The sequence below is a fragment of the Coregonus clupeaformis genome, unplaced genomic scaffold (genome assembly GCF_020615455.1).
Source record: "Coregonus clupeaformis isolate EN_2021a unplaced genomic scaffold, ASM2061545v1 scaf0063, whole genome shotgun sequence".
NCBI lineage: Eukaryota > Metazoa > Chordata > Actinopteri > Salmoniformes > Salmonidae > Coregonus > Coregonus clupeaformis.
The window spans coordinates 565,582-637,177 of NW_025533518.1; the positions used below are offsets into that span (position 1 = coordinate 565,582).

Genomic DNA, 71,596 nt, shown 5'->3' on the forward strand with positions numbered 1-71,596 from the left:
CCCACCCAACTACCTCATCCCCATATTGATATTTATTTTGCTCATTTGCACCCCAGTATCTCTATTTGCACATCATCTCTTGCACATCTATCATTCCAGTGGTAATACTAAATTGTAATTATTCTGCACTATGGCCTATTTATTGCCTTACCTCCATAACTTGCTACATTTGCACACACTGTATATATATTTTCTGTTGTATTTTTGACTTTGTTTTGTTTTACCCCATATGTAACTCTGTGTTGTTGTTTTTATGGGTGGTCCTCTGTAGCTCAATTGGTAGAGCATGGCGCTTGTAACGCCGGGGTAGTGGGTTCGATTCCCTGGGATCACCCATACGCAAAAATTTATGCACACATAAAAGCGTCTGCTAAATGGCATATTATTATTATTTATCGCACTGCTTTGCTTTATCTTGGCCAGGTCGCAGTTGTAAATGAGAACTTGTTCTCAACTGGCTTACCTGGTTAAATAAAGGTAAAATAAAAAAAGTTCCTATCTTGTCCACTGAGGTACAGTTCCCATGTTGTCCACTGAGGTACAGTTCCCATGTTGTCCACTGAGGTACAGTTCCCATGTTGTCCACTGAGGTACAGTTCCCATGTTGTCCACTGAGGTACAGTTCCCATGTTGTCCACTGAGGTACAGTTCCCATGTTGTCCACTGAGGTACAGTTCCCATGTTGTCCACTGAGGTACAGTTCCCATGTTGTCCACTGAGGTACAGTTCCCATGTTGTCCACTGAGGTACAGTTCCTATGTAGCAGTATAATCATAGTTAGCTGTTGTCCACTGATCTACACTTCCTCTGTAGCAGTATGTAATTCCAAATATATTCCTATTTTTCCGAAAAATTGTGACCTCTAACTACATGTACCATGTTGCAGTTCGCCAGTCCCGCGATATGTGAGTGCCGCGTTCTCGCCCCTGTATTATAGCGCCGGAAACCCCAAGGACTCTTCCTTTCTCAACATGGCACCAAAGGCGAAGAAGGAAGGTTCGTGAATCTATACATTATTTCCCCGGAAAATCAGATAAAAATATAGAACCACGTATGTTCTATGTACATATTTACCAAGATTAATATATAGCTATAATTTATATCGATTAAAATCACAGACGTGCTTAGATATTTTGTGTAAGGTCACTAAATGTGGAACGGTGCAACCGGCTAGCGACGTCATGCTATGCTATTTAGCTAAGACATTCGCTACTTTTTTATATTTTTATAGCTAAGTTCCACGTTGGCCTATCTATAATTGTTCATTCCTCCTGGATAAGCTCTGGACTCCGCTGTCTATGTGTGGTGTAATAATCATTGTTTCTAAGGCCCTCTATGTTGGGCACATGCTGGTTTTGTTAGGTCCGTATTAACGCTATTGCTCCACAGTACTGGATGGCAGATGCACGTTGAACTTCTAGCTAGGCTAACGGTAGTTAGCTACTTATAAAGAAGTTTGAATGGTCCTAGATTGGATGGGACCCAAACGTTTTCATTCTTGTACAAGGTCAAGGACATTATCTACTAGCTAAATGCCCCTTTATACGTGACAGCCCATTGTTATTGTTCTAGCTAGCTACGTTTCGCCAGTTTTACCGTGTAGTCTAACTAGCTAGTTAACGTGCTATCAGTTAACATAGCTGTTGCGATTTGTGATCGATAAATGGTTATTTAGCAAACTAGTTCTCTACTCATTTAAAGTGCGCAGTGTTTGTTGTACATTTTCACTCACTTCGTGTGTTACGTTAATGTGTCTTGGTGTCGAGTGTTTGCCATGAAATGACCTGTTGAACTGATGAACTCTAAAACAGTCCTGGGTCCGGTGTCCCGGTAGCGATGTTACTTACATGCAGACCACACCGATCACGTTTCAAAATATATGTACACTTAAGTGATAATGCCGGTGTTTGGAGGATATATTGGCACGGGTGTTGTTGGTCTCGGGCAGGCAAACCATGCCAATATATCCTCCAAACACCGGCTTTGATGACTTTTATACAATGGGTTACCAACATATTCAAATAATGATTGACATATTTGTTACTTTATTTTGATTAATTAATTCATACTATTTAATCCTCCTTCCCCAATATATAGTCCCGATACAAATCTAGTTGTGCTAGAGAAGCGACTCAGTCTTTTTGTTCTGTATCTATGGACGCCACCCAGTTGTTCAGTCTTTTTGTTCTGGATTTTTTTCACATTTTTACTTTTATTTAACTAGGCAAGTCAGTTAAGAACAAATTCTTATTTACAATGACGGCCAAACCTGGACGACGCTGTGCCAATTGTGCGCCACCCTATGGGACTCCCAATCATGGTACAGCCTGGAATCGAACCAGGGTCTGTAGTGACGCCTCTAGCACTGAGATGCAGTGCCTTAGACCGCTGCGCCACTCGGGAGCCCCTATCCATGGACGAGACCCAGTCGTTTGTTCTAAATGTTCCATTGCCATACTGGCTGGCAACTTTCTTATCCCTTGCTTGCTAGCTAGCCAACTATGGCTAACTTACAGTCATGTCAAAAAGTGCAGGCAGAATAACTGAAAAGTATTTACATTTGTTTAAACTGTTTTCTGTTGACATTTATTTGGGTACATCCATAACAATGAGCTAATGAGGCGTGATTTCGCCTGGCATAGAAAATATGCTCTGAGCAGGACACTGTTGTTCAGAGGAGCTAGCCAACAACACAGCTACACAATCGCTTGAAAGACTGCAAATTAGCTGCGTGAATGCTTTTGTATCCATAAATATGATGCCAGCTAATTCATGATTTCGACTGGCTGAGAAACGCTGTCTGTCGTCTCCCAACACGTTCATTACTATGGGACAGCAGGAGATAGAATTTCAATATTGAAACAATGTTGCAAATGTCGGAGCGACAGACAGCAAGGTTTATACAAATCTCTGCTGTTGAAAACTAAATGTTTGTCTAAAAGAAATGTGAGATGATGTCTAGATGCTTTTTATAGTGGAGATCAAGTTTATAAATTGCCTGGCTGGGCTGATGGGACAGTGGATTGCGCAGTCAGATGGAACAGAGTAAACAGGCATTTTAATGTCTTTTTTTTTGTTGCCGGTGGTAGCTTGTGGAATAGACACCGGCTGGAATGCGGTTTTAACCAATCAGCATTCAGGATTAGACCCACCCATTGTATTAATACATGTTATTCAATCATTTCATCCACCATATAAAGTCCAAAGAAGAACCCTGAAGGAGGCGAGGTTACTTGAAACTAACTCTGTTTACCCTTTCATCTGTGGATTGTCAGAGTAGAGGACCTTGTGCATTTCAGGTAACATAACAACCCAATGTTTAGATCCCAGGACAAATTATTTAGCAACAGCAAGCTAGCTAGCTAAATTGCCATGGATGTTTCATGTGTTTCGACCTGTCCCAAAATTAATATAGTTGGTTCAGAGTTCGTTTTGATATTTCAACCTGTGTGTCCTGATCACGTCTGGTGTGCCTAGCATGCTGACTAGATCGGGAACACGCGTGCCCCATCGCATGCATGTTGATTCTGTCCATTCACACCAGACGCGATCTGAAACAACTATATTAATTTGGGGACAGGTCGAAAGGCATGAAACATTCATGGCAATTTAGCTAGCTTGCTGTTGCTAGCTAATTTGTCCTGGGATATAAACGTTGGGTTGTTATTTTACCTGAAATGCACAAGGTCCTCTACAACAAAACCGAGGTGTGCAAAACTGGGTTGATCGTTGACAACATGTAAGCTATATTTAGTCGTTTTCATGAAGTTGTCAGCTAACCCATCTATAGATATGAATATGGAAGTGGCTGAGACATATCGTTGCATATAAATGAGTGTCAGTATTTAGCCTGTTTATATAATAGCTCGATTATCTTCGCTTGTTTATACCATTTTAGGCTATTTACAGTTCCCTTTATCCACATGTTACGTTACAGCCTTATTCTAAAATGGAGTAAATACATTTTCCCCCTCAATTTACACACAATACCCCAATGATACCCCGCAAAGACAAAGCAAAAACAGGTTTTCAGACATTTTTACAAATGTATAATAATAAAAAACAGATACCTTATTTACATAATTATTCAGACCCTTTGCTATGAGACTCTAAATTGAGCTCAGGTGCATCCTGTTTCCATTGATCATCCTTGAGATGTTTCTACAACTTGATTGGAGTCCACCTGTGGTAAATCCAATTGATTGGACATGATTTGGAAAGGCACACACCTGTCTATATAAGGTCCCACAATTGACAGTGCATGTCAGAGCAAAAACCAAGCCATGAGGTCGAAGGAATTGTCTGTAGAGCTCCGAGACAGGATTGTGTCTAGGCACAGATCTAGGGAAGGGTACCAAAAAATGTCTGCAGCATTGAAGGTCCCCAAGAACACAGTGGCCTCCATCATTCTTAAATGGAAGAAGTTTGGAACCACCAAGACTCTTCCTAGAGCTGGTCGCCCGGCCAAACTGAGCAATCGGTGGAGAAGGGCCTTGGTCAGGGAGGTGACCAAGAACCTGATGGTCACTGACCGAGATCCATAGTTCCTTTGTGGAGATGGGAGAACCTTCCAGAAGGACAAACATCTCTGCAGCACTCCATTAATCAGGCTTTTATGGTTGAGTGGCCAGGTGAAAAAAAGGCACATGACCACCCACTTGGAGTTTGCTAAAAGGCACCTAAAGGACTCAGAACATGAGAAACAAGATTCTCTGGTCTGATGAAACCAAGATTGAACTTGAAGAAACCTGGCACCATCCCTACGGTGAAGCATGGTGGTGGCAGCATCATGCTAGGGGGTGTTTTTCAGCAGCAGGGACTGGGAGACTTGTCAGGATTGAGGGAAAGATGAACAGAGCAAAGAACAGAGGTTCTTGATGAAAACCTGCTCAGGACCTCAGACTGGGGCGATGGTTCACCTTCCAACAGGACAACGACCCTCAGCACACAGCCAAAACAACGCAGGAGTCTCTGAATATCATTGAGTGGCCCAGCCAGAGCCTGGACTTGAACCCGATCGAACATCTCTGGAGAGACCTGAAAAAAGCTGTGAAGCGACACTCCCCATCCAACCTGACAGAGCTTGAGAGGATCTGCAGAGAAGAATGGGAGAAACTCCCCAAATACAGGTGTGCCAAGCTTGTAGCGTCATACCCAAGAAGACTAGGCTGTAATCGCTGCCAAAGGTGCTTCAACAAAGTACTGAGTAAAGGGTCTGAATACTGTGATATTAAAGTTTTTCTTCAAGAAATATTAAAACATTTCTAAACCTGTTTTTGCTGTCATTATGGGGTATTGTGTGTAGATTTGATGAGGGGTGGAACTATTTAATCCATTGTAGAATAAGGCTGTAACGTAACAAAATGTGGAAAAAGTCAAGGGGTCTGAATACTTTCCGAATGAACTGTACATTTACATTTTACATTTTAGTCATTTAGCAGACGCTCTTATCCAGAGCGACTTACAGGAGCAATTAGGGTTAAGTGCCTTGCTCAAGGGCACATTTACGTCATTTATCAGACGCTCTTATCCAGAGCGACTCACAAATTGGTGCATTCACCCTATAGCCAGTGGGATAACCACTTTACAATTTTTTGGGGGGGTAGAAGGATTACTTTATCCTATCCCAGGTATTCCTTAAAGAGGTGGGGTTTCAAATGTCTCCGGAAGGTGGTGAGTGACTCCGCTGTCCTGGCGTCGTGAGGGAGCTTGTTCCACCATTGGGGTGCCAGAGCAGCGAACAGTTTTGACTGGGCTGAGCGGGAACTGTGCTTCCGCTGAGGTAGGGGTGCCAGCAGGCCAGAGGTGGATGAACGCAATGCCCTCGTTTGGGTGTAGGGACTGATCAGAGCCCGAAGGTACGGAGGTGCCGTTCCCCTCACAGCTCCATAGGCAAGCACCATGGTCTTGTAACGGATGCGAGCTTCAACTGGAAGCCAGTGGAGTGTGCGGAGGAGGGGGGTGACGTGAGAGAACTTGGGAAGGTTGAACACCAGACGGGCTGCGGCGTTCTGGATGAGTTGTAGGGGTTAATGGCACAGGCAGGGAGGCCAGCCAACAGCGAGTTGCAGTAATCCAGACGGGAGATGACAAGTGCCTGGATTAGGACCTGTGCCGCTTCCTGTGTAAGGCAGGGTCGTACTCTCCGAATGTTGTAGAGCATGAACCTGCAGGAGCGGGTCACCGCCTTGATGTTAGCGGAGAACGACAGGGTGTTGTCCAGGGTCACGCCAAGGCTCTTCGCACTCTGGGAGGAGGACACAACGGAGTTGTCAACCGTGATGGCGAGATCATGGAACGGGCAGTCCTTCCCCGGGAGGAAGAGCAGCTCCGTCTTGCCAGGGTTCAGCTTGAGGTGGTGATCCGTCACCTATGAAGTTATAGGCGGTCACAGATCGATACAAATGGTCATTCTATGTTTAGTGGAGATTCTGTGTGTAAAGTGATGCAGGAGGGCAACCAGTGATCTAATGACTCACTCCGCTGGTCTACCAGTGATCTAATGACTCACTCCGCTGGTCTACCAGTGATCTAATGACTCACTCCGCTGGTCTACCAGTGATCTAATGACTCACTCCGCTGGTCTACCAGTGATCTAATGACTCACTCCGCTGGTCTACCAGTGATCTAATGACTCACTCCGCTGGTCTACCAGTGATCTGAGGCAGGTGTTAGTTTACTGGGGATTTCAAGTGCAACGTTAGTAGACTGTCTAACAATGAATTTAGCCTTAAGATGTTTTTGGGAAACCTGGCCCAGAACTCTCAAACACTCAGTTAAGTTTTTCAGATGTCACTTTAGTCAGTTCATGGTCCATGATGGGGCGATTAATTCATTCTTCTGCACAGAGAAGTCAATGTGAGTTCTTACTCAAATCCCCCATTCCTGTTAGATTTCTTTGTAACAGGGTTTGGTGTTTAGACGCCTGGATGATGGCAAATTCTGTTTTATGTAACACCCCCCCCAACCAGTTAATGTTTCCTTTCCTCGTTAGCTGTCCCTGCTTAAACCCAGTTGTAACGTCTTATCTCCCCCTGTAGCTGTCCCTGCCAAGACCGAGGCCAAGGTGAAGGCCCTGAAGGCCAAGAAGGCTGTTCTGAAGGGAGTCCACAGCCAGAGGAAGAAGAAGATCAGGACGTCTCCAACCTTCCGCCGCCCCAAAACCCTGCGCCTCCGCAGACAACCCAAGTACCCCCGCAAGAGCGCCCCTCGCAGGAACAAGTAAGTCCTACACACTTCAAGATGGTTTATATAGTACATAATAATATAAATAATATGCCATTCAGCAGACGCTTTTATCCAAAGCGACTTAGTCATGTGTGCATACATTTTTCCGTATGGGTGGTCCCGGGGATCGAACCCACTACCCTGGCGTTACAAGCACCATGCTCTACCAGCGGAGCTACATGCACACTTGTTTGACTTGTACTTTGTCAAAGTGCTCTATGCAGAATATTGTCTGCTAGGGGTGACTCATCCTTATAAACCACGGATGCACTACAGCAGGACAGCAGACAACAGGGCTGTTTAGGACGGGGCCTGTATCCAACAGGGCTGTTTAGGACAGGGCCTATATCCAACAGGGCTGTTTAGGACAGGGCCTATATCCAACGGGGCTGTGTAGTTTAGGACAGGGCCTATATCCAACAGGGCTGTGTAGTTTAGGACGGGGCCTATATCCAACAGGGCTGTGTAGTTTAGGACAGGGTCTATATCCAACAGGGCTGTGTAGTTTAGGACGGGGCCTATATCCAACAGGGCTGTGTAGTTTAGGACAGGGCCTATATCCAACAGGGCTGTGTAGTTTAGGACAGGGCCTATATCCAACAGGGCTGTGTAGTTTAGGACAGGGCCTATATCCAACAGGGCTGTGTAGTTTAGGACAGGGCCTATATCCAACAGGGCTGTGTAGTTTAGGACAGGGCCTATATCCAACAGGGCTGTGTAGTTTAGGACAGGGTCTATATCCAACAGGGCTATGTAGTTTAGGACAGGGCCTATATCCAACAGGGCTGTGTAGTTTAGGACAGGGCCTATATCCAACAGGGCTGTGTAGTTTAGGACAGGGCCTATATCCAACAGGGCTGTGTAGTTTAGGACAGGGCCTATATCCAACAGGGCTGTGTAGTTTAGGACAGGGTCTATATCCAACAGGGCTGTGTAGTTTAGGACAGGGCCTATATCCAACAGGGCTGTGTAGTTTAGGACAGGGCCTATATCCAACAGGGCTGTGTAGTTTAGGACAGGGCCTATATCCAACAGGGCTGTGTAGTTTAGGACAGGGCCTATATCCAACAGGGCTGTTTAGGACAGGGCCTATATCCAACAGGGCTGTGTAGTTTAGGACAGGGCCTATATCCAACAGGGCTGTGTAGTTTAGGACAGGGCCTATATCCAACAGGGCTGTGTAGTTTAGGACAGGGCCTATATCCAACGGGGCTGTGTAGTTTAGGACAGGGCCTATATCCAACAGGGCTGTTTAGGACAGGGCCTATATCCAACAGGGCTGTGTAGTTTAGGACAGGGCCTATATCCAACAGGGCTGTTTAGGACAGGGCCTATATCCAACAGGGCTGTGTAGTTTAGGACAGGGCCTATATCCAACAGGGCTGTGTAGTTTAGGGACGGGGCCTATATCCAACAGGGCTGTGTAGTTTAGGACAGGGCCTATATCCAACAGGGCTGTTTAGGACAGGGCCTATATCCAACGGGGCTGTGTAGTTTAGGACAGGGCCTATATCCAACAGGGCTGTGTAGTTTAGGGACGGGGCCTATATCCAACAGGGCTGTGTAGTTTAGGACAGGGTCTATATCCAACAGGGCTGTGTAGTTTAGGACGGGGCCTATATCCAACAGGGCTGTGTAGTTTAGGACAGGGCCTATATCCAACAGGGCTGTGTAGTTTAGGACAGGGCCTATATCCAACAGGGCTGTGTAGTTTAGGACAGGGCCTATATCCAACAGGGCTGTGTAGTTTAGGACAGGGCCTATATCCAACAGGGCTGTGTAGTTTAGGACAGGGCCTATATCCAACAGGGCTGTGTAGTTTAGGACAGGGCCTATATCCAACAGGGCTGTGTAGTTTAGGACAGGGCCTATATCCAACGGGGCTGTGTAGTTTAGGACAGGGCCTATATCCAACAGGGCTGTTTAGGACAGGGCCTATATCCAACAGGGCTGTGTAGTTTAGGACAGGGCCTATATCCAACAGGGCTGTTTAGGACAGGGCCTATATCCAACAGGGCTGTGTAGTTTAGGACAGGGCCTATATCCAACAGGGCTGTGTAGTTTAGGACGGGGCCTATATCCAACAGGGCTGTGTAGTTTAGGACAGGGCCTATATCCAACAGGGCTGTTTAGGACAGGGCCTATATCCAACGGGGCTGTGTAGTTTAGGACAGGGCCTATATCCAACAGGGCTGTGTAGTTTAGGACGGGGCCTATATCCAACAGGGCTGTGTAGTTTAGGACAGGGTCTATATCCAACAGGGCTGTGTAGTTTAGGACGGGGCCTATATCCAACAGGGCTGTGTAGTTTAGGACAGGGCCTATATCCAACAGGGCTGTGTAGTTTAGGACAGGGCCTATATCCAACAGGGCTGTGTAGTTTAGGACAGGGCCTATATCCAACAGGGCTGTGTAGTTTAGGACAGGGCCTATATCCAACAGGGCTGTGTAGTTTAGGACAGGGCCTATATCCAACAGGGCTGTGTAGTTTAGGACAGGGTCTATATCCAACAGGGCTATGTAGTTTAGGACAGGGCCTATATCCAACAGGGCTGTGTAGTTTAGGACAGGGCCTATATCCAACAGGGCTGTGTAGTTTAGGACAGGGCCTATATCCAACAGGGCTGTGTAGTTTAGGACAGGGCCTATATCCAACAGGGCTGTGTAGTTTAGGACAGGGTCTATATCCAACAGGGCTGTGTAGTTTAGGACAGGGCCTATATCCAACAGGGCTGTGTAGTTTAGGACAGGGCCTATATCCAACAGGGCTGTGTAGTTTAGGACAGGGCCTATATCCAACAGGGCTGTGTAGTTTAGGACAGGGCCTATATCCAACAGGGCTGTTTAGGACAGGGCCTATATCCAACAGGGCTGTGTAGTTTAGGACAGGGCCTATATCCAACAGGGCTGTGTAGTTTAGGACAGGGCCTATATCCAACAGGGCTGTGTAGTTTAGGACAGGGCCTATATCCAACGGGGCTGTGTAGTTTAGGACAGGGCCTATATCCAACAGGGCTGTTTAGGACAGGGCCTATATCCAACAGGGCTGTGTAGTTTAGGACAGGGCCTATATCCAACAGGGCTGTTTAGGACAGGGCCTATATCCAACAGGGCTGTGTAGTTTAGGACAGGGCCTATATCCAACAGGGCTGTGTAGTTTAGGACGGGGCCTATATCCAACAGGGCTGTGTAGTTTAGGACAGGGCCTATATCCAACAGGGCTGTGTAGTTTAGGACAGGGCCTATATCCAACAGGGCTGTGTAGTTTAGGACAGGGCCTATATCCAACAGGGCTGTTTAGGACAGGGCCTATATCCAACAGGGCTGTGTAGTTTAGGACAGGGCCTATATCCAACAGGGCTGTTTAGGACAGGGCCTATATCCAACAGGGCTGTGTAGTTTAGGACAGGGCCTATATCCAACAGGGCTGTGTAGTTTAGGACAGGGCCTATATCCAACAGGGCTGTGTAGTTTAGGACAGGGCCGTGTAGTTTAGGACAGGGCCTATATCCAACAGGGCTGTTTAGGACGGGGCCTATATCCAACAGGGCTGTGTAGTTTAGGACAGGGCCTATATCCAACAGGGCTGTTTAGGACAGGGTCTATATCCAACAGGGCTGTGTAGTTTAGGACAGGGCCTATATCCAACAGGGCTATGTAGTTTAGGACAGGGCCTATATCCAACAGGGCTGTGTAGTTTAGGACAGGGCCTATATCCAACAGGGCTGTGTAGTTTAGGACAGGGCCTATATCCAACAGGGCTGTGTAGTTTAGGACAGGGCCTATATCCAACAGGGCTGTGTAGTTTAGGACAGGGCCTATATCCAACAGGGCTGTGTAGTTTAGGACAGGGCCTATATCCAACAGGGCTGTGTAGTTTAGGACAGGGCCTATATCCAACAGGGCTGTGTAGTTTAGGACAGGGCCTATATCCAACAGGGCTGTGTAGTTTAGGACAGGGCCTATATCCAACAGGGCTGTGTAGTTTAGGACAGGGCCTATATCCAACGGGGCTGTGTAGTTTAGGACAGGGCCTATATCCAACGGGGCTGTGTAGTTTAGGACAGGGCCTATATCCAACAGGGCTGTGTAGTTTAGGACGGGGCCTATATCCAACAGGGCTGTGTAGTTTAGGACGGGGCCTATATCCAACAGGGCTGTGTAGTTTAGGACAGGGCCTATATCCAACGGGGCTGTGTAGTTTAGGACAGGGCCTATATCCAACGGGGCTGTGTAGTTTAGGACAGGGCCTATATCCAACGGGGCTGTGTAGTTTAGGACAGGGCCTATATCCAACAGGGCTGTGTAGTTTAGGACAGGGCCTATATCCAACAGGGCTGTGTAGTTTAGGACAGGGCCTATATCCAACAGGGCTGTGTAGTTTAGGACAGGGCCTATATCCAACAGGGCTGTGTAGTTTAGGACAGGGCCTATATCCAACAGGGCTGTTTAGGACAGGGCCTATATCCAACAGGGCTGTGTAGTTTAGGACAGGGTCTATATCCAACAGGGCTGTTTAGGACAGGGTCTATATCCAACAGGGCTGTTTAGGACAGGGTCTATATCCAACAGGGCTGTTTAGGACAGGGCCTATATCCAACAGGGCTGTTTAGGACAGGGCCTATATCCAACAGGGCTGTGTAGTTTAGGACAGGGCCTATATCCAACAGGGCTGTTTAGGACAGGGCCTATATCCAACAGGGCTGTTTAGGACAGGGCCTATATCCAACAGGGCTGTGTAGTTTAGGACAGGGCCTATATCCAACAGGGCTGTTTAGGACAGGGTCTATATCCAACAGGGCTGTTTAGGACAGGGCCTATATCCAACAGGGCTGTGTAGTTTAGGACAGGGCCTATATCCAACAGGGCTGTTTAGGACAGGGTCTATATCCAACAGGGCTGTTTAGGACAGGGCCTATATCCAACAGGGCTGTGTAGTTTAGGACAGGGTCTATATCCAACAGGGCTGTTTAGGACAGGGTCTATATCCAACAGGGCTGTTTAGGACAGGGCCTATATCCAACAGGGCTGTGTAGTTTAGGACAGGGCCTATATCCAACAGGGCTGTGTAGTTTAGGACAGGGCCTATATCCAACAGGGCTGTGTAGTTTAGGACAGGGCCTATATCCAACAGGGCTGTGTAGTTTAGGACAGGGTCTATATCCAACAGGGCTGTGTAGTTTAGGACAGGGCCTATATCCAACAGGGCTGTTTAGGACAGGGCCTATATCCAACAGGGCTGTGTAGTTTAGGACAGGGTCTATATCCAACAGGGCTGTTTAGGACAGGGTCTATATCCAACAGGGCTGTTTAGGACAGGGCCTATATCCAACAGGGCTGTGTAGTTTAGGACAGGGCCTATATCCAACAGGGCTGTGTAGTTTAGGACAGGGCCTATATCCAACAGGGCTGTGTAGTTTAGGACGGGGCCTATATCCAACAGGGCTATGTAGTTTAGGACAGGGCCTATATCCAACAGGGCTGTGTAGTTTAGGACAGGGCCTATATCCAACAGGGCTGTGTAGTTTAGGACAGGGCCTATATCCAACAGGGCTGTGTAGTTTAGGACGGGGCCTATATCCAACAGGGCTATGTAGTTTAGGACAGGGCCTATATCCAACAGGGCTGTGTAGTTTAGGACAGGGCCTATATCCAACAGGGCTGTGTAGTTTAGGACAGGGCCTATATCCAACGGGGCTGTGTAGTTTAGGACAGGGCCTATATCCAACAGGGCTGTGTAGTTTAGGACGGGGCCTATATCCAACAGGGCTGTGTAGTTTAGGACAGGGCCTATATCCAACAGGGCTGTGTAGTTTAGGACAGGGCCTATATCCAACAGGGCTGTTTAGGACAGGGCCTATATCCAACAGGGCTGTGTAGTTTAGGACAGGGCCTATATCCAACAGGGCTGTTTAGGACAGGGTCTATATCCAACAGGGCTGTGTAGTTTAGGACAGGGCCTATATCCAACAGGGCTATGTAGTTTAGGACAGGGCCTATATCCAACAGGGCTGTGTAGTTTAGGACAGGGCCTATATCCAACAGGGCTGTGTAGTTTAGGACGGGGCCTATATCCAACAGGGCTGTGTAGTTTAGGACAGGGCCTATATCCAACAGGGCTATGTAGTTTAGGACAGGGCCTATATCCAACAGGGCTGTGTAGTTTAGGACAGGGCCTATATCCAACAGGGCTGTGTAGTTTAGGACAGGGCCTATATCCAACGGGGCTGTGTAGTTTAGGACAGGGCCTATATCCAACAGGGCTGTGTAGTTTAGGACGGGGCCTATATCCAACAGGGCTGTGTAGTTTAGGACAGGGCCTATATCCAACAGGGCTGTGTAGTTTAGGACAGGGCCTATATCCAACAGGGCTGTTTAGGACAGGGTCTATATCCAACAGGGCTGTGTAGGACAGGGCCTATATCCAACAGGGCTGTGTAGGACAGGGCCTATATCCAACAGGGCTGTGTAGTTTAGGACAGGGCCTATATCCAACAGGGCTGTGCAGTTTAGGACAGGGCCTATATCCAACAGGGCTGTGTAGTTTAGGACAGGGCCTATATCCAACAGGGCTGTGTAGTTTAGGACAGGGCCTATATCCAACAGGGCTGTGTAGTTTAGGACAGGGCCTATATCCAACAGGGCTGTGTAGTTTAGGACAGGGCCTATATCCAACAGGGCTGTGTAGTTTAGGACAGGGTCTATATCCAACAGGGCTGTGTAGTTTAGGACAGGGCCTATATGCAACGGGGCTGTGTAGTTTAGGACAGGGCCTATATGCAACGGGGCTGTGTAGTTTAGGACAGGGCCTATATCCAACGGGGCTGTGTAGTTTAGGACAGGGCCTATATCCAACAGGGCTGTGTAGTTTAGGACAGGGCCTATATCCAACAGGGCTGTGTAGTTTAGGACAGGGCCTATATCCAACAGGGCTGTAGTTTAGGACAGGGCATATATCCAACGGGGCTGTGTAGTTTAGGACAGGGCCTATATCCAACGGGCTGTGTAGTTTAGGACAGGGCCTATATCCAACAGGGCTGTGTAGTTTAGGACAGGGCCTATATCCAACAGGGCTGTGTAGAAGGTTTGTAGTTTAGGACAGGGCCTATATCCAACAGGGCTGTGTAGTTTAGGACGGGGCCTATATCCAACAGGGCTGTGTAGTTTAGGACGGGGCCTATATCCAACAGGGCTGTGTAGTTTAGGACGGGGCCTATATCCAACAGGGCTGTGTAGTTTAGGACGGGGCCTATATCCAACAGGGCTGTGTAGTTTAGGACAGGGCCTATATCCAACAGGGCTGTGTAGTTTAGGACAGGGCCTATATCCAACAGGGCTGTGTAGTTTAGGACAGGGCCTATATCCAACAGGGCTGTGTAGTTTAGGACAGGGCCTATATCCAACAGGGCTGTGTAGTTTAGACAGGGCCTATATCCAACAGGGCTGTGTAGTTTAGGACAGGGCCTGTATCCAACAGGGCTGTGTAGTTTAGGACGGGGCCTATATCCAACAGGGCTGTGTAGTTTAGGACAGGGCCTATATCCAACAGGGCTGTGTAGTTTAGGACAGGGCCTATATCCAACAGGGCTGTGTAGTTTAGGACAGGGCCTATATCCAACAGGGCTGTGTAGTTTAGGACAGGGCCTATATCCAACAGGGCTGTGTAGTTTAGGACAGGGCCTATATCCAACAGGGCTGTGTAGTTTAGGACAGGGCCGTGTAGTTTAGGACACGGCCTATATCCAACAGGGCTGTGTAGTTTAGGACAGGGCCTATATCCAACAGGGCTGTGTAGTTTAGGACAGGGCCTATATCCAACAGGGCTGTGTAGTTTAGGACAGGGCCTATATCCAACAGGGCTGTGTAGTTTAGGACAGGGCCTATATCCAACAGGGCTGTGTAGTTTAGGACAGGGCCTATATCCAACAGGGCTGTGTAGTTTAGGACAGGGCCTATATCCAACAGGGCTGTGTAGTTTAGGACAGGGCCTATACCCAACAGGGCTGTGTAGTTTAGGACGGGGCCTATATCCAACAGGGCTGTGTAGTTTAGGACGGGGCCTATATCCAACAGGGCTGTGTAGTTTAGGACAGGGCCTATATCCAACAGGGCTGTGTAGTTTAGGACAGGGCCTATATCCAACAGGGCTGTGTAGTTTAGGACAGGGCCTATATCCAACAGGGCTGTGTAGTTTAGGACAGGGCCTATATCCAACAGGGCTGTGTAGTTTAGGACGGGGCCTATATCCAACAGGGCTGTGTAGTTTAGGACAGGGCCTATATCCAACAGGGCTGTGTAGTTTAGGACAGGGCCTATATCCAACAGGGCTGTGTAGTTTAGGACGGGGCCTATATCCAACAGGGCTGTGTAGTTTAGGACAGGGCCTATATCCAACAGGGCTGTGTAGTTTAGGACAGGGCCTATATCCAACAGGGCTGTGTAGTTTAGGACAGGGCCTATATCCAACAGGGCTGTGTAGTTTAGGACAGGGCCTATATCCAACAGGGCTGTGTAGTTTAGGACAGGGCCTATATCCAACAGGGCTGTGTAGTTTAGGACAGGGCCTATATCCAACAGGGCTGTGTAGTTTAGGACAGGGCCTATATCCAACAGGGCTGTGTAGTTTAGGACAGGGCCTATATCCAACAGGGCTGTGTAGTTTAGGACAGGGCCTATATCCAACAGGGCTGTGTAGTTTAGGACAGGGCCTATATCCAACAGGGCTGTGTAGTTTAGGACAGGGCCTATATCCAACAGGGCTGTGTAGTTTAGGACAGGGCCTATATCCAACAGGGCTGTGTAGTTTAGGACGGGGCCTCTATCCAACAGGGCTGTGTAGTTTAGGACGGGGCCTATATCCAACGGGGCTGTGTAGTTTAGGACGGGGCCTATATCCAACGGGGCTGTGTAGTTTAGGACGGGGCCTATATCCAACGGGGCTGTGTAGTTTAGGACGGGGTCTATATCCAACGGGGCTGTTTAGGACAGGGCCTATATCCAACAGGGCTGTGTAGTTTAGGACAGGGCCTATATCCAACAGGGCTGTGTAGTTTAGGACAGGGCCTATATCCAACAGGGCTGTGTAGTTTAGGACAGGGCCTATATCCAACGGGGCTGTGTAGTTTAGGACAGGGCCTATATCCAACGGGGCTGTGTAGTTTAGGACAGGGCCTATATCCAACAGGGCTGTGTAGTTTAGGACAGGGCCTATATCCAACAGGGCTGTGTAGTTTGGACGGGGCCTATATCCAACAGGGCTGTGTAGTTTAGGACGGGGCCTATATCCAACAGGGCTGTGTAGTTTAGGACAGGGCCTATATCCAACAGGGCTGTGTAGTTTAGGACAGGGCCTATATCCAACAGGGCTGTGTAGTTTAGGACAGGGCCTATATCCAACAGGGCTGTGTAGTTTAGGACAGGGCCTATATCCAACAGGGCTGTGTAGTTTAGGACAGGGCCTATATCCAACAGGGCTGTGTAGTTTAGGACAGGGCCTATATCCAACAGGGCTGTGTAGTTTAGGACAGGGCCTATATCCAACAGGGCTGTGCAGTTTAGGACAGGGCCTATATCCAACAGGGCTGTGTAGTTTAGGACAGGGCCTATATCCAACAGGGCTGTGTAGTTTAGGACAGGGCCTATATCCAACAGGGCTGTGTAGTTTAGGACAGGGCCTATATCCAACAGGGCTGTGTAGTTTAGGACAGGGCCTATATCCAACAGGGCTGTGTAGTTTAGGACAGGGTCTATATCCAACAGGGCTGTGTAGTTTAGGACAGGGCCTATATGCAACGGGGCTGTGTAGTTTAGGACAGGGCCTATATCCAACGGGGCTGTGTAGTTTAGGACAGGGCCTATATCCAACGGGGCTGTGTAGTTTAGGACAGGGCCTATATCCAACAGGGCTGTGTAGTTTAGGACAGGGCCTATATCCAACAGGGCTGTGTAGTTTAGGACAGGGCCTATATCCAACAGGGCTGTAGTTTAGGACAGGGCCTATATCCAACGGGGCTGTGTAGTTTAGGACAGGGCCTATATCCAACGGGGCTGTGTAGTTTAGGACAGGGCCTATATCCAACAGGGCTGTGTAGTTTAGGACAGGGCCTATATCCAACAGGGCTGTGTAGTTTAGGACAGGGCCGTGTAGTTTAGGACAGGGCCTATATCCAACAGGGCTGTGTAGTTTAGGACGGGGCCTATATCCAACAGGGCTGTGTAGTTTAGGACGGGGCCTATATCCAACAGGGCTGTGTAGTTTAGGACGGGGCCTATATCCAACAGGGCTGTGTAGTTTAGGACGGGGCCTATATCCAACAGGGCTGTGTAGTTTAGGACAGGGCCTATATCCAACAGGGCTGTGTAGTTTAGGACAGGGCCTATATCCAACAGGGCTGTGTAGTTTAGGACAGGGCCTATATCCAACAGGGCTGTGTAGTTTAGGACAGGGCCTATATCCAACAGGGCTGTGTAGTTTAGACAGGGCCTATATCCAACAGGGCTGTGTAGTTTAGGACAGGGCCTGTATCCAACAGGGCTGTGTAGTTTAGGACGGGGCCTATATCCAACAGGGCTGTGTAGTTTAGGACAGGGCCTATATCCAACAGGGCTGTGTAGTTTAGGACAGGGCCTATATCCAACAGGGCTGTGTAGTTTAGGACAGGGCCTATATCCAACAGGGCTGTGTAGTTTAGGACAGGGCCTATATCCAACAGGGCTGTGTAGTTTAGGACAGGGCCTATATCCAACAGGGCTGTGTAGTTTAGGACAGGGCCGTGTAGTTTAGGACACGGCCTATATCCAACAGGGCCGGGGTATATCCAACAGGGCTGTGTAGTTTAGGACAGGGCCTATATCCAACAGGGCTGTGTAGTTTAGGACAGGGCCTATATCCAACAGGGCTGTGTAGTTTAGGACAGGGCCTATATCCAACAGGGCTGTGTAGTTTAGGACAGGGCCTATATCCAACAGGGCTGTGTAGTTTAGGACAGGGCCTATATCCAACAGGGCTGTGTAGTTTAGGACAGGGCCTATATCCAACAGGGCTGTGTAGTTTAGGACGGGGCCTATACCCAACAGGGCTGTGTAGTTTAGGACGGGGCCTATATCCAACAGGGCTGTGTAGTTTAGGACGGGGCCTATATCCAACAGGGCTGTGTAGTTTAGGACAGGGCCTATATCCAACAGGGCTGTGTAGTTTAGGACAGGGCCTATATCCAACAGGGCTGTGTAGTTTAGGACAGGGCCTATATCCAACAGGGCTGTGTAGTTTAGGACGGGGCCTATATCCAACAGGGCTGTGTAGTTTAGGACGGGGCCTATATCCAACAGGGCTATGTAGTTTAGGACAGGGCCTATATCCAACAGGGCTGTGTAGTTTAGGACAGGGCCTATATCCAACAGGGCTGTGTAGTTTAGGACGGGGCCTATATCCAACAGGGCTGTGTAGTTTAGGACAGGGCCTATATCCAACAGGGCTGTGTAGTTTAGGACAGGGCCTATATCCAACAGGGCTGTGTAGTTTAGGACAGGGCCTATATCCAACAGGGCTGTGTAGTTTAGGACAGGGCCTATATCCAACAGGGCTGTGTAGTTTAGGACAGGGCCTATATCCAACAGGGCTGTGTAGTTTAGGACAGGGCCTATATCCAACAGGGCTGTGTAGTTTAGGACAGGGCCTATATCCAACAGGGCTGTGTAGTTTAGGACAGGGCCTATATCCAACAGGGCTGTGTAGTTTAGGACAGGGCCTATATCCAACAGGGCTGTGTAGTTTAGGACAGGGCCTATATCCAACAGGGCTGTGTAGTTTAGGACAGGGCCTATATCCAACAGGGCTGTGTAGTTTAGGACAGGGCCTATATCCAACAGGGCTGTGTAGTTTAGGACAGGGCCTATATCCAACAGGGCTGTGTAGTTTAGGACAGGGCCTATATCCAACAGGGCTGTGTAGTTTAGGACAGGGCCTATATCCAACAGGGCTGTGTAGTTTAGGACAGGGCCTATATCCAACAGGGCTGTGTAGTTTAGGACAGGGCCTATATCCAACAGGGCTGTGTAGTTTAGGACGGGGCCTATATCCAACAGGGCTGTGTAGTTTAGGACGGGGCCTATATCCAACGGGGCTGTGTAGTTTAGGACGGGGCCTATATCCAACGGGGCTGTGTAGTTTAGGACGGGGCCTATATCCAACGGGGCTGTGTAGTTTAGGACGGGGTCTATATCCAACGGGGCTGTTTAGGACAGGGCCTATATCCAACAGGGCTGTGTAGTTTAGGACAGGGCCTATATCCAACAGGGCTGTGTAGTTTAGGACAGGGCCTATATCCAACAGGGCTGTGTAGTTTAGGACAGGGCCTATATCCAACGGGGCTGTGTAGTTTAGGACAGGGCCTATATCCAACGGGGCTGTGTAGTTTAGGACAGGGCCTATATCCAACAGGGCTGTGTAGTTTAGGACAGGGCCTATATCCAACAGGGCTGTGTAGTTTAGGACGGGGCCTATATCCAACAGGGCTGTGTAGTTTAGGACGGGCCTATATCCAACAGGGCTGTGTAGTTTAGGACAGGGCCTATATCCAACAGGGCTGTGTAGTTTAGGACAGGGCCTATATCCAACAGGGCTGTGTAGTTTAGGACAGGGCCTATATCCAACAGGGCTGTGTAGTTTAGGACAGGGCCTATATCCAACAGGGCTGTGTAGTTTAGGACAGGGCCTATATCCAACAGGGCTGTGTAGTTTAGGACAGGGCCTATATCCAACAGGGCTGTGTAGTTTAGGACAGGGCCTATATCCAACAGGGCTGTGTAGTTTTAGGACAGGGCCTATATCCAACAGGGCTGTGTAGTTTAGGACAGGACCTATATCCAACAGGGCTGTGTAGTTTAGGACAGGACCTATATCCAACAGGGCTGTGTAGTTTAGGACGGGACCTATATCCAACAGGGCTGTGTAGTTTAGGACGGGGTCTATATCCAACAGGGCTGTGTAGTTTAGGACAGGACCTATATCCAACAGGGCTGTGTAGTTTAGGACGGGGTCTATATCCAACAGGGCTGTGTAGTTTAGGACGGGGTCTATATCCAACAGGGCTGTGTAGTTTAGGACAGGACCTATATCCAACAGGGCTGTGTAGTTTAGGACGGGGCCTATATCCAACAGGGCTGTGTAGTTTAGGACAGGACCTATATCCAACAGGGCTGTGTAGTTTAGGACAGGGCCTATATCCAACAGGGCTGTGTAGTTTAGGACGGGGCCTATATCCAACAGGGCTGTGTAGTTTAGGACAGGGCCTATATCCAACAGGGCTGTGTAGTTTAGGACAGGGCCTATATCCAACAGGGCTGTGTAGTTTAGGACAGGACCTATATCCAACAGGGCTGTGTAGTTTAGGACAGGACCTATATCCAACAGGGCTGTGTAGTTTAGGACAGGGCCTATATCCAACAGGGCTGTGTAGTTTAGGACAGGACCTATATCCAACAGGGCTGTGTAGTTTAGGACGGGGTCTATATCCAACAGGGCTGTGTAGTTTAGGACAGGACCTATATCCAACAGGGCTGTGTAGTTTAGGACAGGGCCTATATCCAACAGGGCTGTGTAGTTTAGGACAGGGCCTATATCCAACAGGGATTTGTAGTTTAGGACAGGGCCTATATCCAACAGGGCTGTGTAGTTTAGGACAGGGCCTATATCCAACAGGGCTGTGTAGTTTAGGACAGGACCTCTATCCAACAGGGCTGTTTAGTTTAGGACAGGGCCTATATCCAACAGGGCTGTGTAGTTTAGGACAGGACCTCTATCCAACAGGGCTGTGTAGTTTAGGACAGGGCCTATATCCAACAGGGCTGTGTAGTTTAGGACAGGGCCTATATCCAACAGGGCTGTGTAGTTTAGGACAGGGCCTATATCCAACAGGGCTGTGTAGTTTAGGACAGGGCCTATATCCAACAGGGCTGTGTAGTTTAGGACAGGACCTCTATCCAACAGGGCTGTGTAGTTTAGGACAGGGCCTATATCCAACAGGGCTGTGTAGTTTAGGACGGGGCCTATATCCAACAGGGCTGTGTAGTTTAGGACAGGGCCTATATCCAACAGGGCTGTGTAGTTTAGGACAGGGCCTATATCCAACAGGGCTGTGTAGTTTAGGACAGGGCCTATATCCAACAGGGCTGTGTAGTTTAGGACAGGGCCTATATCCAACAGGGCTGTGTAGTTTAGGACAGGGCCTATATCCAACAGGGCTGTGTAGTTTAGGACAGGGCCTATATCCAACAGGGCTGTGTAGTTTAGGACAGGGCCTATATCCACAGTGTCTGAGTAGAAGTGCTGATCTATGATTTCTCCAGTCTTATTGAATGTAAAGTCAAATCAAATTGTATTGGTCACATGCGCCGAATACAACAGGTGCAGACATTACAGTGAAATGCTTACTTACAGCCCTTAACCAACAGTGCATTTATTTTAAACAAAAAAAGTAAAAATAAAACAATGAAAAAAAGAGCAGAAGTAAAATAAAATAACAGTAGTCCAAATTGATCGTAGATCAGCACGCCTAAGAGCCCTTTGTGGACATGGCCCTGGTTGGTAGGACAGGTTCTGACAGGTCCTTCAGAAGTTGGTCATCTCCTGCACAGTCAGGATGGAACATGTTGGCCTGCAGAGGGGACATTTGAAGGGCTTAGATTGAGGCACATTGCTCACCTTTCCTCCTCCTCCCTCTCCACACCTCTTCCTCCTTCCCCCCTCTCCACACCTCTTCCTCCTTCCCCCCTCTCCACACCTCTTCCTCCTTCCCCCCTCTCCACACCTCTTCCTCCTTCCCCCTCTCCACACCTCTTCCTCCTTCCCCCCTCTCCACACCTCTTCCTCCTTCCCCCCTCTCCACACCTCTTCCTCCTTCCCCCCTCTCCACACCTCTTCCTCCTTCCCCCCTCTCCACACCTCTTCCTCCTTCCCCCCTCTCCACACCTCTTCCTCCTGCCCCCTCTCCACACCTCTTCCTCCTTCCCCCCTCTCCACACCTCTTCCTCCTTCCCCCCCTCTCCACACCTCTTCCTCCTTCCCCCTCTCCACACCTCTTCCTCCTTCCCCCTCTCACACCTCTTCCTCCTTCCCCCCTCTCCACACCTCTTCCTCCTTCCCCCTCTCCACACCTCTTCCTCCTTCCCCCCTCTCCACACCTCTTCCTCCTTCCTCCCTCTCCACACCTCTTCCTCCTTCCCCCCTCTCCACACCTCTTCCTCCTTCCGCCCTCTCCACACCTCTTCCTCCTTCCCCCTCTCCACACCTCTTCCTCCTTCCCCCCTCTCCACACCTCTTCCTCCTGCCCCCTCCACACCTCTTCCTCCTTCCCCCTCTCCACACCTCTTCCTCCTTCCCCCTTCCCCCTCTCCACACCTCTTCCTCCTTCGCCCTCTCCACACCTCTTCCTCCTGCCCCCCTCTCACACCTCTTCCTCCTTCCCCCTCTCCACACCTCTTCCTCCTTCCCCCTTCCCCCTCTCCACACCTCTTCCTCCTTCGCCCTCTCCACACCTCTTCCTCCTGCCCCCTCTCCACACCTCTTCCTCCTTCCCCCTCTCCACACCTCTTCCTCCTTCCCCCTTCCCCCTCTCCACACCTCTTCCTCCTTCGCCCTCTCCACACCTCTTCCTCCTGCCCCCTCTCCACACCTCTTCCTCCTGCCCCCTCTCCACACCTCTTCCTCCTTCCCCCCTCTCCACACCTCTTCCTCCTTCCCCCTTCCCCCTCTCACACCTCTTCCTCCTTCGCCCTCTCCACACCTCTTCCTCCTGCCCCCCTCTCCACACCTCTTCCTCCTTCCCCCCTCTCCACACCTCTTCCTCCTTCCCCCTTCCCCCTCTCCACACCTCTTCCTCCTTCCCCCCTCTCCACACCTCTTCCTCCTTCCTCCCTCTCCACACCTCTTCCTCCTTCCTCCCTCTCCACACCTCTTCCTCCTTCCCCCTCTCCACACCTCTTCCTCCTTCCCCCCTCTCCACACCTCTTCCTCCTTCCCCCCCTCTCCACACCTCTTCCTCCTTCCCCCCTCTCCACACCTCTTCCTACTTCCCCCCCTCTCTCACACCTCTTCCTCCTTCCGCCCTCTCCACACCTCTTCCTCCTTCCCCCTCTCCACACCTCTTCCTCCTTCCCCCCTCTCCACACCTCTTCCTCCTTCGCCCTCTCACACCTCTTCCTCCTTCCCCCCTCTCCACACCTCTTCCTCCTTCCCCCCTCTCCACACCTCTTCCTCCTTCCCCCCTCTCCACACCTCTTCCTCCTTCCCCCCTCTCCACACCTCTTCCTTCTTCCCCCCTCTCCACACCTCTTCCTCCTTCCCCCTCTCCACACCTCTTCCTCCTTCCCCCCTCTCCACACCTCTTCCTCCTTCCTCCCTCTCCACACCTCTTCCTCCTTCCCCCTCCCCCCTCTCCACACCTCTTCCTCCTTCCCCCTTCCCCCTCTCCACACCTCTTCCTCCTCCCCCCTCTCCACACCTCTTCCTCCTTCGCCCTCTCCACACCTCTTCCTCCTCCCCCCTCTCCACACCTCTTCCTCCTTCGCCCTCTCCACACCTCTTCCTCCTTCCTCCCCTCTCCACACCTCTTCCTCCTTCCCCCCTCTCCACACCTCTTCCTCCCTCTCCACACCTCTTCCTCCTGCCCCCTCTCCACACCTCTTCCTCCTTCCCCCTCTCCACACCTCTTCCTCCTTCCTTCTCTCCACAGGTTGGACCACTACGCCATCATTAAGTTCCCACTGACGACCGAGTCGGCCATGAAGAAGATCGAGGACAACAACACCCTCGTCTTCATCGTTGACGTCAAGGCCAACAAGCACCAGATCAAACACGCAGTCAAGAAGCTCTACGACATTGACGTGGCCAAGGTCAACACACTCATTAGGTAAATAACTATTTAATACATCCTAACATTACACATTACTAACCTGAATGCAGTCCAGGCATCACTACCTTTAAACTGACTTCTCCCGTTAGACTCAATAGATACATACTGAACTGCCTGCTTGTCTGACCTCTGACCTGGCCACCAAGTACATTACCTTCGTAGCTGGGGTGGAGTTGGTAAATGGCTGCCTCCATGTTGAGCTGTGAGGTCAGAGTAAGGTTGAAGGGGATCTATGACTGAATAGAGGGTGGCTTAAATCAAATCTTATGGTAGAGAAATGATCATTAAATTCTCTGACGGACATTCCTGCAGTCAGCATGCCAGTTGCACACTCCCTCAACTTGAGACATCTGTGGCATTGTGTTGTGACAAAACTGCACACTTTAGTGGCCTTTTGTCCCCAGCACAAGGTGCACCTGTATAATGATCATGCTGTTTAATCAACTTCTTGATATGTCACACCTGTCAGGTGGATGGATTATCTTGGCAAAGGAGAAATACTCACTAACAGGGATGTAAACAACAACATTTGAGAGAAATAAGCTTTTTTGCGTATGGAACATTTCTGGGATCTTCTATTTCAGCTCATGAAATATCAAATCAAATCAAATTTTATTGGTCACATGCGCCGAATACAACAGGTGCAGACATTACAGTGAAATGCTTACTTACAGGGACCAAGACTTTACATGTTGCGTTTATATTTTTGTTCAGTGTGTTATAGGCTACTGTATCAATCATGTCATCACACAGCATACGAGTCATTCATGTTTTGAAATGCAATCAAGCGTTTTAGTTTTGAAAGGGAGCTTTAAATAATTATCCTAAACCATAAACAAAAAATTCACGAATGCATGCAACTGTTTTTAGTAATTGCTGTAATATAGGCTTTATTTTAATTTCTCGTGAGAACAGACTTATTTATTTAGCGTTTACACTGTTCCAAATGGTCTGAAAAAATGTAGCACGTGTTTGTCACACACACAATACTCACGCAACGCTCGCTCCTATACCCTCCCTTTCCCTGATCTCCAGTAGTTTCCACAACTAAGTCAAATGTCTTCCCTCCATCTGACTTCCCCTTTCCCTCCATCGGACTTCCCCTTTCCCTCCATCGGACTTCCCCTTTCCCTCCATCGGACTTCCCCTTTCCCTCCTGAGCAACCAGTAAACATTCCCCCATTACTAGGGTATTTTTCACGTCATTTTGCTGTCACGAGTTTAGAACCAATTTATTGATGTGATTATGATAGGCTATATGTCTATATATGAAAAAATACACGTCTTAAAATGTTGACCAATCGATTGGTCGAAAGAACAGACAACTCTCGGACGACCAATATTAGTTTTTGTTTGGGGACAGCCCTAAGCTGGTTAAAGATACCCAGTGAATAGTTATTAATGATGAAAGATGACGCTGTGCTCAGCACGACCCCCTCCATCGCTGGTTGTTGGTCCAGTCCCGGTGTAGATGTAAACAATCTGATCTGTGATGTCATCAAAGGAACCACTGATACAACTGGGAAATGGAGTTGTTTATCCCACTGACGTCTGAAACACAAACATGAGGTCATACATGTTGTAATCAAATCAAATCAAATCAAATCAAATTTTATTGGTCACATGCGCCGAATACAACAAGTGCAGACATTACAGTGAAATGCTTACTTACAGCCCTTAACCAACAGTGCGTTTATTTTAAACAAAAAAAGTAAGAATAAAACAACAACAAAAAAAAAAAAGTGTTGAGAAAAACAAAGAGCAGAAGTAAAATAAAGTGACAGTAGGGAGGCTATATATACAGGGGGGTAACGGTGCAGAGTCAATGTGCGGGGGCACCGGCTAGTTGAGGTAGTTGAGGTAATATGTACATGTGGGTAGAGTTAAAGTGACTATGCATAAATACTTAACAGAGTAGCAGCAGCGTAAAAAGGATGGGGTGGGGGGCAGTGCAAATAGTCCGGGTAGCCATGATTAGCTGTTCAGGAGTCTTATGGCTTGTGGGTAGAAGCTGTTGAGAAGTCTTTTGGACCTAGACTTGGCACTCCGGTACCGCTTGCCGTGCGGTAGCAGAGAGAACAGTCTATGACTAGGGTGGCTGGAGTCTTTGACAATTTTGAGGGCCTTCCTCTGACACCGCCTGGTATAGAGGTCTTGGATGGCAGGGAGCTTTGCCCCAGTGATGTACTGGGCCGTACGCACTACCCTCTGTAGTGCCTTGCGGTCAGAGGCCAAGCAGTTGCCATACCAGGCGGTGATGCAACCAGTCAGGATGCTCTCGATGGTGCAGCTGTAGAATTTTTTGAGGATCTGAGGACCCATGCCAAATCTTTTTAGTCTCCTGAGGGGGAATAGGCTTTGTCGTGCCCTCTTCACGACTGTCTTGGTGTGCTTGGACCATGATAGTTCGTTGGTGATGTGGACACCAAGGAACTTGAAGCTCTCAACCTGTTCCACTACAGCCCCGTCGATGAGAATGGGGGCGTGCTCAGTCCTCTTTTTTTTCCTGTAGTCCACAATCATCTCCTTTGTCTTGGTCACGTTGAGGGAGAGGTTGTTGTCCTGGCACCACACGGCCAGATCTCTGACCTCCTCCCCTATAGGCTGTCTCATCGTTGTCGGTGATCAGGCCTACCACTGTTGTGTCGTCGGCAAACTTAATGATGGTGTTGGAGTCGTGCCTGGCCATGCAGTCATGGGTGAACAGAGAGTACAGGAGGGGACTGAGCACGCACCCCCTGAGGGGCCCCCGTGTTGAGGATCAGTGTGGCAGATGTGTTGTTACCTACCCTTACCACCTGGGGCGGCCCGTCAGGAAGTCCAGGATCCAGTTGCAGAGGGAGGTGTTTAGTCCCAGGATCCTTAGCTTAGTGATGAGCTTAGAGGGCACTATGGTGTTGAATGCTGAGCTGTAGTCAATGAATAGCATTCTCACGTAGGTGTTCCTCTTGTCCAGGTGGGAAAGGGCAGTGTGGAGTGCGATAGAGATTGCATCATCTGTGGATCTGTTGGGGCGGTATGCAAATTGGAGTGGGTCTAGGGTTTCTGGGATTATGCTGTTGATGTGAGCCATGACCAGTCTTTCAAAGCACTTCATGGCTACAGACGTCAGTGCCACGGGTCGGTAGTCATTTAGGCAGGTTATCTTAGAGTTCTTGGGCACGGGGACTATGGTGGTCTGCTTGAAACATGTTGGTATTACAGACTCGGTCAGGGACATGTTGAAAATGTCAGTGAAGACACTTGCCAGTTGGTCAGCACATGCTCGGAGTACACGCCCTGGTAATCCGTCTGGCCCAGCGGCCTTGTGAATGTTGACTTGCTTAAAAGTCTTACTCACATCGGCTACGGAGAGCGTGATCACATAGTCGTCCGGAACAGCTGGTGCTCTCATGCATGCTTCAGTGTTGCTTGCCTCGAAAGCCGAGCATAGAAGTGGTTTAGCCTCGTCTGGTAGGCTTGTGTCACTGGGCAGCTCGCGGCTGTGCTTCCCTTTGTAGTCTGTAATAGTTTTCAAGCCCTGCCACATCCGACGAGCGTCAGAGCCAGTGTAGTATGATTCAATCTTAGACCTGTATTGACTCTTTGCCTGTTTGATGGTTCGTCGGAGGTCATAGCGGGATTTCTTATAAGCTTCCGGGTTAGAGTCCCGTTCCTTGAAAGCGGCAGCTCTACCCTTTAGCTCAGTGCGGATGTTGCCTGTAATCCATGGCTTCTGGTTGGGGTATGTACGTACGGTCACTGTGGGGACGACATCATCGATGCACTTATTGATGAAGCCAGTGACTGATGTGGTGTACTCCTCAATGCTGTCTGAAGAATCCCGAACATGTTCCAGTCTGTGCTAGCAAAACAGTCCTGTAGCTTGGCATCTGCGTCATCTGACCACTTTTTTATTAACCGAATCACTGGTGCTTCCTGCTTCAGTTTTTGCTTATAAGCAGGAATCAGGAGGATAGAGTTATGGTCAGATTTGCCAAATGGAGGGCGAGGGAGAGCTTTGTATGCGTCTCTGTGTGTGGAGTAAAGGTGGTCTAGAGTTTTTTTCCCTCTGGTTGCACATTTGACATGCTGGTAGAAATTAGGTAGAACGGATTTAAGTTTCCCTGCATTAAAGTCCCGGCCACTAGGAGCGCTGCATCTGGATGAGCGTTTTCCTGTTGATTAATGGCCTTGTACAACTCATTCAGTGCAATCTTAATGCCAGCATTGGTTTGTGGTGGTAAATAGACAGCTATGAAAAATATAGCTGAAAACTCTCTTGGTAAATAGTGTGGTCTACAGCTTATCATAAGATACTCTACCTCAGGCGAGCAAAACCTCGAGACTTCCTTAGTATTTGATTTTGTACACCAGCTGTTGTTTACAAATATACAGAGACCGCCACCCTTTGTCTTACCGGAGCCAGCCGTTCTGTCCTGCCGATGTAGCGTGTAGCCTGCTAGCTGAATGGTATCATTGTTGTCGTTCAGCCACGACTGAATAACCCCCCTCTCTCCTCCAAGGCCTGATGGTGAGAAGAAGGCGTATGTCCGTCTGGCTCCAGATTACGATGCGTTGGATGTTGCCAACAAGGTGAGGACTAACGGTAACATCTCAATAGTCTCCAACAATGTGTCAAAAGTGGCACCCTATTTTCTATGTTTGCGTTTCCCCAACTCCAGCCCCCCCGCCAACTCCAGTCCTCCTCCCAACTCCAGTCCCCAGCCCTCCTCCATTCCCCCCTCCCAACTGCAGTCCACCCCCCAACTCCAGTCCCCCTCCCAACTCCGGTCCTCCTCCAGTCCCCCCCAACTCCAGTCCTCCTCCATTCCCCCTTCCCAACTCCAGTCCTCCTCAGTCCCCCCTCCCAACTCCAGTCCCCCCTCCCAACTCCATTCCTCCTCCAGTCCCCCCCAACTCCAGTCCTCCTCAGTCCCCCCCCCCAACTCCAGTCCCCCCCAACTCCAGTCCTCCTCCCAACTACAGTCCCCCCCAACTCCAGTCCTCCTCAGTCCCCCCCAACTCCAGTCCTCCTCCCAACTCCAGTCCTCCTCCCAACTCCAGTCCTCCTCCCAACTCCAGTCCTCCTCCCAACTCCAGTCCTCCTCCCAACTCCATTCCTCCTCCCAACTCCATTCCTCCTCCAGTCCCCCCCTCCCAACTCCATTCCTCCTCCAGTCCCCTCCTCCCAACTCCATTCCTCCTCCAGTCCCCCCTCCCAACTCCATTCCTCCTCCAGTCCCCCCCTCCCAACTCCATTCCTCCTCCAGTCCCCCCTCCCAACTCCATTCCTCCTCCAGTCCCCCCCTCCCAACTCCATTCCTCCTCCAGTCCCCCCCTCCCAACTCCAGTCCTCCTCCAGTCCCCCTCCCAACTCCAGTCCCCCCTCCCAACTCCATTCCTCCTCCAGTCCCCCCACCAATGACACATTTTTATTGTAGTCCCAGACTAACTCACCTGATTTAACTCGTCAAGGGCTTGATGATTAGTTGATGAGTTCAATATGGTGTGCTAGTCTCCTGGAGTGGAGACACCCTGCTGTGCTAGTCTCCTGGAGTGGAGACACCCTGCTGTGCTTGTCTCCTGGAGTGGAGACACCCTGCTGTGCTTGTCTCCTGGAGTGGAGACACCCTGCTGTGCTTGTCTCCTGGAGTGGAGACACCCTGCTGTGCTTGTCTCCTGGAGTGGAGACACCCTGCTGTGCTTGTCTCCTGGAGTGGAGACACCCTGCTGTGCTTGTCTCCTGGAGTGGAGACACCCTGCTGTGCTTGTCTCCTGGAGTGGAGACACCCTGCTGTGCTTGTCTCCTGGAGTGGAGACACCCTGCTGTGCTTGTCTCCTGGAGTGGAGACACCCTGCTGTGCTAGTCTCCTGGAGTGGAGACACCCTGCTGTGCTAGTCTCCTGGAGTGGAGACACCCTGCTGTTCTGTCGTACTAGAACAGTTCTCCGGTCTAAAAGACCCCCTGCTCTGTGACTCTTTATAAACAGCCTATGATGCTTCATAACTGCCCTATGAATCCTGGCTAACACCTGTCTTGTCTGTTCCAGATTGGCATCATCTAGACGGCTGCTGGGGAGATGTACAGAGGAATAAATGTTTGTAAAGACGTACCGCTCTCTTGTCCCGTGTGTTATTGGTTGATTTATGTTCTGTCTGGTGGGATGTTCTCATGTATTTAATATCAGAGAACTCACATCTGTTATATAGGCTCTGTCGCAGCCGGCCGTGACCGGGAGACTCATGGGCGGCGCACAATTGGCCCAGCGTCGTCCAGGGTAGGGGAGGGAATGGCCGGCAGGGATGTAGCTCAGTTGATAGAGCATGGTGTTTGCAACGCCAGGGTTGTGGGTTCGATTCCCACGGGGGGCCAGTATAAAAAATATATATATATTCACTAACTGTAAGTCGCTCTGGATAAGAGCGTCTGCTAAATGACTAAAATGTAAATATAGCTAAGCATAATGCACACATCCCATGACTTGCAGGTAGAACAAATTAACTAACAATGAATGGATGGATACCTGCACACTGAATATTCCCGCTTTGGTGTTGAAATGTTGCACAATATAACGTGTCATCCTTCAGTGTGCAGGTATCTATATTATATATAAACTATCTATACAGCAGTATGTGGACACACCTTCAAATAAGTGGATTCGGCTATTTCAGCCACACCCGTTGCTGACCGGTAAAATCGAGCACACCGCCATGCCATCCCCATAGACAAACATTGGCAGTAGAATGGCCGTACTGAACAGCTCAGTGACTTTCAACGTGGCACCGTCATAGAATGCCACCTTTCCAACAAGTCAGTTCGCCAATTTCTGCCCTGCTAGAGCTGCCCCGGTCATCTGTAAGTGCTGTTATTGTGAAGTGGAAACGTCTAGGAGCAACAACGGCTCAGCCGCGAAGTGGTAGGCCACACAAGCTCACAGAACGGGACCGCCGAGTGCTGAAGCGCTTAGCGTGTAAAAATCGTCTGTCCTCGGTTGCAACACACACACTGAGTTCTAAAATATCTCTGGAAGCAATGTCAGCACAAGAACTGTTAAGCTACCTGCTTGAATGCATAGTACCAACTGTAAAGTTTGGTGGAGGAGGAATAATGGTCTGGGGCTGTTTTTCATGGTTCGGGCTAGGCCCATTAGTTCCAGTGAAAGGAAATCTTAACGCTACAGCATACAATGACATTCTAGACGATTCTGTGCTTCCAACTTTGCACAAAGCGAGGTCCACACAGAAATGGTTTGTCGAGATCGGTGTGGAAGAACTTGACTGGCCTGACCTCAACCCCATCGAACACCTTTGGGATGAATTGCGACTGTGAGCCAGGCCTAACCGCCCGACCTCACTAATGCTCTTGTAGCTGAATGGAAGCAAGTCCCCGCAGCAATGTTCCAACATCTAGTGGAAAGCCTTCCCAGAAGAGTGGAGGCTGTTATAGCAGCAAAGGGGGGACCAACTCCATATTAATGACCATGATTTTGGAATGAGATGTTCGACGAGCAGGTGTCCACATACTATTGGTCATGTAGTGTATTCAACCCTCTGACCCAGTAGAATCACCTTTGGCAGCGATTACAGCTGTGGGTCTTTCTGGAGTCTCTAAGAGCTTTGTACTGTATTGTACAATATTTGCACATTATTCTTAAAATTCTTCAAGCTCTTTCAAATTGGTTGTTGATCATTGCTAGACAGCCATTTTCAGGTCTTGCCATAGATTTTCAAGCTGTTTTAAGTCAAAACTGTATCACTGCCACTCCGGAACATTCAATGTCGTCTTGGTAAGCAACTCGTGTATATTTGGTCTTGTGTTTTAGGTTATTATCCTGCTGAAAGGTGAATTTGTCTGTTGGAAAGCAGACTGAACCAGGTTTTCCTCTAGGATGTTGCCTGTGCTTAGCTCTATTCAGTTTATTTTTATCCCAAACTCCCTAGTCCTTGCCGATGACAAGCATACCCATAACATGATGCAGCCACCATCATGCTTGAAAATATGAAGAGTGGTACTCAGTGACGTGTTGGATTTGTCCCAAACATAACACTTTTGTATTCAGGACATAAAGTGAATTCCTTTTCCACATTTTTTGCAGTTTTACTTTAGTGCCATATTGCAAACAGGATGCATATTTTGAAATATTTTATTCTGTACAGGCTTCCTTTTCACTCTATCATGTTAGTATTGTAGAGTAACTACAATGTGGTTGATCCAGGCTCAGTTTTCTATCACAGCCATTAACCATTTTAATGTCACCATTAAAGAGGTTTCATTTCTTTAACATTTTAGGAATTTAGCAGACACTTTTATCCAGAGCGACTGACAGTTCATTCACCTTACTGTAGCTAGGTGGGACATTTCTCAGTTATAGTAAGTAAATAAAGTAGCTATCAGCAGTCAGAGCTAGTAAGGGGGAATGAAAAGTAAAGTGTGAGTGTTAGTTCACGAAGGCTATTTCTTTTGGGGGGCAACTGATTTCGGAAGGACGCCTGTATCTTTGTATTGACTGGGTGTATTGATACACCTTTCAAAATGTAATTAATAACTTCACCATGCTCAAAGGGATATTCAATGTCTGCTTTTTTTACCCATCAACAGTAAGTGCCCATCTTTGCAAGGCGTTGGAAAACCTCCCTGGTCTTTGTGGTTGAATCTGTGTTTGAAATGTACTGCTCGACAGAGGGACCTTGTAATCGTTAAGGACTGGGGAGTTTTTCAGGATAAGAAATAAATGGAATGGAGCTAAACACAGGTAACATCCTAGAGGAAAACCTGGTTCAGTCTGCTTTCCACCAGACAATGGGAGATTAATTCACCTTTCAGCAGGACAATAACCGAAAACACAATGCCAAATCTACACTGGAGTTGCTTACCGAGAAGACAGTGAACCAGCTTCATGAGGTAGTCACCTGGAATGCATTTCAATTCAAACAGGTGTGCCTTCTTAAAAGTTAATTTGTGGAATGTCTTTCCTTCTTAATGCGTTTGAGCCAATCAGTTGTGTTGTGACAAGGTAGGGGGGGGTATACAGAAGATAGCCCTATTTGGTAAAATACCAAGTCCATATTATGGCAAGAACAGCTCAAATGAGCAAAGAGAAACGACAGTCCATCATTACTTTAAGACATGAAGGTCAGTCAATCCGGAACATTTGAAGAACTTTGAACGTTTCTTCAAGCGCTATGATGAAACTGGCTCTCATGAGGACCACCACAGGAATGGAAGACCCAGAGTTACCTCTGCTGCAGAGGATAAGTTCATTAGAGTTACCAGCCTCAGAAATTGCAGCCCAAATAAATGCGCCACAGAGTTCAAATAACAGACACATCTCAACATCAACTGTTCAGAGGAGACTTTGAATCAGGCCTTCATGGTCAAATTGCTGCAAAGAAACCACTACTAAAGGACACCAATAAGAAGAAGAGACCTGCTTGGGCCAAGAAACACGAGCAATGGACATTAGACCAGTGGAAATTTGTCCTTTGGTCTGGAGTCCAAATTTGAGATTTTTGGTTCCAGCTGCCATGTCTTTGTGAGACACTGTGTGGGTGTACGGATAATCTCTGCATGTGTATTTCCCACCGTAAAGCATGGAGGAGGAGGTGTTATGGTGTGGGGGTGCTTTGCTGGTGACATGGTCTGTGATTTATTTAGAATTCAAGGCACACTTAACCAGCATGGCTACCACAGAATTCTGCAGCGATACGCCATCCCATCTGGTTTGGGTTTGGTGGGACAATCATTTGATTTTCAACAGGACAATGACCCAACACACACCTCCAGGCTGTGTAAGGGCTATTTGACCCAAGAAGGAGAGTAATGGAGTGCTGCATCAGATGATCTGGCCTCCACAATCCCCCGACCTCAACCAAATTGAGATGGTTTGGGATGAGTCGGACTGCAGAGTGAAGGAAAAGCAGCTAACAAGTGCTCAGCATATGTGGGAACTCCTTCAAGATTTTTTTGATTTGTTTAACACTTTTATTTGGTTACAACATGATTCCATATGTGTTATTTCATAGTTTTGATGTCTTCACTATTATTCTACAATGTAAAAATAAAGAAAAACCCTTGAATTAGTAGGTGTGTCCAAACTTTTGACTGGTAGTGTGTGTGTATATATATATATATATATATATATATATATATATATATATATATATATATATATATATATATATATGGATATGTAGTTCAGGGATTCTTGAAAGACGCGACAGTCTCTTTTTTCACATATTTTTCTTAATATGAACAACATTTGAAATATATATTTTGGTAGACCAAAGTATCAGCTATCACACCATGTAAAGGAACAACCTAATTCTTAAATGTTTTCATAAAATGCAACCAACTGGATTGATGTCGACTCCGTCAGTCATCATAAGGCATTTTATTTTTACATTTATTGTCCGATGAGTTTTTAAAGGCCCTGATTTGTTTAATTCTAACATAAGATGATTCAAATATGTAATACAGTTCTCCAAACTTACTTTTTTGTTTTATTTTGTAGTGCTATACACTTGATTGTACAAAACATTAGGAACACCTTCCTAATATTGAGTTGCACCCCCCTTTTGCCCTCAGAACAGCCTCAATTCGTCAGGGCGTGGACTCTACAAGATGTCGAAAGCGTTCCACAGGGAAGCTGGCCCATGTTGACTCCAATGCTTCCAACAATTGGAGTCTTTTTTGTTGTTGATCGTCCTCTTAGTGGCAGACCACGTGTAACAACACCTGCACAGGATTGGTACATCCAAACATCACACCTGCAGGACAGGTACAGGATGGCAACAACTGTGTACAAGTGTTATTTTAGTGTTCCCTTTATTTTTTGGAGCAGTGTATATTTTACTAACAAATTCCATGACTTCAGTTTGATCCTCCTGATGTGATGGAGGTGATGGAGGTCATTGGTAACTATCAGCAGCAGGTCATGATGAGATTGGTGCCTCTTTGGTGAAATCAGAGTCTTCCTCGATCACTGAACCTCTAACGTACATCTTCACCAAATCTATGCAAACTGGTTTTGTTCCTAAAGATCTGAAAATGGCCAAACGTATCCCCCTCTATGAATCTGGGGATCCAAGATCTTTTACAAATTAATCGCCCAATATCTGTACTTCCATGTTTTTCTAAAATACTAGAAAAGTTGGTGTATACGGGAATGTTGAAACATTTAAATCAACACCGTATTCTATATGAGCACCAATATGGTTTCAACATTGTATTCTATTTGAGCACCAATATGGTTTTAACACTGTATTCTATATGAACACCAATATGGTTTCAACACCGTATTCTATATGAGCACCAATATGGTTTCAACACTGTATTCTATATGAGCACCAATATGGTTTCAACACTGTATTCTATATGAGCACCAATATGGTTTCAACACTGTATTCTATATGAGCACCAATATGGTTTCAACACTGTATTCTATATGAGCACCAATATGGTTTCAACACTGTATTCTATATGAGCACCAATATGGTTTCAACACTGTATTCTATATGAGCACCAATATTGTCTTCGTAAAAACTACTCCACAGATATCTCTTTTGCAACTTGTGGATAAAATCTTTACAGCCCTTAACAACAATGAATACGCTCTTGGCATCTTTTTAGATTTATCCAAAGCGTTTGACACAGTTGATGAAATATGACTTTCTAAGTTGATTATACATACAGTATAATTGGTTATATAGTTATGTTTATGATAGAGAATAATTTGTTTATGCAAATGGCTGTCTACCAGGGACTAGATCTACTGTGGCGTCCCACAGGGTTCAATAATTGGACCTTTGTTATTCCTGATCTATATCAATGACCTTGCTGCTGAGTCTTCTACTGTACTTCCCATTCTCTTTGCTGATGATACCAAGTAGATTTTATCACAAGAATTTTGATTCACTAATTAATGAAGCCAACTCAGGCATGGCCACATTTTCTGAACAGTTCCAGGTAAACAAATGATCTTTAAATGTAAAAAAATCTAACTTTGTGTTCACTAGTAAGAATAAAAATATTTTTAATAATAATAATAATATGCCATTTAGCAGACGCTTTTATCCAAAGCGACTTACAGTCATGTGTGCATACATTTTTACGTATGGGTGGTCCCGGGGATCGAACCCACTACCCTGGCGTTACAAGCGCCATGCTCTACCAGCTGAGCTACAGAGGACTTCAAATTAATTTTTAAAAGAGCCAGAATCTCAATTGGTGGGAATGAAATGGAACAAGTCACATCCACTAGTTTTAATTGATGAAAAGTTATCCTGGAAAGATCATATTCAATGTGTCTGCAGCAAAGTGATGTAATCTGTTGGTATCATCAGAAAGATGAGTGGCTTGGTTCATTCTGTAGCTTCATTTACCCATCTCATTTACTGTAATATTGTCTGGGCCAGTACATACAGTGAGGGAAAAAAGTATTTGATCCCCTGCTGATTTTGCACGTTTGCCCACTGACAAAGACATGATCAGTCTATAATTTTAATGGTAGGTTTATTTGAACAGTGAGAGACAGAATAACAAGAAAATAAATCCAGAAAAACGCATGTCAAAAATGTTATAAATTGATTTGCATTTTAATTCTCCCAGGTGTCTTTTATACAGGTAACGAGCTGAGATTAGGAGCACACTCTAAAAGGGAGTGCTCCTAATCTCAGCTTGTTACCTGTATAAAAGACACCTGTCCACAGAAGCAACCAATCAATCAGATTCCAAACTCTCCACCATGGCCAAGACCAAAGAGCTCTCCAAGGATGTCAGGGACAAGATTGTAGACCTACACAAGGCTGGAATGGGCTACAAAACCATCGCCAAGCAGCTTGGTGAGAAGGTGACAACAGTTGGTGCAATTAGTCGCAAATGGAAGAAACACAAAAGAACTGTCAATCTCCCACGGCCTGGGGCTCCATGCAAGATCTCACCTCGTGGAGTTGCAATGATCATGAGAACGGTGAGGAATCAGCCCAGAACTACACGGGAGGATCTTGTCAATGATCTCAAGGAAGCTGGGACCATAGTCACCAAGAAAACAATTGGTAACACACTACGCCGTGAAGGACTGAAATCCTGCAGCCGCCCGCAAGGTCCCCCTGCTCAAAAAAGCACATATACATGCCCATCTGAAGTTTGCCAATGAACATCTGAATGATTCAGAGGAGAACAGGGTGAAACTGTTGTGGTCAGATGAGACCAAAATGGAGCTCTTTGACATCAACTCAACTCGCCGTGTTTGGAGGAGGAGGAATGCTGTCTATGACCCCAAGAACACCATCCCCACCATCAAACATGGAGGTGTAAACATCATGCTTTGGGGGTGTTTTTCTGCTAAGGGGACAGGACAACTTCACCGCATCAAAGGGACGATGGACGGCGCCATGTACCGTCAAATCTTGGGTGAGAACCTCCTTCCCTCAGCCAGGGCATTGAAAGTGGGTCGTGGATGGGTATTCTAGCATGACAATGACCCAAAACACACGGCCAAGGCAACAAAGGAGTGGCTCAAGAAGAAGCACATTAAGGTCCTGGAGTGGCCTAGCCAGTCTCCAGACCTTAATCCCATAGAAAATCTGTGGAGGGAGCTGAAGGTTCGAGTTGCCAAACGTCAGCCTCGAAACCTTAATGACTTGGAGAAGATCTGCAAAGAGGAGTGGGACAAAATCCCTCCTGAGATGTGTGCAAACCTGGTGGCCAACTACAAGAAACGTCTGACCTCTGTGATTGCCAACAAGGGTTTTGCCACCAAGTACTAAGTCATGTTTTGCAGAGGGGTCAAATACTTATTTCCCTCATTAAAATACAAATGAATTTATAACATTTTTGACATGCGTTTTTCTGGGTTTTGTTGTTGTTATTCTGTGTCTCACTGTTCAAATAAACCTACCATTAAAATTATAGACTGATCATTTCTTTGTCAGTGGGCAAACGTACAAAATCAGCAGGGGATCAAATACTTTTTTCCCTCACTGTAGATGGGAACATATCAGACCTGGGGTGGGGGTCTGGGAGAATGTGCTGGAAGTGTCTAAACCTGGGGAAGGAGCCTGGTGGGTGGGATGTCCTGACCTGGATCTACTGGGGGTTGGGGAGGGGGATACTGGAGCCTGGTGGGTGGGTGGGATGTCCTGACCTGGATCTACTGGGGGTTGGGGAGGGGATACTGGAGCCTGGTGGGTGGGATGTCCTGACCTGGATCTACTGGGGGGTTGGGGAGGGGGATACTGGAGCCTGGTGGGTGGGATGTCCTGACCTGGATCTACTGGGGGTTGGGGAGGGGGATACTGGAGCCTGGTGGGTGGGATGTCCTGACCTGGATCTACTGGGGGGTTGGGGAGGGGGATACTGGAGCCTGGTGGGTGGGTGGGATGTCCTGACCTGGATCTACTGGGGTTGGGGAGGGGGATACTGGAGCCTGGTGGGTGGGTGGGATGTCCTGACCTGGATCTACTGGGGGTTGGGGGAGGGGATACTGGAGCCTGGTGGGTGGGTGGGATGTCCTGACCTGGATCTACTGGGGGTTGGGGAGGGGATACTGGAGCTTGGTGGGTGGGTGGGATGTCCTGACCTGGATCTACTGGGGGTTGGGGGGGGGATACTGGAGCCTGGTGGGTGGGATGTCCTGACCTGGATCTACTGGGGGTTGGGGAGGGGGATACTGGAGCCTGGTGGGTGGGGATGTCCTGACCTGGATCTACTGGGGTTGGGGAGGGGATACTGGAGCCTGGTGGGTGGGATGTCCTGACCTGGATCTACTGGGGGTTGGGGAGGGGGATACTGGAGCCTGGTGGGGTGGGATGTCCTGACCTGGATCTACTGGGGGTTGGGGGAGGGGATACTGGAGCCTGGTGGGTGGGATGTCCTGACCTGGATCTACTGGGGGTTGGGGGAGGGGGATACTGGAGCCTGTGGGTGGGTGGGATGTCCTGACCTGGATCTACTGGGGGTTGGGGAGGGGATACTGGAGCCTGGGTGGGTGGGATGTCCTGACCTGGATCTACTGGGGGGTTGGGGAGGGGATACTGGAGCCTGTGGGTGGGTGGGATGTCCTGACCTGGATCTACTGGGGGGTTGGGGGAGGGGATACTGGAGCCTGGTGGGTGGGATGTCCTGACCTGGATCTACTGGGGGTTGGGGAGGGGGATACTGGAGCCTGGTGGGTGGGATGTCCTGACCTGGATCTACTGGGGGTTGGGGAGGGGATACTGGAGCCTGTGGGTGGGTGGGATGTCCTGACCTGGATCTACTGGGGGTTGGGGGAGGGGATACTGGAGCCTGGTGGGTGGGATGTCCTGACCTGGATCTACTGGGGGTTGGGGAGGGGGATACTGGAGCCTGGTGGGTGGGATGTCCTGACCTGGATCTACTGGGGGTTGGGGAGGGGGATACTGGAGCCTGGTGGGGTGGGATGTCCTGACCTGGATCTACTGGGGGTTGGGGAGGGGGATACTGGAGCCTGGTGGGTGGGTGGGATGTCCTGACCTGGATCTACTGGGGGTTGGGGAGGGGGATACTGGAGCCTGGTGGGTGGGTGGGATGTCCTGACCTGGATCTACTGGGGGTTGGGGGGGGGGGATACTGGAGCCTGGTGGGTGGGTGGGATGTCCTGACCTGGATCTACTGGGGGTTGGGGAGGGGATACTGGAGCCTGGTGGGTGGGTGGGATGTCCTGACCTGGATCTACTGGGGGTTGGGGAGGGGATACTGGAGCCTGGTGGGTGGTGGGATGTCCTGACCTGGATCTACTGGGGGTTGGGGAGGGGGGATACTGGAGCCTGGTGGGTGGGATGTCCTGACCTGGATCTACTGGGGGTTGGGGAGGGGGATACTGGAGCCTGGGTGGGTGGGATGTCCTGACCTGGATCTACTGGGGGGTTGGGGAGGGGATACTGGAGCCTGGTGGGTGGGATGTCCTGACCTGGATCTACTGGGGGGTTGGGGAGGGGATACTGGAGCCTTGGGTGGGTGGGATGTCCTGACCTGGATCTACTGGGGGGTTGGGGAGGGGATACTGGAGCCTGGTGGGTGGGATGTCCTGACCTGGATCTACTGGGGGTTGGGGAGGGGGATACTGGAGCCTGGGGTGGGTGGGATGTCCTGACCTGGATCTACTGGGGGTTGGGGAGGGGATACTGGAGCCTGGTGGGTGGGATGTCCTGACCTGGATCTACTGGGGGTTGGGGAGGGGGATACTGGAGCCTGGGGTGGGTGGGATGTCCTGACCTGGATCTACTGGGGGTTGGGGAGGGGGATACTGGAGCCTGTGGGTGGGTGGGATGTCCTGACCTGGATCTACTGGGGGTTGGGGGGGGGGATACTGGAGCCTGGTGGGTGGGGGGATGTCCTGACCTGGATCTACTGGGGGGTTGGGGAGGGGGATACTGGAGCCTGGTGGGTGGGATGTCCTGACCTGGATCTACTGGGGGTTGGGGAGGGGGGATACTGGAGCCTGGTGGGTGGGTGGGATGTCCTGACCTGGATCTACTGGGGGTTGGGGAGGGGGATACTGGAGCCTGGTGGGTGGGTGGGATGTCCTGACCTGGATCTACTGGGGGTTGGGGAGGGGGATACTGGAGCCTGTGGGTGGGTGGGATGTCCTGACCTGGATCTACTGGGGGTTGGGGAGGGGATACTGGAGCCTGGTGGGTGGGTGGGATGTCCTGACCTGGATCTACTGGGGGTTGGGGAGGGATACTGGAGCCTGGGTGGGTGGGATGTCTGACCTGGATCTACTGGGGTTGGGGAGGGATACTGGAGCCTGGTGGGTGGGATGTCCTGACCTGGATCTACTGGGGGTTGGGGAGGGGGATACTGGAGCCTTGGGTGGGTGGGATGTCCTGACCTGGATCTACGGGGGTTGGGGAGGGGATACTGGAGCCTGGTGGGTGGGATGTCCTGACCTGGATCTACTGGGGGGTTGGGGGGGGATACTGGAGCCTGGTGGGTGGGTGGGATGTCCTGACCTGGATCTACTGGGGGTTGGGGAGGGGGATACTGGAGCCTGGTGGGTGGGATGTCCTGACCTGGATCTACTGGGGTTGGGGAGGGGGATACTGGAGCCTGGTGGGTGGGATGTCCTGACCTGGATCTACTGGGGGGTTGGGGAGGGGGATACTGGAGCCTGGTGGGTGGGATGTCCTGACCTGGATCTACTGGGGGTTGGGGAGGGGATACTGGAGCCTGGTGGGTGGGTGGGATGTCCTGACCTGGATCTACTGGGGGGTTGGGGAGGGGGATACTGGAGCCTGGTGGGTGGGATGTCCTGACCTGGATCTACTGGGGGGGTTGGGGAGGGGATACTGGAGCCTGGTGGGTGGGTGGGATGTCCTGACCTGGATCTACTGGGGGTTGGGGGAGGGATACTGGAGCCTGGGTGGGTGGGATGTCCTGACCTGGATCTACTGGGGGTTGGGGAGGGGATACTGGAGCCTGGTGGGTGGGGATGTCCTGACCTGGATCTACTGGGGGTTGGGGAGGGGGATACTGGAGCCTGGTGGGTGGGTGGGATGTCCTGACCTGGATCTACTGGGGGGTTGGGGAGGGGGATACTGGAGCCTGGTGGGTGGGTGGGATGTCCTGACCTGGATCTACTGGGGGTTGGGGAGGGGATACTGGAGCCTGGTGGTGGGTGGGATGTCCTGACCTGGATCTACTGGGGGTTGGGGGAGGATACTGGAGCCTGGGTGGGTGGGATGTCCTGACCTGGATCTACTGGGGGGTTGGGGAGGGGGATACTGGAGCCTGGTGGGTGGGATGTCCTGACCTGGATCTACTGGGGGTTGGGGGAGGGGATACTGGAGCCTGGTGGGTGGGATGTCCTGACCTGGATCTACTGGGGGTTGGGGAGGGGATACTGGAGCCTGGTGGGTGGGTGGGATGTCCTGACCTGGATCTACTGGGGGTTGGGGAGGGGATACTGGGCCTGGTGGGTGGGTGGGATGTCCTGACCTGGATCTACTGGGGGGTTGGGGAGGGGGATACTGGAGCCTGGTGGGTGGGATGTCCTGACCTGGATCTACTGGGGGTTGGGGAGGGATACTGGAGCCTGGTGGGTGGGATGTCCTGACCTGGATCTACTGGGGGTTGGGGAGGGGATACTGGAGCCTGGTGGGTGGGTGGGATGTCCTGACCTGGATCTACTGGGGGTTGGGGAGGGGGATACTGGAGCCTGGTGGGTGGGTGGGATGTCCTGACCTGGATCTACTGGGGGGTTGGGGAGGGGATACTGGAGCCTGGTGGGTGGGATGTCCTGACCTGGATCTACTGGGGGTTGGGGGGGGATACTGGAGCCTGGTGGGTGGGATGTCCTGACCTGGATCTACTGGGGTTGGGGAGGGGGATACTGGAGCCTGGTGGGTGGGTGGGATGTCCTGACCTGGATCTACTGGGTTGGGGAGGGGGATACTGGAGCCTGGTGGGTGGGTGGGATGTCCTGACCTGGATCTACTGGGGGTTGGGGAGGGGGGATACTGGAGCCTGGTGGGTGGGTGGGATGTCCTGACCTGGATCTACTGGGGGTTGGGGAGGGGGATACTGGAGCCTGGTGGGTGGGATGTCCTGACCTGGATCTACTGGGGGTTGGGGAGGGGGATACTGGAGCCTGGTGGGTGGGTGGGATGTCCTGACCTGGATCTACTGGGGGTTGGGGAGGGGATACTGGAGCCTGGTGGGTGGGATGTCCTGACCTGGATCTACTGGGGGTTGGGGAGGGGGATACTGGAGCCTGGTGGGTGGGATGTCCTGACCTGGATCTACTGGGGGTTGGGGAGGGGATACTGGAGCCTGGTGGGTGGGATGTCCTGACCTGGATCTACTGGGGTTGGGGAGGGGATACTGGAGCCTGGGTGGGTGGGATGTCCTGACCTGGATCTACTGGGGGTTGGGGAGGGGGATACTGGAGCCTGGTGTGGTGGGATGTCCTGACCTGGATCTACTGGGGGTTGGGGAGGGGATACTGGAGCCTGGGTGGGTGGGATGTCCTGACCTGGATCTACTGGGGGGTTGGGGAGGGGATACTGGAGCCTGGTGGGTGGGATGTCCTGACCTGGATCTACTGGGGGTTGGGGAGGGGATACTGGAGCCTGGTGTGGGTGGGATGTCCTGACCTGGATCTACTGGGGTTGGGGAGGGGATACTGGAGCCTGTGGGTGGGTGGGATGTCCTGACCTGGATCTACTGGGGGTTGGGGAGGGGATACTGGAGCCTGGTGGGTGGGTGGGATGTCCTGACCTGGATCTACTTGGGGTTGGGGGGGGATACTGGAGCCTGGTGGGTGGGATGTCCTGACCTGGATCTACTTGGGGTTGGGGAGGGGATACTGGAGCCTTGGGTGGGTGGGATGTCCTGACCTGGATCTACTGGGGGTTGGGGAGGGGATACTGGAGCCTGTGGGTGGGTGGGATGTCCTGACCTGGATCTACTGGGGGTTGGGGAGGGATACTGGAGCCTGGTGGGTGGGATGTCCTGACCTGGATCTACTGGGGTTGGGGGGAGGATACTGGAGCCTGGTGGGTGGGATGTCCTGACCTGGATCTACTGGGGGTTGGGGAGGGGATACTGGAGCCTGGTGGGTGGGTGGGATGTCCTGACCTGGATCTACTGGGGTTGGGGAGGGGATACTGGAGCCTGGTGGGTGGGATGTCCTGACCTGGATCTACTGGGGGTTGGGGAGGGGATACTGGAGCCTGTGGTGGGTGGGATGTCCTGACCTGGATCTACTGGGGGTTGGGGAGGGGGACACTGGAGCCTGGTGGGTGGGATGTCCTGACCTGGATCTACTGGGGTTGGGGAGGGGATACTGGAGCCTGGTGGGTGGGATGTCCTGACCTGGATCTACTGGGGGTTGGGGAGGGGATACTGGAGCCTGGTGGGTGGGTGGGATGTCCTGACCTGGATCTACTGGGGGTTGGGGAGGGGGATACTGGAGCCTGTGGGTGGGTGGGATGTCCTGACCTGGATCTACTGGGTTGGGGAGGGGGATACTGGAGCCTGGTGGGTGGGATGTCCTGACCTGGATCTACTGGGGGTTGGGGAGGGGGATACTGGAGCCTTGGGTGGGTGGGATGTCCTGACCTGGATCTACTGGGGGTTGGGGAGGGGGATACTGGAGCCTGGTGGGTGGGATGTCCTGACCTGGATCTACTGGGGGTTGGGGAGGGGGATACTGGAGCCTGGTGGGTGGGATGTCCTGACCTGGATCTACTGGGGGTTGGGGGAGGGGATACTGGAGCCTGGTGGGTGGGTGGGATGTCCTGACCTGGATCTACTGGGGGTTGGGGAGGGGATACTGGAGCCTGTGGGTGGGTGGGATGTCCTGACCTGGATCTACTGGGGGTTGGGGAGGGGATACTGGAGCCTGGTGGGTGGGATGTCCTGACCTGGATCTACTGGGGGTTGGGGAGGGGATACTGGAGCCTGGTGGGTGGGATGTCCTGACCTGGATCTACTGGGGGTTGGGGAGGGGGATACTGGAGCCTGGTGGGTGGGTGGGATGTCCTGACCTGGATCTACTGGGGTTGGGGAGGGGATACTGGAGCCTGGGTGGGTGGGATGTCCTGACCTGGATCTACTGGGGGTTGGGGAGGGGGATACTGGAGCCTGGTGGGTGGGTGGGTGTCCTGACCTGGATCTACTGGGGGTGGGGGGGGGGGATACTGGAGCCTGGTGGGTGGGTGGGATGTCCTGACCTGGATCTACTGGGTGGGGGAGGGGATACTGGAGCCTGGTGGGTGGGATGTCCTGACCTGGATCTACTGGGGGGTTGGGGAGGGGATACTGGAGCCTGGTGGGTGGGATGTCCTGACCTGGATCTACTGGGGGTTGGGGAGGGGGATACTGGAGCCTGGTGGGTGGGATGTCCTGACCTGGATCTACTGGGGGTTGGGGAGGGGATACTGGAGCCTGTGGGTGGGTGGGATGTCCTGACCTGGATCTACTGGGGGGTTGGGGAGGGGGATACTGGAGCCTGGTGGGTGGGTGGGATGTCCTGACCTGGATCTACTGGGGGTTGGGGAGGGGGATACTGGAGCCTGGGTGGGTGGGATGTCCTGACCTGGATCTACTGGGGGTTGGGGGAGGGATACTGGAGCCTGTGGGTGGGTGGGATGTCCTGACCTGGATCTACTGGGGGGTTGGGGAGGGGGATACTGGAGCCTGGTGGGTGGGATGTCCTGACCTGGATCTACTGGGGGTTGGGGAGGGGGATACTGGAGCCTGGTGGGTGGGTGGGATGTCCTGACCTGGATCTACTGGGGGTTGGGGAGGGGGATACTGGAGCCTGGGTGGGTGGGATGTCCTGACCTGGATCTACTGGGGGTTGGGGAGGGGGGATACTGGAGCCTGGTGGGTGGGATGTCCTGACCTGGATCTACTGGGGGTTGGGAGGGGATACTGGAGCCTGGTGGGGTGGGATGTCCTGACCTGGATCTACTGGGGGGTTGGGGAGGGGGATACTGGAGCCTGGTGGGTGGGATGTCCTGACCTGGATCTACTGGGGGTTGGGGAGGGGGATACTGGAGCCTGGTGGGTGGGATGTCCTGACCTGGATCTACTGGGGGTTGGGGAGGGGGATACTGGAGCCTGGTGGGTGGGTGGGATGTCCTGACCTGGATCTACTGGGGGTTGGGGAGGGGGATACTGGAGCCTGGTGGGTGGGGGGATGTCCTGACCTGGATCTACTGGGTTGGGGGAGGGGATACTGGAGCCTGGTGGGTGGGATGTCCTGACCTGGATCTACTGGGGTTGGGGAGGGGATACTGGAGCCTGGTGGTGGGTGGGATGTCCTGACCTGGATCTACGGGGGTTGGGGAGGGGGATACTGGAGCCTGGTGGTGGGTGGGATGTCCTGACCTGGATCTACTGGGGGTTGGGGAGGGGGGATACTGGAGCCTGGGGTGGGTGGGATGTCCTGACCTGGATCTACTGGGGTTGGGGAGGGGGATACTGGAGCCTGGTGGGTGGGATGTCCTGACCTGGATCTACTGGGGGTTGGGGAGGGGGATACTGGAGCCTGGGGGTGGGTGGGATGTCCTGACCTGGATCTACTGGGGGTTGGGGAGGGGGATACTGGAGCCTGGTGGGTGGGGATGTCCTGACCTGGATCTACTGGGGGTTGGGGAGGGGATACTGGAGCCTGGGGTGGGTGGGATGTCCTGACCTGGATCTACTGGGGTTGGGGAGGGGGATACTGGAGCCTTGGGTGGGTGGGATGTCCTGACCTGGATCTACTGGGGGTTGGGGAGGGGATACTGGAGCCTGGGTGGGTGGGATGTCCTGACCTGGATCTACTGGGGGTTGGGGGAGGGGATACTGGAGCCTGGTGGGTGGGTGGGATGTCCTGACCTGGATCTACTGGGGGTTGGGGAGGGGGATACTGGAGCCTTGGGTGGGTGGGATGTCCTGACCTGGATCTACTGGGGGTTGGGGAGGGGGATACTGGAGCCTGGTGGGTGGGATGTCCTGACCTGGATCTACTGGGGGTTGGGGAGGGGATACTGGAGCCTGTGGTGGGTGGGATGTCCTGACCTGGATCTACTGGGGGTTGGGGAGGGGGATACTGGAGCCTGGGTGGGTGGGATGTCCTGACCTGGATCTACTGGGGGTTGGGGAGGGGGATACTGGAGCCTGGTGGGTGGGATGTCCTGACCTGGATCTACTGGGGGTTGGGGAGGGGGGATACTGGAGCCTGGTTGGGTGGGATGTCCTGACCTGGATCTACTGGGGGTTGGGGAGGGGGATACTGGAGCCTGGTGGGTGGGTGGGATGTCCTGACCTGGATCTACTGGGGGTTGGGGAGGGGGATACTGGAGCCTGGTGGGTGGGATGTCCTGACCTGGATCTACTGGGGGTTGGGGAGGGGGATACTGGAGCCTGGGTGGGTGGGATGTCCTGACCTGGATCTACTGGGGGTTGGGGAGGGGGATACTGGAGCCTGGTGGGTGTGGGATGTCCTGACCTGGATCTACTGGGGGTTGGGGAGGGGATACTGGAGCCTGGTGGGTGGGTGGGATGTCCTGACCTGGATCTACTGGGGGTTGGGGAGGGGGATACTGGAGCCTGGTGGGTGGGTGGGATGTCCTGACCTGGATCTACTGGGGGTTGGGGAGGGGGATACTGGAGCCTGTGGGTGGGTGGGATGTCCTGACCTGGATCTACTGGGGGTTGGGGAGGGGGATACTGGAGCCTGGTGGGTGGGATGTCCTGACCTGGATCTACTGGGGGTTGGGGAGGGGGATACTGGAGCCTGGTGGGTGGGATGTCCTGACCTGGATCTACTGGGGGTTGGGGAGGGGGATACTGGAGCCTGGTGGGTGGGATGTCCTGACCTGGATCTACTGGGGGTTGGGGAGGGGGATACTGGAGCCTGGTGGGTGGGATGTCCTGACCTGGATCTACTGGGGGTTGGGGAGGGGGATACTGGAGCCTGGTGGGTGGGTGGGATGTCCTGACCTGGATCTACTGGGGGGTTGGGGAGGGGATACTGGAGCCTTGGTGGGTGGGATGTCCTGACCTGGATCTACTGGGGGTTGGGGAGGGGGATACTGGAGCCTGGTGGGTGGGATGTCCTGACCTGGATCTACTGGGGGTTGGGGAGGGGGATACTGGAGCCTGGTGGGTGGGTGGGATGTCCTGACCTGGATCTACTGGGGGTTGGGGAGGGGGATACTGGAGCCTGGTGGGTGGGATGTCCTGACCTGGATCTACTGGGGGTTGGGGGAGGATACTGGAGCCTGGTGGGTGGGTGGGATGTCCTGACCTGGATCTACTGGGGGTTGGGGGAGGGGATACTGGAGCCTGGTGGGTGGGTGGGATGTCCTGACCTGGATCTACTGGGGGGTTGGGGAGGGGGATACTGGAGCCTGGTGGGTGGGATGTCCTGACCTGGATCTACTGGGGGTTGGGGAGGGGGATACTGGAGCCTGGTGGGTGGGATGTCCTGACCTGGATCTACTGGGGGTTGGGGAGGGGGATACTGGAGCCTGGTGGGTGGGATGTCCTGACCTGGATCTACTGGGGGTTGGGGAGGGGGATACTGGAGCCTGGTGGGTGGGTGGGATGTCCTGACCTGGATCTACTGGGGGTTGGGGAGGATACTGGAGCCTGGTGGGTGGGATGTCCTGACCTGGATCTACTGGGGGTTGGGGAGGGGGATACTGGAGCCTGGTGGGTGGGTGGGATGTCCTGACCTGGATCTACTGGGGGTTGGGGAGGGGGATACTGGAGCCTGGTGGGTGGGATGTCCTGACCTGGATCTACTGGGGGTTGGGGAGGGGATACTGGAGCCTGGTGGGTGGGATGTCCTGACCTGGATCTACTGGGGGTTGGGGAGGGGATACTGGAGCCTGGTGGGTGGGTGGGATGTCCTGACCTGGATCTACTGGGGGTTGGGGAGGGGGATACTGGAGCCTGGTGGGTGGGTGGGATGTCCTGACCTGGATCTACTGGGGGTTGGGGGAGGGGATACTGGAGCCTGTGGTGGGTGGGATGTCCTGACCTGGATCTACTGGGGGTTGGGGAGGGGATACTGGAGCCTGGTGGGTGGGATGTCCTGACCTGGATCTACTGGGGGTTGGGGAGGGGATACTGGAGCCTGGTGGGTGGGATGTCCTGACCTGGATCTACTGGGGGTTGGGGAGGGGGATACTGGAGCCTGGGTGGGTGGGATGTCCTGACCTGGATCTACTGGGGGGTTGGGGGAGGGGATACTGGAGCCTGGTGGGTGGGTGGGATGTCCTGACCTGGATCTACTGGGGGTTGGGGAGGGGGATACTGGAGCCTGGTGGGTGGGATGTCCTGACCTGGATCTACTGGGGGTTGGGGGAGGATACTGGAGCCTGGTGGGTGGGTGGGATGTCCTGACCTGGATCTACTGGGGGGTTGGGGAGGGGGATACTGGAGCCTGGGGTGGGTGGGATGTCCTGACCTGGATCTACTGGGGGTTGGGGAGGGGGATACTGGAGCCTGGTGGGTGGGATGTCCTGACCTGGATCTACTGGGGGGTTGGGGAGGGGGATACTGGAGCCTGGTGGGTGGGATGTCCTGACCTGGATCTACTGGGGGTTGGGGGGGGGATACTGGAGCCTGGTGGGTGGGTGGGATGTCCTGACCTGGATCTACTGGGGGTTGGGGAGGGGGATACTGGAGCCTGGTGGGTGGGTGGGATGTCCTGACCTGGATCTACTGGGGGTTGGGGAGGGGGATACTGGAGCCTGGTGGGTGGGTGGGATGTCCTGACCTGGATCTACTGGGGGGTTGGGGAGGGGGATACTGGAGCCTGGTGGGTGGGTGGGATGTCCTGACCTGGATCTACTGGGGTTGGGGAGGGGGATACTGGAGCCTGGTGGGTGGGATGTCCTGACCTGGATCTACTGGGGGTTGGGGAGGGGGATACTGGAGCCTGGTGGGTGGGATGTCCTGACCTGGATCTACTGGGGGTTGGGGAGGGGGATACTGGAGCCTGGTGGGTGGGTGGGATGTCCTGACCTGGATCTACTGGGGGTTGGGGAGGGGGGATACTGGAGCCGGGTGGGTGGGATGTCCTGACCTGGATCTACTGGGGGTTGGGGAGGGGGATACTGGAGCCTGGTGGTGGGTGGGATGTCCTGACCTGGATCTACTGGGGGTTGGGGAGGGGATACTGGAGCCTGGTGGGTGGGATGTCCTGACCTGGATCTACTGGGGGTTGGGGAGGGGATACTGGAGCCTGGTGGGTGGGATGTCCTGACCTGGATCTACTGGGGGTTGGGGAGGGGGATACTGGAGCCTGGTGGGTGGGTGGGATGTCCTGACCTGGATCTACTGGGGGTTGGGGAGGGGATACTGGAGCCTGGTGGGTGGGTGGGATGTCCTGACCTGGATCTACTGGGGGTTGGGGGGGGATACTGGAGCCTGGTGGGTGGGATGTCCTGACCTGGATCTACTGGGGGTTGGGGGAGGGGATACTGGAGCCTGGGTGGGTGGGATGTCCTGACCTGGATCTACTGGGGTTGGGGAGGGGGATACTGGAGCCTGGTGGGTGGGATGTCCTGACCTGGATCTACTGGGGGTTGGGGGAGGGATACTGGAGCCTGGTGGGTTGGGATGTCCTGACCTGGATCTACTGGGGGTTGGGGAGGGGATACTGGAGCCTGGTGGGTTTGGGATGTCCTGACCTGGATCTACTGGGGGTTGGGGAGGGATACTGGAGCCTGGTGGGTGGGATGTCCTGACCTGGATCTACTGGGGGTTGGGGAGGGGATACTGGAGCCTGGTGGGTGGGATGTCCTGACCTGGATCTACTGGGGGTTGGGGAGGGGGATACTGGAGCCTGGTGGGTGGGTGGGATGTCCTGACCTGGATCTACTGGGGGTTGGGGGAGGGGGGATACTGGAGCCTGGTGGGTGGGATGTCCTGACCTGGATCTACTGGGGGTTGGGGGGGGGATACTGGAGCCTGGTGGGGTGGGATGTCCTGACCTGGATCTACTGGGGGTTGGGGAGGGGGGATACTGGAGCCTGGTGGGTGGGATGTCCTGACCTGGATCTACTGGGGGTTGGGGAGGGGGATACTGGAGCCTGGTGGGTGGGATGTCCTGACCTGGATCTACTGGGGGTTGGGGAGGGGGATACTGGAGCCTGGTGGGTGGGATGTCCTGACCTGGATCTACTGGGGGTTGGGGGAGGGGGATACTGGAGCCTGGTGGGTGGGTGGGATGTCCTGACCTGGATCTACTGGGGGTTGGGGAGGGATACTGGAGCCTGGTGGGTGGGTGGGATGTCCTGACCTGGATCTACTGGGGGTTGGGGAGGGGATACTGGAGCCTGGGTGGGTGGGATGTCCTGACCTGGATCTACTGGGGGTTGGGGAGGGGGATACTGGAGCCTGGTGGGTGGGATGTCCTGACCTGGATCTACTGGGGGTTGGGGAGGGGGATACTGGAGCCTGGTGGGTGGGTGGGATGTCCTGACCTGGATCTACTGGGGGTTGGGGGAGGGGGATACTGGAGCCTTGGGTGGGTGGGATGTCCTGACCTGGATCTACTGGGGGTTGGGGAGGGGGATACTGGAGCCTGGTGGGTGGGTGGGATGTCCTGACCTGGATCTACTGGGGGTTGGGGAGGGGGATACTGGAGCCTGGTGGGTGGGTGGGATGTCCTGACCTGGATCTACTGGGGGTTGGGGAGGGGATACTGGAGCCTGGGTGGGTGGGATGTCCTGACCTGGATCTACTGGGGGTTGGGGAGGGGGATACTGGAGCCTGGGTGGGTGGGATGTCCTGACCTGGATCTACTGGGGGTTGGGGAGGGGGATACTGGAGCCTGGGTGGGTGGGATGTCCTGACCTGGATCTACTGGGGGTTGGGGAGGGGGATACTGGAGCCTGGTGGGTGGGATGTCCTGACCTGGATCTACTGGGGGTTGGGGAGGGGGATACTGGAGCCTGGTGGGTGGGTGGGATGTCCTGACCTGGATCTACTGGGGGGTTGGGGGAGGGGATACTGGAGCCTGGTGGGTGGGTGGGATGTCCTGACCTGGATCTACTGGGGGTTGGGGAGGGGGATACTGGAGCCTGGTGGGTGGGTGGGATGTCCTGACCTGGATCTACTGGGGTTGGGGAGGGGGATACTGGAGCCTGGTGGGTGGGATGTCCTGACCTGGATCTACTGGGGGTTGGGGAGGGGGATACTGGAGCCTGGTGGGTGGGATGTCCTGACCTGGATCTACTGGGGGTTGGGGAGGGGATACTGGAGCCTGTGGGTGGGTGGGATGTCCTGACCTGGATCTACTGGGGTTGGGGGAGGGGATACTGGAGCCTGGTGGGTGGGTGGGATGTCCTGACCTGGATCTACTGGGGTTGGGGGGGGGGGATACTGGAGCCTGGTGGGTGGGATGTCCTGACCTGGATCTACTGGGGGTTGGGGAGGGGGATACTGGAGCCTGGGGTGGGTGGGATGTCCTGACCTGGATCTACTGGGGGTTGGGGAGGGGATACTGGAGCCTGGTGGGTGGGTGGGATGTCCTGACCTGGATCTACTGGGGGTTGGGGAGGGGGATACTGGAGCCTGGTGGGTGGGATGTCCTGACCTGGATCTACTGGGGGTTGGGGAGGGGGATACTGGAGCCTGGGTGGGTGGGATGTCCTGACCTGGATCTACTGGGGGTTGGGGAGGGGGATACTGGAGCCTGTGGGTGGGTGGGATGTCCTGACCTGGATCTACTGGGGGTTGGGGAGGGGGATACTGGAGCCTGGGGTGGGTGGGATGTCCTGACCTGGATCTACTGGGGGTTGGGGAGGGGGATACTGGAGCCTGGTGGGTGGGTGGGATGTCCTGACCTGGATCTACTGGGGGTTGGGGAGGGGGATACTGGAGCCTGGTGGGTGGGATGTCCTGACCTGGATCTACTGGGGTTGGGGAGGGGATACTGGAGCCTGGTGGGTGGGATGTCCTGACCTGGATCTACTGGGGGTTGGGGAGGGGGATACTGGAGCCTGGTGGGTGGGTGGGATGTCCTGACCTGGATCTACTGGGGGTTGGGGAGGGGGATACTGGAGCCTGGTGGGTGGGTGGGATGTCCTGACCTGGATCTACTGGGGGTTGGGGAGGGGGATACTGGAGCCTGGTGGGTGGGATGTCCTGACCTGGATCTACTGGGGGTTGGGGAGGGGATACTGGAGCCTGGTGGGTGGGTGGGATGTCCTGACCTGGATCTACTGGGGGTTGGGGAGGGGGATACTGGAGCCTGGTGGGTGGGATGTCCTGACCTGGATCTACTGGGGGTTGGGGAGGGGATACTGGAGCCTGGTGGGTGGGTGGGATGTCCTGACCTGGATCTACTGGGGGTTGGGGAGGGGGATACTGGAGCCTGGTGGGTGGGTGGGATGTCCTGACCTGGATCTACTGGGGGTTGGGGAGGGGGATACTGGAGCCTGGTGGGTGGGTGGGATGTCCTGACCTGGATCTACTGGGGTTGGGGAGGGGGATACTGGAGCCTGGTGGGTGGGTGGGATGTCCTGACCTGGATCTACTGGGGTTGGGGAGGGGGATACTGGAGCCTGTGGGTGGGTGGGATGTCCTGACCTGGATCTACTGGGGGTTGGGAGGGGATACTGGAGCCTGGTGGGTGGGATGTCCTGACCTGGATCTACTGGGGGTTGGGGAGGGGATACTGGAGCCTGGTGGGTGGGATGTCCTGACCTGGATCTACTGGGGGTTGGGGGAGGGGATACTGGAGCCTGGGTGGGTGGGATGTCCTGACCTGGATCTACTGGGGGTTGGGGAGGGGATACTGGAGCCTGGTGGGTGGGATGTCCTGACCTGGATCTACTGGGGTTGGGGAGGGGGATACTGGAGCCTGGTGGGTGGGTGGGATGTCCTGACCTGGATCTACTGGGGGTTGGGGAGGGGGATACTGGAGCCTGGGTGGGTGGGATGTCCTGACCTGGATCTACTGGGGGTTGGGGAGGGGATACTGGAGCCTGGTGGGTGGGATGTCCTGACCTGGATCTACTGGGGGTTGGGGAGGGGGGATACTGGAGCCTGGGTGGGTGGGATGTCCTGACCTGGATCTACTGGGGGTTGGGGAGGGGGATACTGGAGCCTGGTGGGTGGGATGTCCTGACCTGGATCTACTGGGGGTTGGGGAGGGGATACTGGAGCCTGGTGGGTGGGATGTCCTGACCTGGATCTACTGGGGGTTGGGGAGGATACTGGAGCCTGTGGGTGGGTGGGATGTCCTGACCTGGATCTACTGGGGGTTGGGGAGGGGGATACTGGAGCCTGTGGGTGGGTGGGATGTCCTGACCTGGATCTACTGGGGTTGGGGAGGGGGATACTGGAGCCTGGGTGGGTGGGATGTCCTGACCTGGATCTACTGGGGGTTGGGGAGGGGGATACTGGAGCCTGGTGGGTGGGTGGGATGTCCTGACCTGGATCTACTGGGGGTTGGGGAGGGGGATACTGGAGCCTGGTGGGTGGGTGGGATGTCCTGACCTGGATCTACTGGGGGGTGGGGAGGGGGATACTGGAGCCTGGTGGTGGGTGGGATGTCCTGACCTGGATCTACTGGGGTTGGGGGGGGGGATACTGGAGCCTGGTGGGTGGGATGTCCTGACCTGGATCTACTGGGGGTTGGGGAGGGGGATACTGGAGCCTGGGTGGGTGGGATGTCCTGACCTGGATCTACTGGGGGTTGGGGAGGGGGATACTGGAGCCTGGTGGGTGGGATGTCCTGACCTGGATCTACTGGGGGTTGGGGAGGGGGATACTGGAGCCTGGTGGGTGGGATGTCCTGACCTGGATCTACTGGGGGGTTGGGGAGGGGGATACTGGAGCCTGGTGGGTGGGTGGGATGTCCTGACCTGGATCTACTGGGGGTTGGGGAGGGGATACTGGAGCCTGGTGGGTGGGATGTCCTGACCTGGATCTACTGGGGGGTTGGGGAGGGGATACTGGAGCCTGGGTGGGTGGGTGATGTCCTGACCTGGATCTACTGGGGGTTGGGGAGGGGGATACTGGAGCCTGGTGGGTGGGATGTCCTGACCTGGATCTACTGGGGGTTGGGGGGGGATACTGGAGCCTGGTGGGTGGGATGTCCTGACCTGGATCTACTGGGGGTTGGGGGGGGGATACTGGAGCCTGGTGGGTGGGTGGGATGTCCTGACCTGGATCTACTGGGGGTTGGGGAGGGGGATACTGGAGCCTGGTGGGTGGGTGGGATGTCCTGACCTGGATCTACTGGGGGTTGGGGAGGGGGATACTGGAGCCTGGTGGGTGGGTGGGATGTCCTGACCTGGATCTACTGGGGGTTGGGGAGGGGGATACTGGAGCCTGGTGGGTGGGATGTCCTGACCTGGATCTACTGGGGGTTGGGGAGGGGATACTGGAGCCTGGTGGGTGGGATGTCCTGACCTGGATCTACTGGGGGTTGGGGAGGGGATACTGGAGCCTGGTGGGTGGGTGGGATGTCCTGACCTGGATCTACTGGGGGGTTGGGGAGGGGGGATACTGGAGCCTGGGTGGGTGGGATGTCCTGACCTGGATCTACTGGGGGTTGGGGAGGGGGATACTGGAGCCTGGTGGGTGGGTGGGATGTCCTGACCTGGATCTACTGGGGGTTGGGGGAGGGGATACTGGAGCCTGGTGGGTGGGTGGGATGTCCTGACCTGGATCTACTGGGGGTTGGGGAGGGGGATACTGGAGCCTGGTGGGTGGGTGGGATGTCCTGACCTGGATCTACTGGGGGTTGGGGAGGGGATACTGGAGCCTGGTGGGTGGGATGTCCTGACCTGGATCTACTGGGGGTTGGGGAGGGGGATACTGGAGCCTGGTGGTGGGTGGGATGTCCTGACCTGGATCTACTGGGGGGTTGGGGAGGGGGATACTGGAGCCTGGTGGGTGGGTGGGATGTCCTGACCTGGATCTACTGGGGGTTGGGGAGGGGGATACTGGAGCCTGGTGGGTGGGATGTCCTGACCTGGATCTACTGGGGGTTGGGGAGGGGATACTGGAGCCTGGTGGGTGGGTGGGATGTCCTGACCTGGATCTACTGGGGGTTGGGGAGGGGGATACTGGAGCCTGGTGGGTGGGTGGGATGTCCTGACCTGGATCTACTGGGGGGTTGGGGGAGGGGGATACTGGAGCCTGGTGGGTGGGTGGGATGTCCTGACCTGGATCTACTGGGGGTTGGGGAGGGGGATACTGGAGCCTGGTGGGTGGGTGGGATGTCCTGACCTGGATCTACTGGGGGTTGGGGAGGGGGATACTGGAGCCTGGTGGGTGGGATGTCCTGACCTGGATCTACTGGGGGTTGGGGGAGGGGGATACTGGAGCCTGGTGGGTGGGATGTCCTGACCTGGATCTACTGGGGGGTTGGGGAGGGGGATACTGGAGCCTGGGGGTGGGTGGGATGTCCTGACCTGGATCTACTGGGGGTTGGGGAGGGGGATACTGGAGCCTGGGTGGGTGGGATGTCCTGACCTGGATCTACTGGGGGTTGGGGGAGGGGGATACTGGAGCCTGGGGTGGGTGGGATGTCCTGACCTGGATCTACTGGGGGTTGGGGAGGGGGATACTGGAGCCTGGGGGTGGGTGGGATGTCCTGACCTGGATCTACTGGGGGGTTGGGGAGGGGATACTGGAGCCTGGTGGGTGGGATGTCCTGACCTGGATCTACTGGGGGTTGGGGGGGGATACTGGAGCCTGGGTGGGTGGGATGTCCTGACCTGGATCTACTGGGGGTTGGGGAGGGGGGATACTGGAGCCTGGTGGGTGGGATGTCCTGACCTGGATCTACTGGGGGGTTGGGGAGGGGGATACTGGAGCCTGGTGGGTGGGATGTCCTGACCTGGATCTACTGGGGGTTGGGGAGGGGGATACTGGAGCCTGGTGGGTGGGATGTCCTGACCTGGATCTACTGGGGGTTGGGGAGGGGGATACTGGAGCCTGGGTGGGTGGGATGTCCTGACCTGGATCTACTGGGGGTTGGGGAGGGGGATACTGGAGCCTGGTGGGTGGGATGTCCTGACCTGGATCTACTGGGGTTGGGGAGGGGGATACTGGAGCCTGGTGGGTGGGTGGGATGTCCTGACCTGGATCTACTGGGGGTTGGGGAGGGGGATACTGGAGCCTGGGTGGGTGGGATGTCCTGACCTGGATCTACTGGGGGGTTGGGGAGGGGGATACTGGAGCCTGGTGGGTGGGTGGGATGTCCTGACCTGGATCTACTGGGGGTTGGGGAGGGGGATACTGGAGCCTGGGTGGGTGGGATGTCCTGACCTGGATCTACTGGGGGGTTGGGGAGGGGGATACTGGAGCCTGGTGGGTGGGATGTCCTGACCTGGATCTACTGGGGGTTGGGGAGGGGGATACTGGAGCCTGGTGGGTGGGATGTCCTGACCTGGATCTACTGGGGGTTGGGGAGGGGATACTGGAGCCTGGTGGGTGGGATGTCCTGACCTGGATCTACTGGGGGTTGGGGAGGGGATACTGGAGCCTGGTGGGTGGGTGGGATGTCCTGACCTGGATCTACTGGGGGTTGGGGAGGGGGATACTGGAGCCTGGTGGGTGGGTGGGATGTCCTGACCTGGATCTACTGGGGGTTGGGGAGGGGGATACTGGAGCCTGTGGGTGGGTGGGATGTCCTGACCTGGATCTACTGGGGGTTGGGGAGGGGGATACTGGAGCCTGGTGGGTGGGTGGGATGTCCTGACCTGGATCTACTGGGGGTTGGGGAGGGGGATACTGGAGCCTGGTGGGTGGGATGTCCTGACCTGGATCTACTGGGGGTTGGGGAGGGGGATACTGGAGCCTGGTGGGTGGGATGTCCTGACCTGGATCTACTGGGGGTTGGGGAGGGGATAGCTGGAGCCTGGTGGGTGGGATGTCCTGACCTGGATCTACTGGGGGTTGGGGAGGGGGATACTGGAGCCTGGTGGGTGGGTGGGATGTCCTGACCTGGATCTACTGGGGGTTGGGGAGGGGGATACTGGAGCCTGGTGGGTGGGTGGGATGTCCTGACCTGGATCTACTGGGGGTTGGGGAGGGGGATACTGGAGCCTGGGGTGGGTGGGATGTCCTGACCTGGATCTACTGGGGGGTTGGGGAGGGGGATACTGGAGCCTGGGTGGGTGGGATGTCCTGACCTGGATCTACTGGGGGTTGGGGAGGGGGATACTGGAGCCTGGTGGGTGGGATGTCCTGACCTGGATCTACTGGGGGTTGGGGAGGGGATACTGGAGCCTGGTGGGTGGGATGTCCTGACCTGGATCTACTGGGGGTTGGGGAGGGGGATACTGGAGCCTGGTGGGTGGGTGGGATGTCCTGACCTGGATCTACTGGGGTTGGGGAGGGGGATACTGGAGCCTGGGGTGGGTGGGATGTCCTGACCTGGATCTACTGGGGGTTGGGGAGGGGGATACTGGAGCCTGGTGGTGGGTGGGATGTCCTGACCTGGATCTACTGGGGGTTGGGGGAGGGGGATACTGGAGCCTGGGGTGGGTGGGATGTCCTGACCTGGATCTACTGGGGGTTGGGGAGGGGGATACTGGAGCCTGGGGGTGGGTGGGATGTCCTGACCTGGATCTACTGGGGGGTTGGGGAGGGGGATACTGGAGCCTGGTGGGGTGGGATGTCCTGACCTGGATCTACTGGGGGTTGGGGAGGGGGATACTGGAGCCTGGTGGGTGGGTGGGATGTCCTGACCTGGATCTACTGGGGTTGGGGAGGGGGATACTGGAGCCTGGGTGGGTGGGATGTCCTGACCTGGATCTACTGGGGGTTGGGGAGGGGGGATACTGGAGCCTGGGGGTGGGTGGGATGTCCTGACCTGGATCTACTGGGGGTTGGGGAGGGGATACTGGAGCCTGGTGGTGGGTGGGATGTCCTGACCTGGATCTACTGGGGGTTGGGGAGGGGGATACTGGAGCCTGGTGGTGGGTGGGATGTCCTGACCTGGATCTACTGGGGGGTTGGGGAGGGGGATACTGGAGCCTGTGGTGGGTGGGATGTCCTGACCTGGATCTACTGGGGGTTGGGGAGGGGGATACTGGAGCCTGGGGTGGGTGGGATGTCCTGACCTGGATCTACTGGGGGTTGGGGAGGGGATACTGGAGCCGTGGGTGGGTGGGATGTCCTGACCTGGATCTACTGGGGGTTGGGGAGGGGATACTGGAGCCTGGTGGTGGGTGGGATGTCCTGACCTGGATCTACTGGGGGTTGGGGAGGGGATACTGGAGCCTGGTGGGTGGGGATGTCCTGACCTGGATCTACTGGGGGTTGGGGGGGGATACTGGAGCCTGGTGGGTGGGTGGGATGTCCTGACCTGGATCTACTGGGGGTTGGGGAGGGGATACTGGAGCCTGGTGGGTGGGTGGGATGTCCTGACCTGGATCTACTGGGGGTTGGGGGGGGATACTGGAGCCTGGTGGGTGGGTGGGATGTCCTGACCTGGATCTACTGGGGGTTGGGGAGGGGGATACTGGAGCCTGGTGGGTGGGATGTCCTGACCTGGATCTACTGGGGGTTGGGGAGGGGGATACTGGAGCCTGGTGGGTGGGTGGGATGTCCTGACCTGGATCTACTGGGGGTTGGGGAGGGGGATACTGGAGCCTGGTGGGTGGGTGGGATGTCCTGACCTGGATCTACTGGGGGTTGGGGGGGGGGATACTGGAGCCTGGGTGGGTGGGATGTCCTGACCTGGATCTACTGGGGGTTGGGGAGGGGGGATACTGGAGCCTGGGTGGGTGGGATGTCCTGACCTGGATCTACTGGGGGTTGGGGAGGGGGATACTGGAGCCTGGTGGGTGGGTGGGATGTCCTGACCTGGATCTACTGGGGTTGGGGAGGGGGATACTGGAGCCTGGTGGGTGGGATGTCCTGACCTGGATCTACTGGGGGTTGGGGAGGGGATACTGGAGCCTGGTGGGTGGGTGGGATGTCCTGACCTGGATCTACTGGGGGGTTGGGGAGGGGGATACTGGAGCCTGGGTGGGTGGGATGTCCTGACCTGGATCTACTGGGGGTTGGGGAGGGGGATACTGGAGCCTGGTGGGTGGGTGGGATGTCCTGACCTGGATCTACTGGGGGGTTGGGGAGGGGGATACTGGAGCCTGGTGGGTGGGTGGGATGTCCTGACCTGGATCTACTGGGGGTTGGGGAGGGGGATACTGGAGCCTTGGGTGGGTGGGATGTCCTGACCTGGATCTACTGGGGGGTTGGGGAGGGGGATACTGGAGCCTGGTGGGTGGGATGTCCTGACCTGGATCTACTGGGGGTTGGGGAGGGGATACTGGAGCCTGGTGGGTGGGTGGGATGTCCTGACCTGGATCTACTGGGGGTTGGGGAGGGGGATACTGGAGCCTGGTGGGTGGGTGGGATGTCCTGACCTGGATCTACTGGGGGTTGGGGGAGGGGGATACTGGAGCCTGGTGGGTGGGATGTCCTGACCTGGATCTACTGGGGGTTGGGGAGGTGGGACACTGGATCTACTGGGGGGTGGGGCCTGGTGGGTGGGATGTCCTGACCTGGATCTACTGGGGGTTGGGGGAGGGGGATACTGGAGCCTGGTGGGTGGGATGTCCTGACCTGGATCTACTGGGGGGTTGGGGGAGGGGATACTGGAGCCTGGTGGGTGGGTGGGATGTCCTGACCTGGATCTACTGGGGGGTTGGGGAGGGGGGATACTGGAGCCTGGTGGGTGGGATGTCCTGACCTGGATCTACTGGGGGTTGGGGAGGGGGATACTGGAGCCTGGTGGGTGGGTGGGATGTCCTGACCTGGATCTACTGGGGGGTTGGGGAGGGGGATACTGGAGCCTGGTGGGTGGGATGTCCTGACCTGGATCTACTGGGGGTTGGGGAGGGGGATACTGGAGCCTGGTGGGTGGGTGGGATGTCCTGACCTGGATCTACTGGGGGTTGGGGAGGGGGATACTGGAGCCTGGTGGGTGGGATGTCCTGACCTGGATCTACTTGGGGGTTGGGGGGGGATACTGGAGCCGGGTGGGTGGGATGTCCTGACCTGGATCTACTGGGGGTTGGGGAGGGGGATACTGGAGCCTGGTGGGTGGGATGTCCTGACCTGGATCTACTGGGGGTTGGGGGGGGGGATACTGGAGCCTGGTGGGTGGGTGGGATGTCCTGACCTGGATCTACTGGGGGGTTGGGGGAGGGGGATAATGGAGCCTGGTGGGTGGGATGTCCTGACCTGGATCTACTGGGGGTTGGGGAGGGGGATACTGGAGCCTGGTGGGTGGGATGTCCTGACCTGGATCTACTGGGGGTTGGGGAGGGGGATACTGGAGCCTGGTGGGTGGGATGTCCTGACCTGGATCTACTGGGGGTTGGGGAGGGGGATACTGGAGCCTGGTGGGTGGGTGGGATGTCCTGACCTGGATCTACTGGGGGTTGGGGAGGGGGATACTGGAGCCTGGTGGGTGGGATGTCCTGACCTGGATCTACTGGGGGGTTGGGGAGGGGGATACTGGAGCCTGGTGGGTGGGATGTCCTGACCTGGATCTACTGGGGGTTGGGGAGGGGATACTGGAGCCTGGTGGGTGGGTGGGATGTCCTGACCTGGATCTACTGGGGGTTGGGGAGGGGGATACTGGAGCCTGGTGGGTGGGTGGGATGTCCTGACCTGGATCTACTGGGGGTTGGGGAGGGGGATACTGGAGCCTGGTGGGTGGGTGGGATGTCCTGACCTGGATCTACTGGGGGGTTGGGGAGGGGGATACTGGAGCCTGGTGGGTGGGTGGGATGTCCTGACCTGGATCTACTGGGGGGTTGGGGAGGGGATACTGGAGCCTGGTGGGTGGGTGGGATGTCCTGACCTGGATCTACTGGGGGTTGGGGAGGGGGATACTGGAGCCTGGTGGGTGGGATGTCCTGACCTGGATCTACTGGGGGTTGGGGAGGGGGATACTGGAGCCTGGTGGGTGGGATGTCCTGACCTGGATCTACTGGGGGTTGGGGAGGGGGATACTGGAGCCTGGTGGGTGGGATGTACAGGGGACAGACGGTAGGTGAGCTCTAAACCCAGCCCGGCGAATTACTTGGAATCTCAGGAAGCTGAGGATGGGGATATTGGAGCCTTAACCTCAGTTTTCAAAGGGGAACGCCAGTTTAGGGAAAGGCTGAAAAGGGCCTATCAGGAGATGAGTGAAGTAATGGTAGAACGGAATAAAAGGGCCAGTTAAAACTGCGGAGGTGATGGAGCTCCGGACCTCTAGGGCTATAACTAGAGGAACTAGAGGTGATGGAGCTCCGGACCTCTAGGGCTATAACTAGAGGACCTAGAGGTGATGGAGCTCCGGACCTCTAGGGCTATAACTAGAGGAACTAGAGGTGATGGAGCTCCGGACCTCTAGGGCTATAACTAGAGGAACTAGAGGTGATGGAGCTCCGGACCTCTAGGGCTATAACTAGAGGAACTAGAGGTGATGGAGCTCCGGACCTCTAGGGCTATAACTAGAGTAACTAGAGGTGATGGAGCTCCGGACCTCTAGGGCTATAACTAGAGGAACTAGAGGTGATGGAGCTCCGGACCTCTAGGGCTATAACTAGAGGAACTAGAGGTGATGGAGCTCCGGACCTCTAGGGCTATAACTAGAGGAACTAGAGGTGATGGAGCTCCGGACCTCTAGGGCTATAACTAGGGCTATAACTAGAGGAACTAGGTAATAACTAGGGCTATAACTAGAGGAACTAGAGGTGATGGAGCTCCGGACCTCTAGGGCTATAACTAGAGGAACTAGGTAATAACTAGGGCTAGAACTAGAGGAACCAGGTAATAACTAGGGCTATAACTAGAGGAACTAGAGGTGATGGAGCTCCGGACCTCTAGGGCTATAACTAGGGCTATAACTAGAGGAACTAGGTAATAACTAGGGCTATAACTAGAGGAACTAGAGGTGATGGAGCTCCGGACCTCTAGGGCTATAACTAGAGGAACTAGGTAATAACTAGGGCTAGAACTAGAGGAACTAGGTAATAACTAGGGCTATAACTAGAGGAACTAGAGGTGATGGAGCTCCGGACCTCTAGGGCTATAACTAGAGGAACTAGAGGTGATGGAGCTCCGGACCTCTAGGGCTATAACTAGAGGAACTAGAGGTGATGGAGCTCCGGACCTCTAGGGCTATAACTAGAGGAACTAGGTAATAACTAGGGCTATAACTAGAGGAACTAGGTAATAACTAGGGCTATAACTAGAGGAACTAGGTAATAACTAGGGCTAGAACTAGAGGAACTAGGTAATAACTAGGGCTAGAACTAGAGGAACTAGGTAATAACTAGGGCTATAACTAGAGGAACTAGGTAATAACTAGGGCTAGAACTAGAGGAACTAGGTAATAACTAGGGCTATAACTAGAGGTGATGGAGCTCCGGACCTCTAGGGCTATAACTAGAGGAACTAGAGGTGATGGAGCTCCGGACCTCTAGGGCTATAACTAGAGGAACTAGAGGTGATGGAGCTCCGGACCTCTAGGGCTATAACTAGAGGAACTAGAGGTGATGGAGCTCCGGACCTCTAGGGCTATAACTAGAGGACCTAGAGGTGATGGAGCTCCGGACCTCTAGGGATATAACTAGAGGAACTAGAGGTGATGGAGCTCCGGACCTCTAGGGCTATAACTAGAGGAACTAGAGGTGATGGAGCTCCGGACCTCTAGGGCTATAACTAGAGGAACTAGAGGTGATGGAGCTCCGGACCTCTAGGGCTATAACTAGAGGAACTAGAGGTGATGGAGCTCCGGACCTCTAGGGCTATAACTAGAGGACCTAGAGGTGATGGAGCTCCGGACCTCTAGGGATATAACTAGAGGAACTAGAGGTGATGGAGCTCCGGACCTCTAGGGCTATAACTAGAGGAACTAGAGGTGATGGAGCTCCGGACCTCTAGGGCTATAACTAGAGGAACTAGGTAATAACTAGGGCTATAACTAGAGGAACTAGGTAATAACTAGGGCTATAACTAGAGGAACTAGGTAATAACTAGGGCTAGAACTAGAGGAACTAGGTAATAACTAGGGCTAGAACTAGAGGAACTAGGTAATAACTAGGGCTATAACTAGAGGAACTAGGTAATAACTAGGGCTAGAACTAGAGGAACTAGGTAATAACTAGGGCTATAACTAGAGGTGATGGAGCTCCGGACCTCTAGGGCTATAACTAGAGGAACTAGAGGTGATGGAGCTCCGGACCTCTAGGGCTATAACTAGAGGAACTAGAGGTGATGGAGCTCCGGACCTCTAGGGCTATAACTAGAGGAACTAGAGGTGATGGAGCTCCGGACCTCTAGGGCTATAACTAGAGGAACTAGGTAATAACTAGGGCTATAACTAGAGGAACTAGGTAATAACTAGGGCTAGAACTAGAGGTAATAACAGTAACTATGTAATAACTAGAGGCAACAACAGTAACTAGGTAATAACTAGAGGCTATAACAACCGAGTTGGAGAAACTGATGTTGAATCACTGGAGCTACTGAGTCTTTATGACTAGACAATGTAGGTGTGGATTACATTTTGGAGAGTCTAACTGGGGTGGGGAGAATTATTATTTATTTAACCCCCTTTTTTTCTCCCCAATTTCAATCTTGTCTCATCGCTGCTACTCCCCACCGTGCTCAGGAGGTGAAGGTCGAGTCATGTGTCCTCCGAAACATGACCCGCCAAACCGCGCTTCTTAACACCCGCCTGCTTAACCTGGAAGCCAGCCGCACCAATGTGCACCGCCCTATGGGACTCCCGATCACGGCCGGTTGTGATACAGCCCGGGATCGAACCTGGGTCTGTAGTGACGCCTCTAGCTTTGCGATGCAGTTCCTTAGACCGCTGCGCCACTCGGGAGGCCCTGAGAAGGTTTTGTTTAAATTGGTTTTGAGTTACTAAAACTTTGTTTAGATGTTGTTTTTATCCCAAAAAAAATTATAAAAATAATGTTGAAAATGAAGGGAAAGCTGTATGTTTAGATGTTATTTTTGTTTGAGAAAAAAAAATGAAATGATAAATGTTTGTCAACGTCTGGGTGAAACGGAATCAGGCGCAGGACACAGAACTGAGAAATTAATGGATTTACTAAACCATAACAAACCCTCCACGCAGGGAAGAGCAGAACAACGGCTCACCAAACAACGTAAAACAACGGACAATCACGCACAAACCCAGGAGGGAAACAGAGGTAATTACAGGGACACAGATAAGCATAATGGGTAACAGGTGTGATTAATAAAGACAAGACTAGTGTAACACAGAAACATCGATCGGTAGCAGCTAGTACTCCGGTGACGACGAACCCCGAAGCCTGCCCGAGCAAGGAGGAGGGGCAGCCTCGGCTGTATTCGTGACAGTACCCCCCGACACCGGCCTCGGGGACGGCCAGGAGGACGAGTTATAGGGGCTAGTTATAGCCCTAGTTATTACCTAGTTCCTCTAGTTATAGCCCTAGTTATTACCTAGTTCTAGCCCTAGTTATTACCTAGTTCTAGCCCTGGTTATTACCTAGTCCCTCTAGTTCTAGCCCTAGTTATTACCTAGTTATAGCCCTAGTTATTACCTAGTTCCTCTAGTTCTAGCCCTAGTTATTACCTAGTTCCTCTAGTTCTAGCCCTAGTTATTACCTGGTTCCTCTAGTTATAGCCCTAGTTATTACCTAGTTCCTCTAGTTATAGCCCTAGTTATTACCTAGTTCCTCTAGTTATAGCCCCCAGTTATTACCTAGTTCCTCTAGTTATAGCCCTAGTTATTACCTAGTTCCTCTAGTTCTAGCCCTAGTTATTACCTGGTTCCTCTAGTTATAGCCCTAGTTATTACCTAGTTCCTCTAGTTATAGCCCTAGTTATTACCTAGTTCCTCTAGTTCTAGCCCTAGTTATTACCTAGTTCCTCTAGTTATAGCCCTAGTTATTACCTAGTCCGTTCCATTCTGGATTCGAGGCATCGGGTGGGAGGCCTGCAGTATCTCGTGGAGTGGGAGGGGTACGGTCCGGAGGAACGGAGCTGGGTTCCCAGGAGGGACATCCTCGATCCCTCCTTGTTAAGGGAGTTCCATCGTCGTCATCCGACTCGCCCTGGTTCGAATCCAGGCTCTGTCGCAGCCGGCCGCGACCGGGAGACTCATGGGCGGCGCACAATTTGTCCAGGGTAGGGGAGGGAATGGCCGGCAGGGATGTAGCTCAGTTGATAGAGCATGGCGTTTGCAAAGCCAGGGTTGTGGGTTTGATTCCCACGGGGGGCCAGTATAAAAAAAATATGTATTCACTAACTGTAAGTCGCTCTGGATAAGAGCGTCTGCTAAATGACTAAAATGTAAATGTTCAAATAGAAATGCAGTGTAGAACAGAAATATGTGTTTGTCAGATAGGAAATTGTGTAAATTCTATCCATTCTATTTCTATCTGCAAAGTTCAGAACGTTTCATGTCACTGAATACAACCAGGCTTTGCAGCAGTCTGAAACCACTGGAGGCAGGGGGAAGGTGCTATCACCATCCCATGGTCATGTTGTTGAACCTTCATGTTTTTACTTACAGGTCACTTGCACTGTAGTAACGGGGTTTGTATTGTTTTTAATGTATTTATGTTGGGAATGACGCTTCACTAAAAGCCAATTTATGAATGGAGCCTATGGAGGCATGCAGAGGCCAAATTGTGCTCCATGCCATGTGCCTCTCAAATTTTGTAACAATCATTGACAGTTAAAGTTGGTGAGGGCGGGAGGTCCTGTATAAACACAAACTCACTTCCTTCACAACATCTCTGCAAAAAGTATGTTTGCTCTGACTTCTGCAGAGGCCGCATCTCGGTAAATGCTGTATGGCCAATGCAGATATCGCATTGACCATGCAGCGCCTTTAATGATCTGTCCAGAGGTAGCAGAAGCCACCGCAGCTATTTTGGAATGCAGGTGTATTTTTTGATACTGTATAGGGTGTAGCAAAAGTTAGCCAAAGAGCCATTTATGCATAATGCAGTTGATTTGCGATGATGACACAAACATTATATTAAGCAGGACTTTAATACGAGCCTTAAATTCCGATTATAATCCAAAAGTAGTGTAAAATGCACTCATAAGCAACATGTAAATATAATATTTTTTTCCTGGCGTTCTACAAGAACTCCTCCTTGTTCTGCCACCAAGTTGCGCGCATCGCCCTCGTGCGCCAATATTCGCAAACAGGAAGGAGTCTATTGGTCCGCGCAGGTTCCAAAAACACGCGAGAACTCGGCGCCATTTTGAGAAGTCAGCGAGAGTTGTGGGAATATTTGTAAATTAGCTAGCTAACTTTGTGTGCGCCGTTGTCGATTGATTCAGATATAGATAGCTTGATATTTATACAACAGACATTTGTTATATAACGTTAAACGACTTTTCTAAAGTTAGCTTGCTAGTTTACTAGTAATCTTCGGATGTCGGGGGATAATATGTCGGGAGGCGGGAGCGTGGTTCGTGGGCCAGCGGGAAACAACGACTGTCGGATCTACGTCGGTAACCTGCCGCCTGATATCCGAACTAAAGACGTGGAGGATGTGTTCTATAAGTACGGAGCGATCCGGGATATCGACCTGAAGAACCGGAGAGGAGGACCGCCGTTCGCTTTCGTGGAATTCGAGGACCCCAGGTAACTAGCTAGTTAACTATGCTAAAAAAAAGCTGTCGCTAACGTTAGCCGCTTTTAGAACCTAGCGGTAAAGAGCGTTGGGCCAGTAACCGAAAGGTTAGTTAATAATATGCCATTTAGCAGACGCTTTTATCCAAAGCGACTTACAGTCATGCGTGTATACATTTTTTGTGTATGGGTGGTCCCGGGGATCGAACCCACTACCTTGGCGTTACAAGCGCCGTGCTCTACCAGCTGAGCTACAGAGGACCTCCTGTGAGTCGCTAAATGACTAAAATGTCAAAGTAAACCGCCTTAGTTAGCTTCCTCCCACAACAAGGGGTTATGTATCAGCCCATGCAATGTCCTAACATAACATAAACATACTGTCTGTTGGGACATTGCATTGGGCAGACACGGAAAACTATCAGACTAGCCGACCTAACTCAACAATGGACATTTACCATCGTAAATCGTTGAGTTTAGTCGGCTAGTATCAGCCCAAATGTCCCAACAGAATCCCTTGTTACGGAACGAAGCTAGAACAGCCCCAGAAAGAGTTGGGTAACTTAGCTTTAGCAATATAGCTAGCTCGCTACCTCGTGTTATGTTTGAGACTGAGGTGGAGATGAGCTATGGTCAAGCGCCAAGGTATTGGTTAGGCCCTTTCAGAACTAGTATAACTGACGGACAAATCCAGCCAGAGTTCCTTGCTTCCTTGTCATACGTGTTGCTCAATTGTAGTAGGTACCAATCTATCTGCTTTCGTTTTCGAGATGATTGATATCTATCGAGGGAGGAACAGGTTTTTACATATTGTGTATAGTTATTTCTTCTGAACACTTCCGTTTGTTGGCAATGTCAAGTCTTGCACATTTGTTCAAAATAGTTTTATGTTTGCTAGCTGGCCAGGCAAACGCCGCGGCAGGTAGCTTAGTGGGTAAGAGCGTTGTGCCAGTAACCGAAAGGTCGCTGGTTCTAATCCCCGAGCTGACTAGGTGAAAAATCTGTCGATGTGCCCTTAAGCAAGGCACTTAACCCTAATTGCTCCTGTAAGTCGCCCTGGATAAGAGCGTCTGCTAAATGACTAAAATGTAAATGTACTAAACTGTAAACCAATCAAAACTCGTGTACTATGCATGGTACTATCTCTGCTGATCATGTCTGCCAATCAAATCAAATGTTATTGGCCACACGCGCCGAATACAACAGGTGTAGACATTAGTGAAATGCTTACAGCCCTTAACCAACAGTGCATTTATTTTTAATAAAAAAGTAAAATAAAACAACAACAAAAAAGTTTTGAGAAAAAAAGAGCAGAAATAAAATAACAGTAGGGAGGCTATATATACAGGTGGGTACCGGTGCAGAGTCAATGTGTGGGGGCACCGGCTAGTTGAGGTAGTTGAAGTAATATGTACATGTGGGTAGAGTTAAAGTGACTATGCATAAATAATTAACAGAGTAGCAACAGCGGGGCAGTGCAAATAGTCCGGGTAGCCATGATTAGCTGTTCAGGAGTCTTATGGCTTGGGGGTAGAAGCTGTTGAGAAGTATTTTGGACCTAGACTTGGCACTCCGGTACCGCTTGCCGTGCGGTAGCAGAGAGAACAGTCTATGACTAGGGTGGCTGGAGTCTTTGACAATTTTGAGGGCCTTCCTCTGACACTGCCTGGTATAAAGGTCCTGGATGGCAGGAAGCTTGGCCCCAGTGATGTACTGGGCCGTACGCACTACCCTCTGTAGTGCCTTGCGGTCGGAGGCCAAGCAGTTGCCATACCAGGTGGTGATGCAACCAGTCAGGATGCTCTCGATGGTGCAGCTGTAGAATTTTTTGAGGATCTGAGGACCCATGCCAAATCTTTTTAGTCTCCTGAGGGGGAATAGGCTTTGTCGTGCCCTCTTCACGACTGTCTTGGTGTGTTTGGACCATGATAGTTCGTTGATAGTTTCCCTGCATTAAAGTCCCCGGCCAGCGCTGCCTCTGGATGAGCATTTTCCTGTTCACTTATGTCCTTATACAGCTCATTCAGTGCAATCTTAATGCCAGCATTGGTTTGTGGTGGTAAATAGACAGCTATGAAAAATATAGATGAAAACTCTCTTGGTAAATGGTGTGGTCTACAGCTTATCATGAGATACTCTACCTCAGGCGAGCAAAACCTCGAGACTTCCTTAGTATTTGATTTTGTGCACCAGCTGTTGTTTACAAATATACACAGACCGCCACCCCTTGTCTTACCGGAGTCAGCCGTTCTATCCTGCCGATGTAGCGTTTAGCCCGCTAGCTGTATGTTATCCATGTCGTCGTTCAGCCACGACTCGGTGAAACATAAGATATTACAGTTTTTAATGTCCCGTTGGTAGGATAACCGTAATCTTAGGTCATCCAATTTATTCTCAAATGATTGAAGATTGGCTAATAGGATTGATGGGAGCGGCAGTTTACTCGCTCGCAGTCAGATCCTTACAAGTCACCCCGACCTACGTCCACGATATCTCAGTCTCTTTATCATGCGAATGACGGGGATTTGGGCCTTGTAGGGTGTCTGTAGGATATCCTTCGCGGCCGCCTCGTTGAAGAAAAATTATTCGTCCAATACGAGGTGAGTAATCGCTGTCCTGATATCCAGAAGCTCTTTTTGGTTATAAGAGACGATGGAAGAAACATTATGTACAGAATAAATTACAAATAACGCGGAAAAACACACATAATAGTACAATTGGTTAGAGGGCTGTAAAACGGCAGCCATCTTCTCCGGCGCCATGAATTGTGGTCCATCATTTTATCCGTATCTAAAGTAGTACACAGCTGGTGAAAAACCGCTATCAGGTAAAGTATTTATTTATTAGTAATCTTAGCTATTTAGTTATAGAAACGTGATACCATCAATGCAAGCTGTAAAATGACTCCCAGCTTAGAACACAGCAACCGTAGTAATGTAGTTAGCTAGCTAGTGACAAGTAGATTGTTGCCAGCTAGCAGGAGCAGATAGCTTTATCACTAGCTAGCATGTCATTCTGGGACAAGGAGCGTTTTAGCTATTAGTTTATTCCAAGTAATAATTGAAGACTACAAAAGTCTATAGGACAAGTAGTGTAAATCTTATAGTCATCCAGGCTGGACCCACTAATTTAATTCATACTGAGAAATATGAAATGCCATCTTATCCCTGTCAGTAGTAGGAGTAGGATGACTGCAGAGTAGGATGACTGCAGAGTAGGATGACTGCAGAGTAGGATGACTGCAGAGTAGGATGACTGCAGAGTAGGATGACTGCAGAGTAGGATGATTGCAGAGTAGGATGATTGCGGAGTAGGATGATTGCGGAGTACCCTGCCTCAGACTGTCAGGATGTTCATTCTCTAGCTCACAAACTACATTCCTTTGCTGCGATGATTTATTTTATTAATTATTGTGTTTCACTTTTGTCTCACATGATCTATTCAGCTCTCCTGTGTCCTGCTCTCAGAGATCAACCAAGTGCTATTTACCAAGCATGGGCTGACTCACTCCCTTTCAGGAGAACCATCCTCCTGCAGTTTTAGCCCTGCCGTTACTGTTTAGACATTAGGACCTGTTGTCTTTTCTCTGTGGCTTACAGTCTAGTGCATTTTAGTTGAACACCCACTACAGATGCTCTTGCTTTTTTGAGCATCTCAAAGGTGATAGACAAGTTATTTTACTATTGTAGCATGCAGTGGTGAGAATCCTATTGTCCCCGTCAGGAGCCCAGGCTTTTGCCATTGATGGTAGAATTCTGGTCTCTGGGCCACTCAAGCGTTAGATTGCATTCTGCTGAGGCACTTGTCTCTCTCGACATCAGTCAGCTACATTGGTGACCAGGGTGGGATCATTTCGATACACCATTGGTGACTAGGGTGGGATCCTTTCGATACACCATTGGTGACCAGGGTGGGATCCTTTCCATACACCATTGGTGACCAGGGTGGGATCCTTTCCATACACCATTGGTGACTAGGGTGGGATCCATTCGATACACCATTGGTGACCAGGGTGGGATCCTTTCCATACACCATTGGTGACCAGGGTGGGATCCTTTCCATACACCATTGGTGACCAGGGTGGGATCCTTTCCATACACCATTGGTGACCAGGGTGGGATCCTTTCCATACACCATTGGTGACCAGGGCACATGAATGCTCCTAGAGAGAAAGGGAATACTGAAGCATGCGTTGATGACAGTTCTACAGGCTCCATCAGAGGCCCAGGCTTTTGGCATAGATGGTAAAGCTCTCATTTCTGGACTGCAACATTGTAAGATTGTGCCCTCCATGGCACTTGATATACATTGATTGATAGGTTACACTATTTAGATACTTCTAAGACACCTTTTGCTATTTGTCTCTGTACTCAATAAATAGTGAAACAC

General features: G+C 52.6%; 2 protein-coding genes and 1 long non-coding RNA gene across 3 annotated transcripts in view; all 3 read left to right on the forward strand.

Annotated features, from left to right (window-relative positions):
- Positions 1 to 893: 893 nt before the first annotated feature.
- Positions 894 to 30,232, forward strand: rpl23a (ribosomal protein L23a). The gene is made up of 5 exons (XM_041872826.1): positions 894 to 996; positions 7,041 to 7,221; positions 23,958 to 24,134; positions 28,643 to 28,712; positions 30,170 to 30,232. The coding sequence occupies exons 1-5, from the start codon at positions 972 to 974 to the stop codon at positions 30,182 to 30,184; spliced, it is 468 nt and encodes a 155-aa protein (XP_041728760.1). The 5' UTR covers positions 894 to 971; the 3' UTR covers positions 30,185 to 30,232.
- Positions 30,233 to 62,491: 32,259 nt separating this feature from the next.
- LOC123483285 lies at positions 62,492 to 63,124 on the forward strand. The gene is made up of 3 exons (XR_006658173.1): positions 62,492 to 62,556; positions 62,621 to 62,758; positions 62,974 to 63,124. It is a non-coding gene; the product is annotated as an uncharacterized LOC123483285 (long non-coding RNA).
- A 3,704-nt stretch (positions 63,125 to 66,828) lies between these two features.
- Positions 66,829 to 71,596, forward strand: part of LOC121559714 (serine/arginine-rich splicing factor 1B-like) — a 19,148-nt gene continuing 14,380 nt past the window's right edge. The window contains exon 1 of the mRNA XM_045212909.1: positions 66,829 to 67,222. Coding sequence (XP_045068844.1) covers positions 67,011 to 67,222 — 212 coding nt within the window. The 5' untranslated portion in view covers positions 66,829 to 67,010. The remainder of the gene's footprint in view (positions 67,223 to 71,596) is intronic.

Coding starts and splice junctions, on each gene's coding strand:
- rpl23a (XM_041872826.1), top strand. CDS start 972: ATGGCACCAAAGGCGAAGAAGGAAG. Junction 7,222..23,957: donor AGCGCCCCTCGCAGGAACAA/GTAAGTCCTACA, acceptor TTCTCTCCACAG/GTTGGACCACTACGCCATCA. Junction 24,135..28,642: donor AAGGTCAACACACTCATTAG/GTAAATAACTAT, acceptor CTCTCCTCCAAG/GCCTGATGGTGAGAAGAAGG.